General features: G+C 43.4%; 1 protein-coding gene across 4 annotated transcripts; it reads left to right on the top strand.

Annotated features, from left to right (window-relative positions):
* Positions 1-6,937: 6,937 nt before the first annotated feature.
* Positions 6,938-55,133, top strand: LOC129707520 (tumor protein D54-like). 4 transcript variants are annotated; one of them, XM_055652631.1, is made up of 7 exons: positions 6,938-7,084; positions 11,145-11,254; positions 17,981-18,129; positions 27,089-27,148; positions 33,067-33,168; positions 43,075-43,123; positions 54,197-55,133. In XM_055652631.1, exons 1-7 carry the CDS (start codon positions 7,066-7,068, stop codon positions 54,302-54,304), a joined length of 597 nt encoding a protein of 198 aa, XP_055508606.1. In that variant the 5' UTR covers positions 6,938-7,065; the 3' UTR covers positions 54,305-55,133. The 4 variants fall into 4 exon arrangements, with proteins under 4 accessions (XP_055508606.1, XP_055508609.1, XP_055508605.1 ...); XM_055652630.1 differs by having other exon boundaries at positions 6,946-7,084; positions 11,118-11,254; XM_055652634.1 differs by lacking the exon at positions 27,089-27,148.
* The last annotated feature ends 5,815 nt before the right edge of the window (positions 55,134-60,948 follow it).

Consider the following 60,948-nt stretch of genomic DNA (forward strand, 5'->3'; position numbering starts at 1 on the left):
AAACTGGAGCACTCGGAGGAAACCCACGCGGTCACATGGAGAACATGCCAACTCCACGCCGACAGCACCCAAGGTCAGGATCAAACCTGGGTCTCTGGCACTGTGAGGCAGCAGCTCTACCAACTGCACCTCTTCAGCGAGATAAACCCGTGAGATATTTTCACTATTTTATTTTTGTACACCTGATTATCTTTGCGTTTCTTGTGTAGAAAGGAACTGCAGATGTTGTTTTATACTGAAGATAGACACCAAGTGCTGGATTAACTCAGCGGCACATCTGGAGATGGTTGACCTTTCGGGGCAGGACCTTAATCTAGACCATACCTTCTTCTCCAGCGATGCTGCCTGACCCGTTGGGTTAATCCAGCACTTTGTGTCTATCTTTGAGTTTTGTTCACCCAACAGCCAACTCGTGCCTGCCTCGCTGTTCAATATGATCATAGATAGACACCAAATGCTGGAGTAACCCAGCGGGACAGGCAACATCTCTGGAGAAAAGGAATGGGTGACGTTTCGGGTCGAGACCCTTCTTCAATATGATCATGTTGATTCATTCCAGACCTAAATCCGTCTTCTAAACGAGGCTTCCCCAGGCTTTCAATAATGTGCTTAACACCTCTTTGAGCACCTCCAGGGGGGGATCAACCCACTGGGAAAAACCCTTTGTGAAAGCTTCTTGTAATTTTAAGTGACTGTTCGCTGATTGTTTAGACGAAGAATGAGGGGTGGACCTCATTGAAACGTACAGGATAGTGAAAGGCTTGTATAGAGTGGATGTGGAGAGGATGTTTCCACTAGTGGGAGAGTCTAGGACTGGAGGTCACAGCCTCAGAATTAAACGACGTTCTTTTAGGAAAGAGACGAGGAGGAATTTCTTTAGTCAGAGGGTGGTGAATCTGTGGAACGCTTTGCCACAGAAGGCTGTGGAGGAAAAGTCAGTGGATATATTTAAGACAGAGATAGATATATCTTGTTTAAGAAGAAACTGCAGATGCTGGAAAATCGAAGTGCTGGAGAAACTCAGCGGGTGAGGCAGCATCTACGGAGCGAAGGAAATAGGCGACGTTTCGGGTCTGAAGACGGGTCTTGACCCGAAACGTCGCCTATTTCCCTCACTCCATAGGTGCTGCCTCTCCCGCTGAGTTTCTCCAACGTTTTTGTCTACCTTAGATATATTCTTGATTAGTACGGGTGTCGACAAAGGTGCTGGAGAAACTCAGCAGGTGCAGTAGCATCTAAGGAGCGAAGGAAATAGGCAACATTTCGGGCTGAAACCTTTCTTCAGACTGATGTCTGGAGATGCTTAAAGAGGTGTTAAGCTCATTATTGAAAGCCCAGGGAGCTCATACGGAAGACGAATTGAGGTCTGGAATGAATCAACATGATCATATTGAAGAAGGGTCTCGACCCGAAACGTCACCTATTACTTTTCTCCAGAGATGTTGCCTGTCCTGCTGAGTACGGGTGTCAGGGGTTATGGGGAGAAGGCAGGAGAATAGGGTTAGAAGAGAGCGATAGATCAGCCATGATTGAATGGTGGAGAAGACTTGATGGGCCGAATGGCCTAAATCTACTCCTATCGCTTATGATCTCATGATGATCTTATCTTGTAACTATGTGGCTTCATGTGAGACTCCAGGGCCTGTCCCACTTGGGGATTTTTTCGGCGACTGCCGGTGTCATATCAGGGTCAACAAAAGATTTTGAACATTTCAAAATCCAGCGGCGACAAAAAAAATGTTGCAAGAATTGAAAAAACAGCGCACGTCGATACGTCATCACGCCGCGTCACGCTGCGACTTTGTCGGTGACCTGATACGTCAGTCGATGATGCCGCAGTCGCCGAAAAAATCACCAAGTGGGACTGGCCCTTTAATAGATAATAGACAATAGGTGCAGGAGTAGGCCATTCGGCCCTTCGAGCCAGCACCGCCATTCAATGTGATCATGGCTGATCATCCCCAATCAGTACCCCGTTCCTGCCTTCTCCCCTGACTCCGCTATTTTTAAGAGCCCTATCTAGCTCTCTCTTGAAAGTATCCAGAGAACTGGCCTCCACCGCCCTCTGAGGCAGAGAATTCCACAGACTCACAACTCTCTGTGAGAAAAAGCGTTTCCTCGTCTCCGTTCTAAATGACTTGCCTCTCATTCTTAAACTGTGGCCCCTGGAACTGGACTCCTATCCTTCATCGGGAACATGTTTCCTTCATTCCCTAACATCGGGAACATGTTTCCTGCCTCTAGCGTGTCCAAACCCTTAATAATCTTATTCTCTTTATTTAAAATATGTGTTAAATGATTCCTATTTGCTTAGTAATTAATGAGGAAGTTCTTCAGAAATCAATCTGGAGCAATCTCAAATACATGCTTTCATTTCGGCACAGTGGCGCAGTGGTAGAGTTGCTGCTTTACAGCGCCAGAGACCCGGGTTCAATCCTGACTATGGGTGCTGTCCATGTGGAGTTTTTGTACGTTCTCCCCATGACCTGCGTGTGTTTTCTCCGCTTTCCTCCCACGCTCCAAACATGTACAGATTTATAGGTTAATTGGCTTGGTAAACAATTGTCCTCAGTGTGTGTAGGGTAGTGTTAACGTTTGGGCATTGCTGGTCAGCGTAGACTCGGTTATTGTCTAAATTAAACCGAGTCAAAGTCGGAGAACTGGGTCTCTGCTTGACTCCATGCAATTAGATCATCCACTTCCTGAATGGTAGACCACAATCAGAATGAATTGACAATAACATTTCCTCCTTGATAACCATCATGTTATGAGCATCTCCAGGCTGTGTGCTCAGTCCCCTGCCCCACACTCTCCCTGCACCCGAGGCTCTTGCCCAGAGTAAGTGAATTGAGGACCAGACGACACAGGTTTAAGGAGAAGGGCAAAAGACTTAATGGGAATGTGAGTGGTACCTATTTCACCCAAAGGCTGGTGGGTGCATGGAACGAGCTGCCAGAGGAGGTAGGTGAGGCTGGGACTATCCCAACGCTTAAGAAGCGGTTACGGGCTGTCGCACTGCGGCGACTTAATTCGCGAGTTTAGAAGAGTTTGCCTTCGACTCATTCTCGCAGCATGGTCGACACGAGGTCCTAGGAGGTCTTTGTAACTCTCCTTCTTGCTCGAGAGTATTCCCCGCGCACTCGAGGCCTCAGCTTGGTCGCGGCGTTTTTTTCAGCATGCTGAAAAATGCCCGCGAGTAAAAAAAAGGTCGCCATGGAAAAAATCTATATTGTTTTACTTGTAGGTTTTACTAGTAGGCAATCAAAGCTAGTCGAAGGTAAAGCTCGTTCAGAAAAAAAAGGTAAGTAAACCAACTGGTAATGTTAAATGCCCGATAAACTTTATGAAAAGTTGGCGGGCTTCTTAAAAGTGTCCACTCCACTCCTTCTCTCCCCCCCCCCTCCCCCCCCCCCCCCTCTCCTCCCGCGCTCTCCCTACCCATTGCCCCCTTCCTGTTCATCCCAGCCCCCCCCCGCCCCCCTCTCCCCGCCTCTCTAAAGAAATTATCGTTACTGTGCCAGCCGTCTTTGTACCTTCCTGTGTGTGTGTAGTGTGGGTGTGTGAATTTCAGACAGCGCTCCCCCGCTTTCCCTGGCCATGCGGGCAGGTGGGACTAGTGTAGCTGGGACATGTTAGGCCTGTGGTGTGGGCAAGTTGGGCCGAAGGGCCTGTTTCCACGCTGTATCACTCCATGATAGTGTAGCCAGACACAGTTCCAACACAATTCTTAAATTCGGGTGATGCCTCCGTTGTTGGACGAATAATGTGCTGTGATGAGTCAGAGGACGGAGGGCGATCGATAATTGGAGTGAATAATGCCAGAACAACATTCTTACTCTCGTTAACAAGGGCCAAAGTCTGAAGAAGGTGTCCCGACCTGAAACCTCATCCATCCTATTTCTCCAGAGATGCTGCCTGACCCGCAGAGTAACCCCATCACATTTTGTGTCCCTCTCACCCCGGCCACAAACTCTTTTGAGTAGGCCATTTGGCCCATCGAGCCAGCACCGCTATTCAATGTGATCATGGCTGATCATCCCCAATCAGTACCCCGTTCCTGCCTCCTCCCCATATACTCTGACTCCGCTATTTTTAAGAGTCCTATCTAGCTCTCTCTTGAAAGCATCCAGAGAACCTGCCTCCACCGCCCTCTGAGGCAGAGAATTCCACAGACTCACCACTCTCTGTGAGAAAAAGTGTTTCCTCATCTCCATTCTAAATGGCTCCCTCCTTATTCTTAAACTGTGGCCACGCCTTCACTTTTCTGACCATCCCGTTTTCCTTACTCCTTTAATTCCAGTCTTTCTGTATCTAAAATGACATCACTTCATCTCTCAATATGCCATTAAATCCGTTGACAAAAGATTAAGAAGCTTTAGAATCAGTACAGTGACAGATGAAAACTGATGAACTGTACACGGCACGGGCCAGGAAGCGAGTGGGTAAGATCATCTCTGACCCCTCTCATCCTGGCCACAAACTCTTTGAATCACTTCCCTCTGGAAGACGACTCTGGACTGTCAAAGCTGCTGCAGTCAGACATAAAAACAGCTTTTTTTCCACGAGTAGTTGCTCTACTCAATAACCAAAAGTCTGTTGCCTCCTTTTGCTCTGGTATTTTATTTAATTCACATGTTTAATCGATAATGTTTAATGTTTTATGTGTCATTCCTAACTGTCCCCGAATGTCACGTGTCACTTGCGGGTGGAGCACCAAGGCTGTATGTGAATACTTGGCCAATAATGTTATTCATTCATTCATCCACAAAGTTGTGGCTTTCCTGGGAGCTGCTTGTTGACTTCAGAAGGGGAAAGCCAGTGATCCATCGACGGGAAGGTCAACAGCTTCAAGTTCCTGGGCTCTGCACAATGATGGCATCGCAATGAAAGCTCACCAACGCCACTCATTCCTTGGGAAGACTGCGGAGATTGTCGCCTATACTCTATCCGACTTTTAGAGGGAGGTATGCGGTCGGGAGCACAATAACTGGATGCATCACAGCCTGACCTATGATAATAATAATTATAATAATAATAATTTTATTTATAGAGCACTTTAAAAACAAACATAGCTGCAACAAAGTGCTGTACATCACTAATCATTGACAAAAAAGTTAATACACACCAAAAATAACAATCAAAAGAAATAGTAGGAAAAGACATGTAAAATAAAGAAACATCAAAAACTCCACAAACAGAAGCAAAGCCTCAGGCATGGTCAAAAGCCAGGGAGTACAAATGTGTTTTAACACTGGATTTGAAGATGGACAGAGAGGGGGCCTGTCTGATGTGCAACGGCAGGGTGTTCCAGAGTGCCGGAGCAGCAACAGAGAAGGCTCTATCCCCTCTGAGCCTCCGACTAGACCTCTATGATGCGATAGAATGTTATTTATCCCAGGAGGGATATTGATCTGCCAACAGTCATAATACACAACAGGATACATGAAACATGAAATTAAAGTGACGAGCGGAAAGTCCGGGATTGGGGATGTGCAAAGATTTGGGGAGTGGGGTGGGGGGGGGGGTCAGTCTACCCCACAACAGAAAGGGGAGGAGTTGTACAGTTTGACAGCCACGGGGAAGAAGAATCTCCTGTGGCGTTCTGTGCTGCATCTTGGTGGAACCTGCTGAAGATACCCCTCAGGTTGACCAGTGTGTCATGGAGTGGGTGAGCTGTATTGTCCAGGATGCTCTGCAGTTTGAGGAGCATCCTCTCCTCCAAGGCCACCCTCCCATGAATCCAACTCCGCCCCCAGGACAGAGCCAGCCTTCCTGATGAGTTTGATGATCCTGTTGTCATCCGCGGCCTTCGCCCTGCTGCCCCAGCACACGGCAGTGAGGAAGATGGCATTGGCCACCACCGATTGGTAGAACATCTGCAGCATCTCACTGCAGACGTTGAAGGAGCGAAGCCTTCTCAAAAGGTACAGCCGGTTCTGTCCCTTCTTGTACAGGGCCTCAGCGTTCCTGGACCAGTCCAGTTTACTGTCCAGGTACAATCCCAGGTATTTGTACTCCTTGGTAAACTGCACATCCACAGCATTGATGGAGACAGGGGACAGGGGTGTTCCTCTCTTCCTAAAGTCCATCACTAACTCCTTAGTCTTGTCAGTGTTGAGCTGCAGGTGATTCAGCCCACACCACTCAACAGAAACATTGACTAATCTACACCTCTGAATTCAGCTTCCTTGAGTGAGAGTTGCACAGAACCCAGGTGTTGCATACACTCTTTTAAAATGCTAGCTGCTGTTTTACTGTAAATCTTTGCAGGGAGACCGGGAAGTTGCATCTCACCGAGGTGTTGCATCTTGCATGCACTAAATGCAACATCCCTAAAAAGAAACTCTGTTGTTTTGCTGCAAGGATTTACAGGGAGACTGGAATTAGCACAGCACCTAATTGTTGCATCGCTAAAAAGAAACTGTTATGCTGCAAGTATTTGCATCCAGGGGTGGCACGATACGTCAGTGCGGGGCAAGGCGGGGCGGCGAGGGTGACGTTAGTGCGGGGCAAGGTTGGCGGTGACGCGGCGGCGGGGTGACGTCAGTGCGGGGCAAGGCGGGCGGCGGGATGACGTCAGTGCGGGGCAAGGCGGGCGGAGGGAAGACGTCAGTGCGGGGCAAGGCGGGCGGCGGGATGACGTCAGTGCGGGGCCAGGCGGGCGGCGGGATGACGTCAACAAGGGGCAAGGCGGGGCGGCGGGATGACGTCAGTGCGGGGCAAGGCGGGCGGAGGGAAGACGTCAGTCCGGGCAAGGCGGGCGGCGAGGGTGACGCGGCGGCGGGATGACGTCAGTGCGGGGCAAGGCTGGCGGTGACGCGGCGGCGGGATGACGTCAGTGCGGGGCAAGGCGGTCGGCAAGGGTGACGTGGCGGCGGGATGACGTCAGTGCGGGGCAAGGCTGGCGGTGACGCGGCGGCGGGATGACGTCAGTGCGGGGCAAGGCGGTCGGCGAGGGTGACGTGGCGCCGGGATGACGTCAGTGCGGGGCAAGGCGGGCGTTGACGGTCGGTCAGTGTGAGTGAGTGAGGAGAGAGCGGGGTCGCTGCCGTCCTCCCTCCTGTCATGGACGCTCCCAGCCAAGGTACCGGCCCTTCCACACCCCCCCTCTCCCCACTCTGTCCTCCTGGTGCAACTCGTAGTGTTGTGGAGAGCGGGGCCAACGCTCCGGGAGGCGCCTAGGCCTGGGCGGGGGGCCGAGGCTGCAGCCCGCAGCTTCTTGTACGGCTCAGGCCCCAGGTCTAGGCCCCAGGCTCAGGTTCAGGCCCCAGGGCCAATTCAGCCTCAGGCAGCCGGGCAGCAACTCCCGGTAAACGGGCTACAACACATGCTCTGGAAGTTTATAAAGTTGGAATGTTCTTTAAAATCCTGCCTGTGGCCGCTGGCTTTGGGTTGTGCACAGATTTATTTTGTCAGTGTACATGACAGACTTGTCACCGTGCATGATAGACTTATCCGACTGTACATGACAGATGTATTAGTGTATCTCATAGCCTTTGTTAATGTGAATCTGTGGAATTCTCTGCCACAGAAGGCAGTGGAGGCCAATTCACTGGGTGTTTTCAAGAGAGAGTTAGATTTAGCTCTTAGGGCTAAAGGAATCGGGATATGGGGAAAAAGCAGGAATGGGGTATTGATTTTAGATGCTCAGCAATGATCATATTGAATGGCAGTGCTGGCTTGAGGGGCCGAATGGCCTACTCCAGCACATACTTTCAATGTTTCTATGTTACATGGCAGACTTATTTTATTTGTTGGGGTACATGACATTTAATTAATTTGTTAGTGTACAACACTTATTTTTTATGTACTTGGCACTTACCTTATTTGTGTACCTATTAGACTTATTTGTTTGTGTACATGACACTTGTTAGTATACGTTACACTTTATTTTCAAGTGTACATAGTAGACTTATTTTTGTTAGATATACATGATAGACTTATTTTATTAGTGTACAGTACATGCAATGTATACAAACAATTATTTGGAGATGGAATGTGGTTTTTTTTAAGCTGCTTGGGATTGCAGGTATTTGCATGTTTGGCAGCTTGCTTACAGATATATTTGTTGTGTTTTTATACATTGCATACAGACAAATAATTTATATGTGGTGTTGGAATATATTTTTAAAAAACCTCTGGGATTGAAGCTATTACAGATGTTTGTTACTATACATGCACTTATTTTAATCGTGCATGGCATTGACATTTCTTCATACATAAACAAATTGGACAAAATGGATATGAGGAGGTTGCAAAATATATAACAAGTTTGTGATTTGTTTCCAAGTTGGTAGCATCTATGTTGAATATTTGAATGTTGCTTAACTTTTGTTTGCGATTGAGAAATTATTGTACTGCTGTTGTACGTTGGAGAAAGTTTTGGATAGAATTATTTTACTGTTGGTGAAGTGGGTGTGGCTGGTATTGTGTAGGAAGGAAATGCAGATGCTGGTTTAAACCGAAGATAGACACTAAAAGCTGGAGTAACGCAGCGGGTCAGACAGCATCTCTGGAGAAAAGGAATAGGTGACGTTTCTGGTCGAGACGCTTCTTCAGACTGAGTGTCGGGGGAATGGGAAACGAGAGATATCGATGGTGATATAGAGAGAGAGAGAGATATAGAACAAATGTCGGTATCATGATTGTTCCCTCTCATTGGTCTGATGAGGTTAGATACAAAATGCTGGAGTAACTCAGCAGGACAGGTGGCTTTTCTGGAGAGAAGGGATGGGCGACGTTTTGGGTTGACACCCTTCTTCAGACTGATGAGGTGTTTGAGCCATCTTTTTGAATTGCTAGTTCTGGTTAAAATTAATTCACATTGTTACTGGTAGGGAGTTGGATGCAACAAACGATATTTTAAAGTTAGGATACCATTCAATATCTTCTCTTTCAAACTCCGTTACAGAATCTAACTGTGATGGCTTTATTAAAATGTTGTTTCGAGCCTTCAACAAATTATCTTCTCACAGTTTGCTTCTTCAGTTGTAGTAACGTTCAAATAGTAGTGATTTTTTTTTAAATTCCAGAGAAGCTGTGACAACACTGAATAATATTTGCACCTTCAGCTGTGAAATGGAAAATCCCTGACTGGAAGCATCATTTCATTTCCCAATACTACACACAGTTTATTCTAATTTGTATCAGTAATTGGAAACACTGCTACAAACAAATGAAACCTTTGTACTTTCATTTATCTATGTTCGTTCTTGCTGTGCTGACCTCTGCTGCGATTTATGGCACCAGTTGTCTCTCCTTAGTCTCTTGGTATGTCCAAATGGAATTCCAGACATCCAAACATCCCACGTAAAATCTGCTGACTGAGAGCAAATCAGGCACTGTTATATCTTTCTTGTGTCCTTCGTAACTTCAGCAAGTGAAAGAAACCGACCCGCATGTGTATTTTGCCTGAAGTTTTTCTGTGTTTAAAGATGTTTCCAAAACTTTCATAAGGGGCAATAGCTATAGATTACATTGTAGATTGTACTGTGGTGGGTCTTTCACCCAACTGACAAATAATATGCAGAGTGATTGTAATGTATGACAAGTTCATGTCAACACTGTCCACTCCATGTAAGCAGACTGGTTATAATGGGTTTTAGCCGAGTTGAAAGCAACCTTTTTTTGCATCCAAACACCTGTTTACTCATTAGCGTGGGTCACAAGACAGATTTAGGATGTGTAACCCGTGACTGGCCCAGGAAGCATGCTGTACCCGTCCAGCTACTTAATGTGTTCATTGTGAGCTCAGCTGTTCAGACTTGGGGAGTTTGGCTGTTCGAGGCCAAGTGTCAGGTTGATTTTTTTACTTGTGAATTCACTTTTGAGATCTGCAAGTAAACTTTTTGAACAAAGTGTGATGCTTAATTTCTCCAGTATAATCTGTGGCAAAATTGCCATTTTTCAGTTTCGACAGGTGTTCTTGGCATTTAGACCATTGGAAGAAAGTCTACCTATTCCCTGTCTTATGTATGTGTGGGGAAAAATCATGTCCAAACTCATTTGATTATCGTTGACAATGAAGATTTTGCAGCAGGGTTACATTTTAAGCAATTGGACGTTCTTCCGTGCTTTAAAGCACAATACAGCAGAAAAAGGCCCCCCTCTCTCTCCCCCCCCCTCCACCCCCTCTCTCATTCACCACAGTCATTGAGAGTCATACAGCACAGAAACGGGCCCTATTGCCCAACTAACCCATGCCAACTAAAGTGCCCCATTTATGCTTAATTGCCCACATTTGGACTATACCCCTCTAAATCGTTCCTCTCCATGTACCTGTCCAAGTGTCTTTTAAATGTTATTGTACCTACATCAACTACATCCACTGGCAGCTCATTCCATATGCCTGCCACCCTCGTGACAAAACATTGAGGTTCTCACTAGATTATTTCCCTCTGTCCCCAAGTTCCTATCCTATAACTCTTGATTTCCCCCATGTTTGGCAAAGTACTTTGTGCACTCACCCCATCAATTCCCCTCATGATTTCATGGACGTCTATAAGATCATCCTTCAGCTTCCTGCACGCCATGGAATAAAGTCATAGCCTGTCCAATCTCTCTCCGTAGCTCAGGCCCTTGAGTCCTGGCATCATCGTTGTATGTCTTCTCTGCACTCTTTCTAGCTTAATGACCACCTATCAGATGAGATTCCCATACAGCTGTTTTAAATGACTGCTCGTTTCCAACTCTGTCCCCATATTCAAGGCTCCTCTACTAATGGAATCCATTATATCTGCCTTGTCATGTCCCATTGGATCTCGCATGTTTCAGTATCAGTATTTCTCTATTTTTAAACTTTCACCCCAGTAAGGAAGACCTCTGCGCCATTTGCCTTAATTACATGATACACCCGTATATAAATATATACTAACATTAGATTCCTATTTAGTGAGGTAATCCCTTCTTTGCTCTCTTTCCACGTGTATCACTTGGTGCTCAGGATCCTGCTCTGTTGACGTCATGGAAGGAGAATTTCTTGATGACCAGCTTGCTCCCAGCTTCGTGGACACAGTCGTACCGAGTTGCCAGCCAGGTGTGTTGTGCTTGGGTTCACTGTTGCAGTTAGACTAGTTGCTGGTTGTTTACTCGTTTGTTTGTTTGATTACCTATGACAGATATCAACCTTAACTCTCCCAACAAAGGTCTGCCTGAACACATGATTGATGTGCCTGTGGATACCCCAGCCGGTGGTGACGGAGTGGGTGTGCTGTCTGAAGTGGAAACGGAGGAACTAAAGAGTGAACTCATCAAGGTACAGCTTGAATGTTGGGCAGAAAGCTACATGCCGTGGGATAATTTAAGCTAACATTTCCAACGTAGAATTTTGGGCAGCTTTAATCCTAGATTTATAAACCATTTTAATAGATTACAGTAACGCAGCTGCTGCCTCTTGGCACCAGAGACTGGGTTCGACCCTGACCTCAGGTACAGTTTGTGTGGAGTACTCCCTGTGATCGCATGGCTTTCCTCCGGCTGCACCGGTTTCCTCCCACATCCCAAAGGCATTCAGATTTGTAGGTTAATTGGCCCTCTGTTAAATTGCCCCTCGTGTGGGAAGTGGAATGGAAAACTGGGATAATGTTGAACTAGTTCATTCATTCATCATCGTTGAAAACATTAGCGACCCAGTGGTGCTGGTTTCCAATGGGAACGGTGACGGTCGCACCGCACAGCTCTGTCCTCCAGTTCCTGCGGCGGAAGTCTGCAGGAACTGGAGGACAGAGATGTGTGGTGCATCCGTCACCGTTCCCATTGGAAACCAGCACCACTGGGTCGCTAATGTTCTCAACGATGGAAGTATAGGATTTTGGTGTGTGTATGTGCTTTATCTTTGTTTCTTACAATGCCATGTACGACAGTGATCGCAACTTCTACTGAAGTGAGGATGGCCGTTGGCTCGCTAGAGGCTCATCCGCCCTTTGACAGGTATTGTTTTTGGTCCTGCTGGGGGTCCACAGTCCCCTCCTCACTTTGCAAACCAGGTGGGGGAGACGGTTTAGTTGCCGACTATCCGACCATGGAGCAGGTAGCTAAGAGGCAGCAGCTAAAGAATAAATGAAATTTAGCACAGATTGCTTATAATTTGACACTACAGCTTTCAATAATATTCATTGTGTTTGACTGTAATTAATTAAGGAGCTCAATTAATATGTATACCGTAGCTTAGAAATATGAAATGTTTACTGGAATATTCTGTGAAACAAAATATTTTTTGTTCCATTCCCATCGATTGAATGAAGACATTTCCTTGGTATTGATGTGATAGTTTTTGTTATTTGGCCATGTTGCAACAAGACTTATTGCTGTGGAATTTGAAATTGTGCAAAATGCATTGTTGATTAGGTATGTTGGCATAATATTTAATGGGTCCATGATATGTAAATATCTTCCCACCCAGTGGAATATCCTGATCTTGGAAGCCCAGCAGCTCATTTCCATTTGTAAACACAAAATGGTGGAGTAACTCAGCGGGACAGGCAGCATCTCTGGAGAGAAGGAATGGGTGACTTCAGTCTGAAGAAGGGTCTCGACCCGAAAATGTTGTCAGTCTGAAGAAGGGTCCCGACCTGAAACCTCACCCATTCCTTCTCTGCAGAGTTACTGCCTGTCCCACTGAGTTACTCCAGCATCTTGTCTATCGTCGGTTTAAACCAGCATCTGCAGTTCCTTCCTGCTCATTTCCATTTGACTTCCTTAATGATTTGTTCAGTTATAGTCAAAATGATTTTGTTTTTTACACATTTACTTGGTAATTGGCAATAGCATGTGTGACTGGTCTTTTTATAACCAGCCAACATTTATAAATTCATTTTTTTCCCTTGTTTAATTAAAAGCTAAGAATTGGGTCATGGGTATTTTTCACTTTAAGTGTAGCACCTCAATCACTTAGCGTGAATGAGAGAAATTGTTTACAGTAGTTGTGTATAACGTCAGAGCAATACTCTCAACTTAGAAATTATTTGGAGTTTGAAGTTCAAATAATCTTGTTTTACAACAGCAGAAAGTGTGATCCATGCTTTTACAAATGAGAATTGAAGAAAATATTAAAAATTTCGCACAGATGACGTTTGCGTTACTGTCATACAGGTAACAGAAGTTTGCTTTTACAGAATTCGCAAATCGCCACTCAGAAATGTAAGATCTGGAATTGAATTCATTTTCGTGCAATTTATGTATGGGGGACTTAATGAACAGTTTTTTTTCAATTCTCATTTCTTGATGTGGTTTTGCGTTACAGAAAATTGCGATATGAACAGTTTTCTAGGATAGCAACCCGACTCTACACGCCATAATGTGGTGGTACCTGTACATCTTTCGTACAGTATTGGGTGCAGGACTGTTTGTCTTTGGAGATGGTGCAAAAGAGATTTACCAAAGCACTGCCTAGATGAGAGAGTATGATGTATAAGGAGATGTTGGAGAATTTTCCAGTTTTCTCTGGAGTGTCAGAGGTTGAGGGGAGACTTGATAGAAGTATATACAATTATGAGAGTCATCGATAAGGGACACAGACAGAATACTCGTCCCAGGGTGGAAATGTCAAAGATTGGAGGGCATAGATTACATGTTGAGAGACGCAATGAGTAAAGGAGATGTGGGAGGACAACTTTTCTTTTTTTTAGAGTGGTGGGTGCCTGGCGGTGGAGGCAGATACTATAGTGGCATTTAAGAGGCTTTTAGACAGGCACATGGATATACAGGAAATGGAGGAATATGCATCACGTGTAGGCAGCGATTATCCATTTCACTTGGCATCATGTTCGGCATGGACATTGTGGCCTCTTTTCCTGTGCTGCATTGATCGATGTTCTATTACAGGATATTTTAAGTGTTTCCTTTCTTTCGGCCTTCAAGCCGTGCACAGCTAAAATCACTTTTGGCCTTAATGACCAAAGTGCAATTATGTTTTAAAGGAATAATGGATTTCAAGGGGATCAATTGATTAGCTTGTTTTCCTACGGCCCTTCAGGGGCTGCTATTTGCTGCTGAGGAAATGAAATTTGCAGCTGTTTTATTGCTGGCTGAGTGGACTGGCCTCCTAATAGTTTTCCATTAATGACAGCCTGTTTGGTAGCAAGGAAGGGAAGCTAGATGTAAATCAACCTGATGTCAGTTCAAGCTTGATTGAAAGAAATGTAGCACGGTAGAAATATTGTGACGATTTTTTTTTTCTGGATTACAAACGTCTTTGAAAGATTATATTGGCCTAGATCTCCCTGCATAATAACTTAATCTGTATGCTCATGTTGAAGCCCAGTCTATGTATCCCCCTGTAGCATCACCTCATGGATCCCATGTTAGTTTACAAATGGTCTTTGACTTTAACAATAATGGAGGTGCTTGCAATTGGATGACAAAGATACATGTACTTTTTATATTAGGTAGACAAAAGTGCTGGAGAAACTCAGCGGGTGCAGCAGCATCTATGGAGGAAAGGAAATAGGCAACGTTTTCGCCGAAACCCAAAGGAAATAGGCAACGTTTCGGGTCGAAACCCGAAGGGTTTCGGCCCGAAACGTTGCCTATTTCCTTCGCTCCACAGATGCTGCTGCACCCGCTGAGTTTCCCCAGCACTTTTGTCTACCTTCGATTTTCCAGCATTTGCAGTTCCTTCTTAAATACTTTTTATATTATTTGGCTTGTCTCTTTGTGTGCTTAGCTGTCTAAATGTTTATTTTGAAATGTAATTGTATCATTGTTAGCTTTTAAACGTAAAGACCTCAACGTAAAAACAATTTAAAAATCAGGATTTGGGCATTAGTGCCTCCATATGATTTCCATTTGATAATTACCTCAGTGCCATGGCTCCAATGTTCAAGTTCAAAAAGCACACATTTAGTATTTTGTGTTCCTTTAGTGTCCATGAAAACCTATGATTTCTGTCAAAGAAATTGTCAGGTATATGAAGTACTGTGAAAAGCTTTTTTTTTTTGCATGCTAGCCAATCAGATACGGTATAATATACCATTCCAATCAAGTTAAACTCAAGTACAATAGAGCAAGGGAGAAGATACAGTGCAGAATATAGTTCTTGGCCTTGTAGCGCACCATTTCCAGAGACAACGTCCGATGTCTGCATTTAATCGGACAGTGTCTAGCTTAGTGTGTTCATGTATTTTAAATAAAGTTTTCTGGGACTCATAAAACAACATGAATCCCCAATCAGTACCCCGTTCCTGCCTTCTCCCCATATTCCCTGACTCCACTATTTTTAAGAGCCCTATCTAGCTCTCTCTTGAAAGCATCCAGAGAACCTGCCTCCACCGCCCTCTGAACCAGAGAATTCCACAGACTCCTGTAATTTTAAATGGATTTTTCAAATTTCATTAGAACTACAGGAAGCATACTAATTTGTGTTTTGTTCAGTGGTGGTTTAGTTGTAATTCAAATCTTGTGTACAGCAAATGTTCTCTTCCTCCTGATATCCGCTGTGTTATTCTAATGTCAGTGAGGGTGATGTTTCCAATTATCTTCAACATGCCCAAGCCTTCAGAGAAGAAACAAAATATCCTGGATTTCAGTCCAGAGTGTTGCCCATTGATCACCATCAATATAAAAGCATGCACACGTGTCTGGTGGGACCAATGAAAGTACAGTGGCTTGCAAAAGTATTCATACCCCTTGAACTTTTCCACATTTTGTCACGTTACAACCACAAACGTAAATGTATTTTATTGAGATTTTATGTGATAGACCTACACAAAGCAGTGCATAATTGTGAAGTGGAAGGAAAATGATACATGGTTTTCAAATTTTTTTACAAATAAAAAACTGAAAAGTGTGGCGTGCAAATGTATTCAGCCCCCTTTATTCTGATACCCCTAAATAAAATCCAGTGCAACCAATTGCCTTCAGAAGTCACCTAATTAGTAAATAGAGTTCACTTGTGTGTAATCTAATCTCAGTATAAATACAGCTGTTCTGTGAAGGCCTCAGAGGTTTGTTAGAGAACATTAGTGAACAAACAGCATCATGAAGCCCAAGGAACACACCAGACAGGTCAGGGATAAAGTTGTGGAGAAGTTTAAAGCAGGGTTAGGTTATAAAAAAAATCCCAAGCTTTGAACATCTCACGGAGCACTGTTCAATCCATCATCCGAAAATGGAAAGAGTATGGCACAACTGCAAACCTACCAAGACATGGCCGTCCACCTAAACTGACAGGCCGGGCAAGGTGAGCATTGATCCGAGAAGCAGCCAAGTGTAACTCTGGAGGAGCTGTAGAGATCCACAGCTCAGGTGGGAGAATCTGTCCACAGGACAACTATTAGTCGTGCACTCCACAAATCGGGCCTTTATGGAAGAGTGGCAAGAAGAAGCCATTGTTGAAAAAACGCCATAAGAAGTCCCATTTGCAGTTTGCCACAAGCCATGTGGGGGACACAGCAAACATGTGGAGGAAGGTGCTCTATCAGATGAGACCAAAATTGAAGTTTTTGGCCTAAATGCAAAACGCTATGTGTGGTAGAAAACTAACACTGCACATCACCCTGAACACACCATCCCCACTGTGAAACATGGTGGTGGCAGCATCATGCTGTGGGGATGCTTTTCTTCAGCAGGGACAGGGAAGCTGGTCAGGGTTGATGGGAAGATGGATGGAGCCAAATACAGGGCAATCTTGGAAGAAAACCTGTTAGAGGCTGCAAAAGACTTGAGACTGGGGCGGAGGTTCACCTTCCAGCAGGACAACGACCCTAAACATACAGCCAGAGCTACAATGGAATGGTTTAGATCAAAGCATATTCATGTGTTAGAATGGCCCAATCAAAGTCCAGACCTAAATCCAATTGAGAATCTCTGGCAAGACTTGAAAATTGCTGTTCACAGACGCTCTCCATCAAATCTGACTGAGCTTGAGCTATTTTGCAAAGAAGAATGGGCAAAAATTTCAGTCTCTAGATGTGCAAAGCTGGTAGAAACATATCCCCAAAAGACTTGCAGCTGTAATTGCAGCGAAAGGTGGTTCTACAAAGTATTGACTCAGGGGGGCTGAATACTTTTGCACGCCACACTTTTCAGTTTTTTATTTGTAAAAAAATGTGAAAACCATGTATCATTTTCCTTCCACTTCACAATTATGCACCGCTTTGTGTAGGTCTATCACATAAAATCCCAATAAAATACATTTACGTTTGTGGTTGTAACGTGACAAAATGTGGAAAAGTTCAAGGGGTATGAATACTTTTGCTAGCCACTATATATTTGTTAACCATGAATCCTCCCCCAGCATAGAATCCTTTTCCATTTCCTGTTCAGGTCAGCACATGAAAGGAAGGAAATGCGTAGTTGCTCGTGCCTTGTGAATTCCAACATGCATGGGTGGAGACGGGAAGGAACATAGAGTGGGAAAACAGTTCCCTGGGCTAGTCACAGGATGAAATTGGGGCAGCATTCACCATTTCTCCTTCTGCTTCAATCCCCTGGGTCATTCCACTAAAACATTTCTGCTTTTAAGTTTTCTATTGGGGAGGTGTCTGAGCAGCATTTTGCTCCTAAATGTCTCTATTCTATTGAGCTTTTCACATTTAGTTTATCTCTTTTTTAAGTGGGATACAGTATTTCTGCCGTAAAAACCCTGATCTAAACGTTGAAAGTTTGTAGAGCCTTTGGATATATTCTGCACTCTGTATCTTGCCCTTTGCTCTATATATTGTACATGAGTTTAACTTCATTGTATTTATGAACAGTATATCTGATCTTTTTGGCTAGCATGCAAAACAAAGTTCAATAATGTGACAATAATAAATCTAAGCCTAGAATGTGGATTTGGGGTTATGACTACATCATCTATGATCTTATCAACTTGCACAACTAACTAGTGGAGCCAAATGGCCTGAGATAAACTTTGTTTTGGCATGTTTAAATTATGCAAGTTAAATTTATTGAATGCATTTACTTTTGTACAATTGCAAAATACATTTGCAACGATTCACGTGTTAAGGAATGCGACAATAACTATTTTTTGTTTGCGCAGGTTGAAGACGAAATAGCAACACTGCGGCAGGTTCTTGCAGCCAAGGAAAAACATGCTGCAGAGATCAAACGAAAGTTGGGGTTAACTACTTTTAATGAACTCAAGCAGAACCTTAGCAAAGGCTGGCAAGATGTGCAAGCATCCAATGCGTAAGTTCCTGGAACACCTGCATTTTCCCCCCTCTTTACTGAAAATAATCTTGCTCACGGTATGACTTTGTCAATGCTCATTTTCCAGGATGTATTTAGAGTTGCTCTCTGTGAACTGGTGGTTACATAGAAACGTTGAAATCTTGCACATTACCATCAGCCGCTTTTCTGATCTTCAGATTACAACGGTTAACCAAAGTGTACCACTTATGACATTTAGAACAGTTGACATATTTGTCACACACCAAATCATTTAAGATTTGAGATAGTGGGCCAAGTGCAAAGAACTTTCTATTGTGTTCTGTCAATGTACTTTAACCCTGATATCTGTTGAATTTTGTGACGAATTTTGTGATGTCAGCTCCTTTTTTCCCATGGTATGATTTTAGATTTTTGACTTGAAATTAGAGGAAAATAATCACAAGGTGATCAGAACCTGCTGATTAAATTGGAGGGAATGAGACGGTAGTTATTGGAATGTCTGCGCAGTGAAGAAGATGCAGTCAATGGTTTCCCTGCATTTGCATGGACAACACTTATTGTACACTCTTCTCCCGCTTGCTCTTCGCGTTGGCGAACTGATGAGGAGATAGTATTTATAAAACATTTTCATGCTTTCTGTACAAAAGGGGTATGTTACGCCTGATGCGTAACTAAGTTTTCAGTGGGCTGTGAAGTCATTGTTACTACTTAACAACCTCTGGCTGTGGGACTGAATGGTCGGTTGTTGTACCTGTATATTTTAAGGTTAGATGCTCTAAAAAATCACTCTTGATCTTTGTTCAATTTTTTTCTTTTACCACCATGTTTAGTTACTTTAAATATATATATATATAGTTTATTTTTCTATGAACTGCAGCTTAGTTGTACAGTTGTACAGGGTCTTGGTGAGACCACACCTGGAGTATTGCTTGCAGTTTTGGTCTCCAAATCTGAGGAAGGACATTATTGCCATAGAGGGAGTGCAGAGAAGGTTCACCAGACTGATTCCTGGGATGTCAGGACTGTCTTATGAAGAAAGACTGGATATACTTGGTTTATACTCTCTAGAATTTAGGAGATTGAGAGGGGATCTTATAGAAACTTACAAAATTCTTAAGGGGTTGGACAGGCTAGATGCAGGAAGATTGTTCCCGATGTTGGGGAAGTCCAGGACAAGGGGTCACAGCTTAAGGATAAGGGGGAAATCCTTTAAAACCGAGATGAGGAGAACGTTTTTCACACAGAGAGTGGTGAATCTCTGGAACTCTCTGCCACAGAGGGTAGTTGAGGCCAGTTCATTGGCTATATTTAAGAGGGAGTTAGATGTGGCCCTTGTGGCTAAGGGGATCAGGGGGTATGGAGAGAAGGCAGGTACGGGATACTGAGTTGGATGATCAGCCATGATCATATTGAATGGCGGTGCAAGCTCGAAGGGCCGAATGGCCTACTCCTGCACCTAATTTCTATGTTTCTATGTATGTTAGCCACTCTTACTTGTACCATCATTACTGAAAATTAGGAATGCAGTAGATATTGGAGAAACCAGTTTACTAGCGGTTTGTTTCTTTTGTCGCTGACCAACACTGGTTTATTGCTGACAACAAAATACAAGCCTGTATTAGATTCCTTATCCATAAGATGCTGGACTCATAATGCTGGCTACGCTATCAGATTTAAAAGAATAATGAACAGATGTTTAATTTAATGGAATCGTGGCTGCAAACATATACAGTTACATTCAGATTAATGAATGGATTGCAGTTAATTTTAGCGTATTTGTCCAAACACGGGGTACATTTAAGGTGACCATGTCTACACACTAACTGTAGAATATTTGATTGAATTGTTCTTTTACGAATAGAAGTTTCTGTTGAAGTTGTGATCTTTTGGTGAATATGATGCAAACATGAATCTGACTTTTTTTTCCAAACATTCGAGTCTGAAGAAGGGTCTCGAGCCGAAACGTTGCCTATTTCCTTCGCTCCATAGATGCTGCCTCACCCGCTGAGTTTCTCCAGCATTTTTGTCTACTTTCTTTATTCAAACATTTGTGCTTTTCAGAAATGTGCTGTTGATTATTCTCAAATCAAAGTCATCGTGAAAGGATAAATTAATTTCAATAACTCCTTCATCATTCACTTCCTCTTATATTTTTGCGTTCCAGAAGTGTTCACATAAGATCTATTTTTTCAAACTGTTTGATGCAAATTTCATTCTTGGAATGCTTTAAATGACTCCTTCTATGTTTTAGAGTCATTAAGTTGTAAACTCTTCGACTTGTGTCTCTCTGCAGCATGATATGTTTCGGTTTGAAGTGCTGTGGAGTGAATTTGGTCAGTGTAAATGCTAATGTAAATGAAATGTAAATGAGGGTGAGACTTTGTTTCCCTTGCTCAAAAGTCACTTCTGTTGGATTATCCAAGAAACTGTACCGAGATAGTGATGCAGTTAATTGATTTTTTGGGGGGTTTTGCCAATGTCTAAAGAGTGGAACACTGGAACAGTTCTGAATGCAAAACAAATGATACAAATCTTGCTTCAGCCTCTTGTTCTGTCGTATGTCTTTTAGACCTGCAGCTCCGTTGAGGCGAGCCAGGCCAACGTGTCATCGTCCAGGTCAATCAGACCTCGTTCACCATTCGGTGGCCAACTGGTGTTTGGGGCAACTGGTGATGATGTGCTCCACTGTCTGTGTTGGGCCCCCACACTCGCAGGAGGCGCTGTTTAAATATTGTAAATGCAATGTCGTTTAATATTGAAATAAACAGCTTCAGCTGTTTATTTCAATATTAAACAACATTGCATTTACTGAGGGAAGAATTTATTAGGAACAGGAGCTCTGTTCCTTACTTTCAGGATATAGTTATCAAATTCTGTGGAAACAGTATTCTGCAAGTATACTGCGTTCTTGAGCGAGCACTTCAATTTTTGGCAATATAGGTATAAAATTGTTTTAATGTTCACAAAACAGCATTTGGAATCTGTAGCCCAAGGTTAGTATTGGTATTCAGAACTGTGACTTTCAGGAAATGGTATCAATGATGCATTATCTTTGACAGTTGCTTGGTTACCAAGTTTGATTCTTGAGTTGCGATCTTCCTGTGCTATTCCATTAATATTTGCACAACTTGAGCTCAATGCAACTTCCCTCAAAACCATGGGCCAAAATATTATCTGCAACAGGCCTTTAGTTTACTGCATAGCATTCTGATTTTCACAGAACCATGTGGAGGGTGTGCAAGGTATTGTAATCACACTTGCTTGACTTGCAAACAGTATTGCACCTGCCTTGGAAAAATACTCCCAAAACCTTTCTACATTCCCAGTGGATTTGGATAATTTCCACTGAAAGCTGGGTGCGCACGCAATTATCTCAAAGCATCAGATGTTCTCTGCTTTTATTGGCTTTGTCATCTATGCCCTTAATTATCGGGTGAGTCATTTGTTGCCATAACACTGCTCTAAAGATAGTTGCCTGAAATTCTGAAAGTATGCATTCTTTTCCTTTGTATTTTGTGTTTACAGTGTTTGCATATTTTTTATCTCATTGTCTTAATTTGGAGCTTGTTGGAGATTCAGATTCAAACTTTATTGTCATTGTGCAGTGTACAGTACAGAGACAACGAAATGCAGTTATTATAAATGCAGATCAATTATTGGTTTATATCTTATGCATAAAAATGTGGAAATTACTTTTCATGTCTGTGCATTTATGCCAATAAATGAATTAACAGGACATTGGCCTTAAGCCAGAGACTTGTGTCATACAGAATCAGGCCCATGTCTAAATCAATCATTTTGCCCACGCAGGCATGCGATCTGTATCTTTCCAGGCCTTGTCCATTCAAGTGCCTGTTAAATGTCTCTTAAACTTAGTGATTATATTTAATACCACTACTCTTGGCAGTGAGTTCCAGATAACATGCACTCCGGATTTTAAAAACAAATTCCCTTAATCCATCCTCTCACTTGAAACCTAAGACGTCTTGTTTTTGATACCATGAGCAAAAGATTCTGACTCTCCACCCTGTCTCTGCATCTCATAATTTTATTTGCCTCTGCACATCACCTGCCTGTCCCCTTAACACCAAGGAAGACAAGCCTATCCTATCCAATCTCTCCCCTTTTACGAAAGACCACCACTCCAAGGAACATCCTGGTGGACCTCCTCTGCACCCTCTCCAGCGTGACCACATTCTTCCTGCAGTCCCAGTTTAAGCAGTTTAAGAAGGAACTGCAGATGCTGGAAAAATCAAAGGTAGACGAAAGTGCTGGAGAAACTCAGCGGGTGCAGCAGCTTCTATGGAGCGAAGGAAATAGGCAACGTTTCGGGCCGAAACCCTTCTTCAGACTGATGGAGAGTGGGAGGGGCATCCCCCCCCCCACCTCCCACCCACCCTTCAATCATGAAATCTACATCTGTTCTATTTATTTCCTTTAGTGATATATTTATTTCCCCTCTGAAATTTTAATTGCAACTTTAACTATCTAACTAGAAGCACTGAGTGTATTTTGAAATAAAGATGGTTGTGAATACCCAAGTAAGTATTTGAGTAGATGCCGATCGAGGTACTGAAGAAGGCAGGTTGTTGTCACATTAAATCAGTTCTTGTGAAATGGTATTCATAGCATTTGGTGAGTAACCTGCTGTGATGATGATTATTCTTACAGAAATGTAACTCAGTGAATTCCGTGGGAGGTAATTAGCAAAATAAAGGGAGGTGCTTGCATTTGTGACTCTTCTTCAGATGCAGACCATCTGAAGTGTTTCACAACCACTGAATTATATTGGCATGTAGTTCTGTTCCAGGTCCTATAAGGCCATATAGAAATCTGCCCCATCAAAGAAACTGAAATTAGTGACTCAATCATTCATTTTTTGTAGGAAATATTGTAAGCGTGTGGTAATTAATCTGTATCGGGGAGAACAAAAACGATTAATTCTGGAATTTGAACAAGGAAATTATGTGTGAGAAAGGCCATAGGCCAGTAATGCCCTCGTTGTGCTCATAAAATTATGTAATTCACATTTTGGTAACATTAAAGCTTGCATCTTGTGTGACCTGAAGCGCAACTTGGAGACCAAGGCGTTGATCATGTAGGGAGGAGCTCATAGAAATGTTGTGAGATATCTTGAGGTGAAGCATTACTCCAAGATTGTGAACAAGTTTCTTCAACCTCAGACAGTTGCCAAGTGAGAGCTGGAGACTGCTACTGGGGAGGAGTACCGCCCTAGTGTTGATTAAAGCAGTGGCTTTTATAAGTGACTTAGTTAGTGAAGGTTTTTGATTTTCGCTACTGGATGTTGGACTAGCTGTTTCATGTTGAAGACAGTGGAGGTGGCAGAAGACATGATGAGATAGTGTTGCCAAATGGTATGGGTAAGAACATGATGCCATGTTCTTGCTTGAAAGTACCAGTACCCACCTAATCCAGGAGAGATCCAATTCACCCAGAGAGTTGTGAATTTATGGAATTCCCTGCCACAGAGGGCAGTGGAGGCCAAGTCACTGGATGGTTTTAAGAGAGAGTTAGATAGAGCTCTAGGGGCTAGTGGAGTCAAGGGATATGGGGAGAAGGCAGGCACGGGTTATTGATAGGGGATGATCAGCCATGATCACAATGAATGGCGGTGCTGGCTCGAAGGGCCGAATGGCCTCCTCCTGCACCAATTTTCTATGTTTCCAACCCAGCAATGAATACAGGCCGTTCTGGGGTGACAAGGGATCTCTTCGTAACAACTGTCTGTTAACTGAAATTTCACCTCAAGTCAGACATGTCCATTTTCCATAGCTAACCATATCATGTTCTATAATTCTTTCATTTCATTGAATGATCAAGTTAGTACTACCCATAATTAAACTTATGCAATGTATATACCGTATCAAGTCATTGATGAATACCTAAACATTGTATTAGGGTTCTCGTTACTAACATGAGAAATGCATGGGAGAATTTGTGCAAAGTTGGATTTCCTTAAATCTGTTTGCTTGTAACTGAATTGGTTGTTAACCGTAACTACTCAAGGCTTTGTCCTTTGGATTTGACGTGTGATTACAGATCATTTTGTGGAACTGAAGCTGTGTGGGCTGAGAGAGGGTGATGGTATTAATGGGGACTAATGTATCAAAGCTGCTGATGTGGTTCAGCTGGTTCATATTCTTAGATATGGTGTGGGAAATGAAGACACAAAGAGCTAGACAGCTGAGATTATGAAAGTGCCATTGTTAAGCGAAATAGAGAAATGCTGCTTCTAGAGGTAAGGGGGAGGAAGAAGGGAATGGAAAACGGAGAAAGAGGAAACATAGAAACATAGAAATTAGGTGCAGGAGTAGGCCATTCGGCTCTTCGAGCCTGCACCGCCATTCAATATGATCATGGCTGATCATCCAACTCAGTATCCTGTACCTGCCTTCTGTCCATACCCTCTGATCCCCTTAGCCACAAGGGCCACATCTAACTCCCTCTTAAATATAGCCAATGAACTGGCCTCAACTACCCTCTGTGGCAGAGAGTTCCAGAGATTCACCACTCTCTGTGTGAAAAAAGTTCTTCTCATCTCGGTTTTAAAGGATTTCCCCCTTATCCTTAAGCTGTGACCCCTTGTCCTGGACTTCCCCAACATCGGGAACAATCTTCCTGCATCTAGTCTGTCAAACCCCTTAAGAATTTTGTAAGTTTCTATAAGAGCCCCTCTCATTCTTCTAAATTCTAGAGAGTATAAACCAAGTCTATCCAGTCTTTCTTCATAAGACAGTCCTGACATCCCAGGAATCAGTCTGGTGAACCGTCTCTGCACTCCCTCTATGGCAATAATGTCCTTCCTCAGATTTGGAGAGCAAAACTGTACGCAATACTCCAGGTGTGGTCTCACCAAGACCCTGTACAACTGCAGTAGAAGCTCCCTGCTCCTATACTCAAATCCTTGGTGGTGAGTGCTGACGGGAAGTGATCGAAGTCTGGTTTTATTTGTTGTTGACATTATGGAAGGTGTCAACGTTATGAGTTGGCACGGTCAGGAAGCTTTGAGGGAGAATTTGATGGGTGGTTATAGAGTTGGGGTGGAGGTGATGGAGGAAAATTGCCAAAATAGGTTGACGCAAGACCTTTTCCAGTGTACTTTTGTGTGGCTACAATGAGGTTCGGAGTAGGGTGAGACCCTTGGAGGAATCTGTACCAGTGAGGGCTACAAACGTCAGGTGGTCTGAATGGAGCAAGCAGTAGCAGTTATCGTCATGTTCAGCCAGATTTCTATCAAAGCCATGTTGCCAACTTTGGTGTGCACAACAAGATCATTTTTAGTTCCCTGCATATTTCAAAAACAGCAAGTTAGCCAACAGAATATTTCTTAACTTACTGTTTATTTCCAAGGGAGGTGGGGCGGGGGAGGAGAGAAGACGTGGACATTAGCATTTTTCCAATATATGCAAAGGTGCATGAAGTAAGTTCAGCGATGTTGGAAACCATGGTGCTGATCAGAGGTAGACAAAATTGCTGGAGAAACTCAGCGGGTGCAGCAGTATCTATGGAGCGAAGGAAATAGGCAACGTTTCGGGACGAAGCCCAAAGGAAATAGGCAACGTTTCGGGACGAAACCCAAAGGAAATAGGCAACGTTTCGGGTCGAAACCCGAAGGGTTTCGGGACGAAACGTTGCCTATTTCCTTCGCTCCATAGATGCTGCCGCACCCGCTGAGTTTCTCCAGCAATTTTGTCTACCTTCGATTTTCCAGCATCTGCACTTCCTTCTTGAACATGCTGATCAGATGTCTTTTTAATCAAGCATGAAATTAGTGGGGTTTTTTCGAAAGGAGATTCGTGTATAACATTGAAGACTGGAAAGACTGAACATTTTAACCTTTTTCTTTTGCTTTTCTCTCTCCCTGAGTAAACCCCACCTACTCCCACCCCACAACACTAAACTGTCATTTATTCCCCCCCTCCCCTCTTTTAACTCCCATCCATAAATTGTGGTGATTTAAGTGCTCCGGCATTAGCTGATAAAGTAGGCTGACCTTTCTCTAAGTTTTTGGCCGTAGGGTCATATGTGTTGTTGATCTAGGCCAGTGGTACTTAACCTGGGGGTCGTGACCCCCTATGGGGGTCATTTGGGGTTTTGCCGGGGGTCACGAAGGGGACACGTATAAAATTATAAAAGGACTGGACAAGCTAGATGCAGGAAAACCTGAATGGTTGAAGTTAAAGCGACGGACCTGAATGGTTTATGGTGTTAGTGATGAATCCAACATAGTGACTATTTCTGAATAATATTTATGACATTGTACAGGACGCTTCTCTTGGAAGGGTTGTAACAATCTTTCTAGCCTCTAATCCTCTTTCAGTGCGCTACCCCGAAATAACCTGTGGACTCATTGATTTGTGGCATAGTCGTGTAGTATGTGACAAGGTCCTTTGGCCTGCCACTTTACTAATTCTGTTTGGGGTTTTTTTCCCCTCCCCGCACTTCCATCAACTTTACTGCTAATCCACGCACCAAGGAACAAACTAGAGTGGCCAATTACACACATCTTTGGGAAAAGAGGAGCATTTGGGAAGCCCACACACTGTCAGGAAGTCTGTGCAAACTCCACACTGGCAGCACTGATGGTCAGGATTGCACTCTGGTCACTGGAGGGGAGGGGGAGGGGAGAACTATGAGTGTACCTCACTTCTTCTCTCCATATCTTCATCAACTTATTTGCCAAACGTTGTTCTGAGGATGTTAGCGATGCAGGACCTTCTAAAAGTGCTTTCTGATCCATTTTTGTGAGGTTAAAATATGACTTAATTATTAAATGGCGGACCAGTAAAGGTTGGAAATGTTTAAATTTGCTCGAGCTTAGTGGTGGCTGTTCAAGTATCCCAGATGTTTGCAGGACGTGTGTAGTCTCCAGCGGTGCTCTCTTGTTACTTATAGTATATCTACAGTTATTTCCTGTGTCTTTCATGATTACTGAATAAATTCTCTTTTCTTTTAGCTATAAAGGCGCGTCTGTGAAAGTTGAAGATTTGAATAAGACAATTACTCAGTCTGAAGTGTGAGTGATCTTTCAATGGTTAAAAATTTGGTGCAGTTAAGTTGGGGATATTCTTTAATTTTGTGTTCGGAGAACCTTGTTTAGTTATTGCCCTGTATTGGGTACAGTTTTGTATAAGATTTGCCTTGCCTTGTGGGTGGCACAGTGATGCAGTGAGTGGAACCATTGCCTCTCAGGTCCAGCGCCCAGGTTCATTCCTGACTTTCTGGATGAGGTTTTGCATGCTCTCCCTGTGACTGCGTGGGTTTTCCCCACATGCTCCAGTTACCCCTCTCACCTCAAAGACATGCTGGCTGGTAAATTGGCTGCTATGCAAGATTTGACATTAACCTAAGCAGGTAATTTTAATTTTTAAGAAAGAAATGCAGATGCTGGTAAAATCGAAGGGAGACAAAAATGCTGGTGAAAAACTCAGCAGGTGAGGCAGCATCTATGGAGCGAAGGAATAGGTGACGTTTCGGGTCGAGACCCTTCTTCAGACTGTCTGAAGAAGAGTCTCGACCCGAAACGTTACCTATTCCTTCGCAACCTACCCTTATTCAGACTGTCTAAAGAAGGGTCTCGACCCGAAACGTCACCTAATCCATCGCTCCAAAGATGCTGCCTCACCCGCTGAGTTCCTCCAGCATTTTTGTCTACCAGGTAATATTAATTGATAATTTTCATCCACATGTAATCTGGTCAAACTGTGGAAGATACATTTCTACCGTGTGTATGGGTTGGTGTTTTGGTAGACCAATATTTTGAGGAGCCACCTAAGGATTAGATTAGCTGAGAACGGGTGCTGTCTGTTGTGAAAATGTTAATTGTTAATCTTGTTAGGCAGAGACCTTCAGGGAAGAATGGCCAGGAAGCAGAGGGTGATGGAGGAAGGTTGTTTTTTAAACTGGAGGCTTGTGATGAGTGATGTTACAGGTGGACTGGGTTGTGTCACAGGGTGGTGAAGAAGACTTTTGGCATCCTGAGCCTTCAGTCAGGGCATTGATGCATTGCAGTTGTACAAGGTGGACAAGTCGTGTATTGAACATTTTCTTTTGTATGTTTATTATGTTTGTGTTTGCAGATCTGTTGTGTTGCTGCAAGTAACAATTTCATTGTCCATTTTGGTACAATAGGTGCAGGGGTAGGCCATTCAGCCCTTCGAGCCAGCATCGCCATTCAATGTGATCATGGCTGATCATCCACAATCAGTACCCCGTTCCTCCCTTCTCCCCATAACCCTTGACTCCGCTATCTTTAAGAGCACTACCTAACACTCTCATGAAAGCATCTAAAGAATTGGCCCCCGCTGCCTTCTGAGGCAGAGAATTCCACAGATTCACAACTCTCTGGGTGAAATGAAATACTCCTCATGCTTGAACTGTCAAACAATTAAACACACCTGATGCTTGAACTGTCTTGCGACAATGCTGTAAACTCTATTCTACCCTCTATCTTATGCTTTGTTCTACTTGAGTATGACTTGATTGTATTTATCTATAGCATTATCTGATAGAATATCATGCAAAACAAAGATTTATACGGTACCACTGTACATGACAATAATCAACCTAAACCTACTCCTAGTCTGGCACTGTTGTGCTGCATGTGTGCTACACTATATCTACAATATATCTAGATGTCACTGCAGGCACCCATTGAGTTACTAATGGTCTAATGGCAGTGGAAATAACTGGAAGAGTAAAAACATGAGCAATATGTGGGGCTGAACCAAAGGTGTGTTGCTTACATGGAAGAAAATAAAGAGATCACTGCAGAAAAGAAACTTTGAAGTATCACAAATAGAGAAATGTGACGTGGTTTATCAGAGAGGAAAAAACCCGTTAAATTTCAGACCACTGAATCACATGTTTTAAAAATCATCCACTTTCAATTTCATGTGTACTGCTATCAGAAACTGGAAACGGTGGCAAAGGATGCAAGAATAATGTCTTCATTTTCATCGTAAATTTGTTTTTGATTTCCATTTTGATTTATTGTTCTGTGGGTGTTTTCATTTAAGTTTGGGTCATTTGTGAGCGGAGCTTTGGATCTCTGTAATTCTTCCGCTGGTTTGATGTGGTACTCAATGCAATTTGCATCATTAGCCACCTAGCTGTTCATTAAAAGTATTTTCTCCTCATCCAGAATTGTAGATCCACCTGCACAGTTCCTTCTGGCCTTCTCTCAATCTATGAATTGCTACCTGCTGATGGGGGCATTGAATGCCTTGGTTTTTCCACTCCCCTCACTAACTCTAAACTACTGCCCCTGGAACTCGCAATATTCTTCTCACTGAGAACCTATCCTGACATTGAGTCTGAAGAAGGGTCTCGACCTGAAACGTTGCCCATTTCATTCGCTCCATAGATGCTGCCTCACCCGCTGATTTCCTCCAGCATTTTTGTCTACTCTGACATTCTTATCATTCTACAAGGGTGGTGCTGTTCTATGCTGGCGATCTCTCTACGACCTTGCAGAAGTCAAACATCAGATTTAGGAGACATTCTTGTACCTCCCTCTGATTGCCCACCCCCCCCCCCCCCCCCCCCCCCTCCCCCACCCATCCTCTCCCAAAGGTTGAATATTAGGCTTTTGTCTCACATTATTGTTTCGTTTTCAAAGATGCAGCAAGGAAACGGGTTCTTTGGCCCACCGAGTCCATGCTGGCCATCCATCACCTGTTCACAGTAGTTCTTCTTTATCTTACTTTCTCATCCACACCTGACACGCTCGGGCCTATTAACCCAATAACCTTCACATCTTTGCAATGTGGGAGTAGACCAAAGCACCTGGAGGAAACTCACGGAGAATGTGCTAATTCTGCGCGGACCGCACCCAAGATCAGGATCACTGTTGGGCAGCATCTGTGTCGCTGTGTTGCTTGGGTTAATGGGCCAACATTTATTGACCTAATTTTCTTAGGAGATCTTCTCTCCACATCTTCCAACCTTGCAGTGCCCCTGGTCATCTCTTGCCCTAGATCCAGAAGCAGGTCTGACCAGGCAGGCCCACTGCACTTAGTTCTTCCTGCATTGACTCATCCTCCCCCACTCCCCCCTGTTCCAGTTCCGACCTGCTAATATCCATGGACCCAATTCTGGAGCTGAGATATTAACTGTAATCGCACATATTCTTTCAGCTCCTTATGCCCCATATTGTGTAGTTTCTAGGAGCACTTGTGTAGGAAGGAACTGCAGATGCTGGTTTGTACTGAAGATGGACACAAAATGCTGGAGTGACTCAGGGCCAGGCAGCATCTCTGGAGAAAGGAAGTAGGTGATTTTTCGGGTGGGAACTCTTCTCCAGAGATGCTGCCTGACTCGTTGAGTTACTCCAGCATTTTGAGTCTATCTCCCAGAAGCACCTCTTGGTTTCATGTCATATCTGTTTAGAGTACAACTACCAGTCCAGACTTACTCCTTCTCCTCCAGATCACTCACAAAGGTTTCTCAGCTTAGTATAATGTCCGAGCTCTTCCCATAAATGAACTGTATGGTATTGAGAGCGAAGAAAACGTTATGGAAATGATTTTTTATTAGAGGCTAATTAATGTAATATTCAGCTTGAAATTACATTAACTTTAAAAAATAGCTGTGATATTGGACAGGGATGTTTATCCTGAACTCTAGGTGAAAGGCTTGGGAATTGTGTGATGTTTTCAGGCTTTTCCTTCTGTTATTCCCACATCCAGTTAATTTAACAGTAAAATGATCTAAGGCGCTTGCCAAATGTTCTGGTCTTGTGCTGTATGAATCATTTACCTGATTGGATCATTTTGTATGAAAACTCCAATTGAAATATTCTGTTGACGAGTTTTAATCCTTGGGTGTGGTGCATAGTTCTGTTGTCAGCTGGTGCTTTGAGAATTGTTCGTTCATTTGCTGATGGCTCTGAGCAAGCTTCAGCTGAACATTGCACAGTTTAGATCAGTCTGAAGAAGGGTCTCGACCCAAAACGTCACCCATTCTCTCCAGCGATGCTGCATGTCCCACTGAGTTACTGCAGCATTTTGTGCCTACCTTCGATTTAAACCAACATCTGCAGTTCTTTCCTACACATTGCAGTATTTAGTTTAGAGATACAGTGCGGAAACAGGTCCTTTGACCCACTGTGTCCGCTCTGACCAGCGATCCCCGCACATTAACACTATCCTACACACTCGAGGGCCAATTTGCACTTACACCAAGCCAATATGCACTTACATACCTGTACGTCTTTGGAGTGTAGGAGGAAACTGAAGATCTTGGAGAAAACCCACACAGTCGTGGGGAGAACGTACAAACTCCGTACAGACAGCAGCAGTAGTCGGGATGGAACCCGGGTCTCTGGCGCTGTAAGGCAGCAACTCTACTGCTGCGCCACCCGTGGCTACCCACAGTGGAACTCCATGAATCTTCATCTTTTCACTTTAGAAAGCTTGACAAAATTGAAAGATTTGTTGAAGTCCTTTTGAAATGTGGAAACTTTAGACATGCGTTTTGCTAGATGAAAAATCCAGCAAAACTGCGTTGAATTGTGTAATATTGGATAATTTTGAAAAAAAAACTTGGTGTTACATCGAAGTGGCTTCCACCGGATATTGTTCAATCAAAACTTACTGTAGCCCACTGAATTACTGCACAAAGGCATCAGATAATAAAACCATGATTCGGTTAGTGATTTGGGACAAAATGTAATACATTCATTTCACTGCGCCTTCGGGTGCATGTGACGAATAAATTTGACTTTGACTTTAAATCTATTCTGTTACTTGGCCTGACCGTTCTTGAATGTTGCATTTACTTTTTCTTGAATGTTTGCCTTATTTATTTAAGCTTTAGATGTTTCTATTTTGTCAGATATTCCCTGTTTTTACTTTTGTTTTAAGATGCTCTGAGTTTGCGTCTTTGTTCCTATTTCCTTGTGACTAGGCCACAGTTTTTATTTGATAGTGCTTCTGCCAATTGCCTTGATCTGTTGCTACTGTTTACAGACATTGTACAGTTTTTGAATTATTGCCAGATTGTAATTTAAGTTTGGCTGGTGAATTACCCGGCCCCTTGTGAGTGTTGGCTGCCATTGTGTTATGTGAGGTGAAGTAGGCCAGGACATGTCTGCTTCCTGATGGGCATGTGTGATTCTTTAATACTTCCTCAGTCAGTACAAATTGGTACTGTCCCAACAGCATGTTCAGGTGAGGAGCTGGTGACATCTGTTGATGCGAAGAAAACCCTGAAATGGATAACAAAGAACGAGGTAATCAGCAAAGAAAATGAGGTTCCTGATCTGAAACATCACCTATCCATGTCCTCCTGAGATGTTGCCTGACCCGCTGAGTTACTCCAGCAAGTAGGACCCATCTATGTCCTCCTGAGATGATGCCTGACCCACTGAGTTACTCCAGCACTTTGTCTTTCATTTTTTTTCTCTTGAAATGGGTGTGTTTAATGCTTGCTTGGAAATAGAATTCCAATTCTTTATGCTTCCGTTCCTCAGCCTGGTTTTCGTTTTGAGTCTGTTTGTGTGTAGGAGAGTTGTGATTTTTATTTAGTTTTCATTTAAAATATTTCAAACAACAGTATTATGTATGTAAGGGTTTGCACTTTTAGTTCGTCATAAGTTTCATCCGAGAGTGCTGGACAATAATTTACAAAACATTTTAATTCACCCAGGCTTGAGAATGAATCAATAATTGTAATCTGCTTTTTTTTTTTTGTTGCCTACTTTCGGCTTGACAAATTGTCTCCATTTGTCATCTTGTCTAGTTATCTCATCATTGACGCCATGTGTGTAGCCACAATAAAGTTTCTAATCCACTCTTTTTTACATGGGCATTGGTAGGTAGGGACATTGTAGGGTTTATTTTGCGATTTCTTTGTATTCTGCAATGTTTAGCAGGTTTGATGATGTGATTAAACTAGATGTCAATAAACTAATCTTTATTTTTTTAAACACAGTTACAAGAAGACTCAAGCGACACTTTCTACAGCTGGATCCAAGACTTCGAGCGCCATATCTAGTGTTGGGTCAGTGCTGAGTAGGACGCTGGGTGAAATCAAGTAAGTTTGTTCTTGAAAGACTCTTGCACTTCAAAAAATTGTGATGCAGGCATTAAATTCAATTAGTGGCTCTTTAAATTATCTCATTATCTCTGTTAGTAATGAATCTTTAATCATTTACAATTTTCATGTTGTTTTGGTGTTTTTTCTTGAATTTGGTGAAACCTGGTAAAAATCCATCTTGCAGAAAAAAGTCTTCAAAATAATTTTGGCTCTCTCTCTTCCCCTGGAATAAATGATGCAATTGCAAAAATATTGGTATAGAACCAATCCACCATCACCTGACTTGCTTGTTCAACGTAATTATGCATCCAGTGTTTTAAATGAGCAGGGCAATGTAAAATGCCGATATTCTGATTATTGACAGTAAAAAAAGATATTGGCTAAATACACATGAAATTCATTTTAAAATCGGTCTATTGACATTAGGGTTAATTTTATCTGTTGCTGTTGAACTTTATTGTTGAGTTTTTAATGTTTAATGTTATTTTGTGGGGACTGTTAATATTCTCACCGCATATATCCCTACGTTGATATGTAGGAAAGAACTGCAGATTCTGGTTTAAATCGAAGGTAGACACAAAATGCTGGAGTATGAAGAAGGGTCTCGACCCGAAACATCACCCATTCCTTCTCTCCAGAGATGCTGCCTGTCCCGCTGAGTTACTCCAGCATTTTGTGTCTCCCAACTGTGATACTCTTAGTATTTGGGAACAATCTTGGCTGTGACTCCATGCTTTAATTATCCAAATGTCCCTTATAGAAATTGTACCTATATGGACAACATTTTATTTAATGGTGATTGATTGGACCCCAGTGTTGATGAAGGAATTGCATGCTAATCTTTAATTTAGTCGCCAACCTTGCATAGTTTTATCAAAGGCGCAAAATCATCATGACAATTAGATGGCATTTACTGTTAACTAATTGGGCTAGATGATTTTTTTTCTTGAATTTCAAAAACCAACGTTTTAATTCTCTACTGTTTAGAGCGTCAAATGTTGCATGTTGTGTCTAGGTTTCCTGCATTTCGTAATCTAACATCAGCTTCATTTTGCTATGAACTAGCTAATCAAACAAGTAATCTGCTGTGCTGTCACTCGCTTTATTAGTATGAAACTAAACTGCTGGACTAAGGTACAGAATATTTTTCTGTCGTGAAATGTGAACCTTGTATTGACAGGTAAGTATCATTTTAGCCTCTCTTCACATCAGTTACAGCATTACAGCGCCAACATCTGGTTTAATTGCAATCAGTCACAGTGAACTGAACCAGAAACATAATTTGAGATTTCTTCATATTGGACACAGTGAATAACATAGCCCATTTGACCACTTGATTTTTTTTTTACATCATTAATTTTATAAATGTTATGCAATGGGGTACAGACATGCAAATGTACAGACATGCATTAGTGCAGTATTAACAAGAGGCAATTTTTAATATCAATTTGGCTAATACTTAATGTAAACAAGAGTGCTTTGTTTCGCTCATTTTTCTGTGCAGTTCCCATGTTCATAAGGTGCTGAATTGTCTTTTGTGACCCATTTGACAAAGTATTTCAGCATCCTTCATATGTTCTGCCAGAGATTTTGTTTGCTCCCCCTCTCACAAAGCAACTATTTTGGAAACCAGTTGTTTTTTGTGCTATTCATAGAAACATAGAAAAATAGGTGCAGGAGTAGGCCGTTAAGTCCTTCGAACCAGCACCGCCATTCAATATGATCATGGCTGATCATCTAAAATCAGAACTCCGTTCCTGCTTTTTCCCCCATATCCCTTGATTCCTTTAGTCCTAAGAGGTAAATCTAACTCTCTCTTGAAAACATCCAGTGAATTGGCCCCACTGCCTTCTGTGGCAGAGAATTCCACAGATTCACAACTATCTGGGTGAAGAAGTTTTTTTTCTCATCTCAGTCCTAAATGGCCTATTCTTAAACTGTGTCCCCTAGTTCTGGACTCACCCAACATCGGGAACACTTTTCCTGCATCTAGCCTGTCCAATTGTTAAGAATTTTATGTTTCTTTCAGAACCCCTCTCATCCTAAATTCCGATACAAGCTCAGTCGGCCTATTCTTTCATCATATGTCAGTCTTGCCATCCCAGGAATTAACCTATGGCGAACCTATGCTGCACTCCCTCATTAGCAATAATGTCTTTCCACAAAATAGGAGACCAAAATTGCACACAATACTCCAGGTGCGATCTTACCAGGGCCCTGAACAACTGCAGGGTCCTACTTGCTCCTAAACTCAAATCCTTGCTATGAAGGCCAACATGCCCTTAGCTTTCTTCACTGCCTGCTGTACCTGCAAGTTTACTTTAAGTGACTGATGTACAAACACACCCAGGTCTCGTTGCACCTCCCCTTTTCCTAATCTAACACCATTCAGATAATAATCTGCCTTCCTGTTCTTGCTACCAAAGTGGATAGCCTCACATTTATCCACATTATATTGCATCTGCCCACTCACCAAGTCACCCTGCAGCCTCATGGCATCCTCCTCGCAGCTCACACTGCCACCCAGCTTTGTATCATCCGCAAACTTGGAGATGTCACATTTAATTCCCTCAACTAAATCATTAATATATTTTGTAAATAACTGGGGTCCAAGCACCAAGCTTTGCGGCACACCACTAGTCACAGCCTGCCTTTCTAAAAATGACCTGTTAATACCTACTCTTTGCTTCCTGTCTGCCAACCAGTTCTCTATCCATGTCAATACCCTACCCACGATACCATGTGCTCTAATTTTGCACACTATCCTCTTGCGTGGAACCTTGTCAAAGGCTTTTTGAAAGTCAAGTTACACCACATCCACTGGCTCTCCCTTATCCATTCTACTTGTTACATCCTCAAAAAATTCCAGAAGCTTAATCAAGCATGATTTCCTCTTCATCAGTCCATGCTGACTTTGGACCGATCCTGTCACTGCTTTCCAAATGTTCTGCTATAACGTTTTTAATAATAGACTCAAGCATCTTCCCCTCTACCTATGCAAGGCTAACTGAAGAAGGGTTTCGGCCCGAAACGTTGCCTATTTCCTTCGCTCCATAGATGCTGCTGCACCCGCTGAGTTTCTCCAGCCTTTTTGTGTAACCTATGTAAGGCTAACTAACTGGTCTATAATTCCCTGTTTTCTCTCTCTCTCTCTCCTTTCTTAAAAAGTGGAGTTACATTGGCTACCCTCCAGTCCACAGGAACTGATCAAGAGTCGAGAGAACATTGGAAAATGATCACCAATGCATCCACGATTTCTAAGGCCAGCTCCTTGAGTACTCTGGGATGCAGACGACCAGGCCCTGGGGATTTATCTTCCTTCGATCCCAACATTTCCTGACCAATGTGGATTCCCTTCGGTCCCATCGTATTTCTGGGAGATTGTTTGTGTCGTAGTGAAGACAGAGCCAAAGTACTTGTTTAACTGTTCTGCCATTTCCTTGTTCCCCCAATATCAATTCACCTCCCCCTGGTCTTCCACTACCACACCCTAACATTAAAACTTGAAAATGTGCTTGACTTTTTGAATAAAAACATCTAATTTCATTATGAATTCCAAATAGAGACCAAGATTTATTTGTTAGAAATAGAAGATCCAATCATGTGAATAGAGTCTAGAATGCTGCGGCTTTCAAAACCATCCTGCATGCTTCTTGTGTTGTGTGTTGGAAGGAACTGCAGATGCTGGTTTAAACCAAAGATGGACACAAAATGCTGGAGTAACTCGGCAGGACAGCCAGCGTCTCTGGTGAGAAGGCATGGGTGATGTTTCAGGTTGAGACCCTCTGAAGAAATGTCACATATTCCTTCTCTCCAGAGATGCTGCCTGTCCCCGCTGAGTTACTCCAGCATTTTGTGCTTCTTGCTGTGTTGTGCTTATGCATGTTAAAATTTGCATTTAGATTTTTGAATTTTGTTTGGAATTGAGTAGTTGCATGTCTTTACTTTAGTGTATTCTAGATGTGCTGATTTTTGATTTTTTGTTGTTAACTAATTTTCTTTTTAGGCACATCAAAAAAAAAAGTTGTTCCTTTGTCTCAATGTTGAACATTTTCCAAACACAGGACCAGGGTCATTTTTTTTTTTTTTTAATATTTAAGATTGAGGGAGATTTCTCAGAAGCAGCTATGATGTATTGTTTTAATTTAGTTTTAGTTTTAGAGATAAAGCGTGGAAACAGGCCCTTCGGCCCACCGGGTCAGCACCAGCCAGTGATCCCCGCACATTAACACTATCCTACACCCACTAGGGACAATTCTTATCATATTTACCAAGCCAATTAACCTACAAACCTGTACGTCTTTGGAGTGTGGGAGGAAACTGAAGATCTCGGGGAGAACCCACAGGGAGAACGTACAAACTCCGTACAGACAGCACCCATAGTCAGGATCAAACCTGGGTCTCCGGCGCTGCATTCGCTATAAGGCAGCAACTCTACTGCTGCGCCACCGTCACCGCCCAAAGTGCTGGACAAATATTGGGAAAGCTGTAAAATATTAACTTGGCTCTTTGCATACAATGTTGTATTGTTGTAGAGCTTGAATTTCAAGCTTTTATTACTAGATATTTGAATGAATGGAAGGGAAGGAGTTGAAACAAGCTTGGTACTCGGATGCTGTCTATCCCCAACATTGGATATGAGAAGAGATGGGTGGAAATGCGTCAGTGTGAGGAGCAGAGCCTCTTCAAACAGGACTTTCCTGGCAGCGAATTAGACATAGTCATTCGGTGTGGAACCAGGCCCTGCAGCCCAACTTGGACACACTGAACAAAGAGTCCCATCTACACTAGTTCCACTTGCCTGAGTTAGGCCCAATACCCTCCAAACCTGTTAAACCATAATTAAGCAGTAATTGCAAAGGGCATTTGTCCCTTGCCGTTGCGATACAGGTGCAGGGCTAAATGTCTTTCTTTGTAGATACGCATTTCTGAAATGTATCCTTATTTTCTTCAGAGGGAGGTGGTTGCTATTTAACCAATTGAGTTAATGCCAGCTCTCAGCACAGACTTACCAATTAGATTTCCCTTACTTATTTCCTTGTAACCCATTATTACCTCCCATTGCTGTCAACTCCACCCGGATTTTCCGCCCACTCAACCTGCAATGGAGATAATTTACTGTGAACAATTAACCTGGGGTGTGCGAGGCAATCCGAGCACCTGGGACAAGCCCAACTGGTCACAGGCAAAACATGCAAACGCTGCAAAACTCGCCTGGTGGTCAGGATTGAACTTGGTTTACTGTAGAGATACTGTAGCATGGAAACGGGGCCCTTTGGCCCACTGAGTCCATGCCGATCAGCAATCGCCCTATTCACGAACGTTATTCGTCCGAGAAAACGCCCGTGGTCACAGGGAGAATGTAGGATGGAACCTGGGTCTCTGGCGCTGTAAGGCAGCAACTCAACCGCTGCATCACTGTGCTGCCCTGTTAGGAAGGAAGCAGACCCTGTTACAGCACCAACTGTTAACTACACCTTCACTGTGACATTCAGTCTTTTGCATCGAGGACAGTCACAAAATACACACTGTACCGTCTGTTTTTGTAATTTAGTCCCATGTTACTTTATTTTGTGTTTCCAGCCACTGCAGCTTTTACCCATTTATTTGTCAAACTCTTGAGTTGTTGCCATGAATTTTGCTATTATCACCATGTGACTTCACTGATTTCATGGGCCTCTCTGCATTCTGCTGTAATTGCTTCCAATCTCCGTTAAAACACTTAAGCAAGACTGTTTCCTTTCTTTCTCTTAAGTTGGAAACGTACCAGTCAGCCTTCACTTCAATAATTAATTCCCTTCCTTCAAAATTGATTGTTTGCATCTATTGTAAAACAATCTTACAACATGTTCAGAGGCCAATTAGCCTTCAAACAGCATGTCTGTGGGATGTGGGAGGAAACTGGACCTCAGTCATTTCATCTCACCGCTCCCTTCCGGCAGAAGGTACAGAAGCTTGAAAGCGGACACCACCATACTCAGGAACAGCTTCTTCCCCTCTTTTATCAGGCTTCTGAACTGCCCTTCTATAAGCTAATTCACCTCTACCCCATTGCGAACATTGGTCTGTGGAACTGATCCATTCTGCATTTCCCCTTTGCTCCACCTGCTGTACTTGAGTCTGTCCTGTTTGTATTCATGTATGGTATCTGATCTGTTTGGATAGCACGCAAAACAAAGCTTTCCACTGTACTTCAATACACCAATCAGTAATAAATGTAAACATGGTCACGGGGAGACCATGCAAACTGCACACAGACAGGACCCAAGGTCGGGATCAAACCCAGGTCTCTGGGGCTGTGAAGCAGCGGCTCTACCAGCTGCACCACTCTGTTGCCCGAGCTGAGCCACTGGGCACTGTACTGAGCCGCAACTCTTGACTCCCTGGGAATCTCTAAGCCATGACCACTCCGAGCAAAGGACGCACATTTTTGGAGGGAATGAGAACCTGGAACGCCTGCTTTGGGAGCAGCAGAAAGTGCCTATCAACTCAAACGACCCATCTGCCTGCCCCGTCAGATATCTCTTGTTCAATCAGTGCAAGAGCCTGTGATTCTTGCATTAGAAAACGTAGAAAACATAGACAATAGGTGCTGGGGGAGGCCATTTGGCCCTTTGAGCCATCACCGCCATTCATTGTGATCATGGCTGATCATCCACAATCTGTAGCCCCTGCCTGCCTTCTCCCCATATCCCTTGATTCCACTAGCCCCTAGAGCTCTATCTAACTCTCTTTTAAATTCATCCAGTGACTTGGCCTCCACTGCCTTCTGTGGCAGGGAATTCCATAAATTCACAACACTCTGTGTGAAAACGTTTTTTCTCATCTCAGTTTTAAATGGCCTCCCCTTTATTCTTAGACTGTGGGCCCTGGTTCTGGATCCCCAATATTGGGAACATTTTTCCTGCATCTAGCTTGTCCAGTCCTTTTATAATTTTATATGTTTCTATAAGATCCCTTTAAATTCTTCTAAATTCCAGTGAATACAAGCCTAGTCTTTCCAATCTTTCCTATGACAGTCTCACCATCCCGGGAATTAACCTGGTGAACCTACTCTGCACTGCCTCAATAGCAAGGATGTCATTCCTCAAGGAGAGGAGACCAGAACTACACGCAGTACTCCAGATGTGGTCACAATAGGGCCGTGTAAAACTGCAGAAGGACCTCCTATACTCAAATCCTCTCATTATGAAGGCCAACATGCCATTAGCTTTCTTCACTGGTCTGGTTAGCTAAAACCCAGAGCCTAACCAACTCTTGCTCAAAGATGGCAAACAGCTAGATAGTTTATGATATGTTTGCAAAGAATTTATAAATCCTAGTATTTTTGTCTTGACTCAGAAATACGTTCTCTCATATTAGTCCATTGTGTTCAGTTTGTATTACATTTTTTCTCTTTTTACAGGGAGTTATAATAATTCGGATATCATTTAATATTTGGATGTGTCTGTCGGATTTATTGCTTTGTGTCCATGTTTTGGAGTGTACTTCTAATCTATTTTTCATTCCATTGTTTTTCAAATGAACCACTTCCGAGAGTACATTTGTATACTTGAGTGCGATTTGTGATTTCCAAAAGCGGACTTTGTAATTAGTTCACAGCCCAAGATCTTTTGCCTGGAAATGCTCAGTATGGCTTGTTACATAGTTTTGGGTATTCTTTCCTGATGTTTAATTATTTTGAAATAGCACTTTAGAATCATTTGCAATGACACTTTGACTATCATCATCATGCTAGTCATCGGATGATTCTGTTGCTCTTCCATGAAGCAAGCTGGTGATATTTTATTGGCCTGGATTATCTCTGTTCTGGCTGACCTATCTTTCCTTTCTGTTATTGCCTTATTTCAGGTCTCACCCTTTTTCTCAGTCCTTTAGGTAAGATAAATGTGTCGCCTTCATCTCGGACATAGTTGAACATTTGACGGGGATTTCTGTGTTTGTGAAATTGCTTGATCACAGGCCTTGATTTGGCAGATTCAATTCCTGTTCAAAAGTGCATTCACACCACATCTGTGGCTGTCGTGTGAAGTGGTGTTGAGCAGTAAAAGGTGTTGAAGGCCATAAATTCAGTCTAAATTTGATTCCACACTGGAGCATAAAAATGCGAAGTGGTAGTTCGGTTTTTTCACAGCTCTGGCTATTCTGTTTCTGAACACAGTTCCCCCGCCTTTGATCTCTGTCCCTTGTTAAACTGGATTACAAAGTCATTCTTAGTCTAGACTACCTGGCGTGTTTTTGGAAGAGTTTGATTGAATGGCGGAGTAGACTTGATGGGCCGAATGGTCTAATTCTGCTCCTGTCGCTTATGATGGGGTGAAGGGCTGAATGGAGGGTGAAGTGTATTAGTAACTGACCTCCAGCCTTGTGCACTGCTCTTGATAATCTTACGCAGATTTAAGTTGTGTAAATTTATCAAAAGCCAATCAAAGAAATGGGGGATTCCCTGAAGGCGCAACTCTTCTGACATATTCAGATGGAGCCTGCTGCTGAAGTTGGTGTTGGGTTTGGGCCCCAGTGAACAGTCAAGTTAGCACTGCTCAAAGTTGACAATCTGGCTGTATTAATGATATCACCCCCCAGACACAATTGCTGCCCACGGCATAATGATTTGTAGCTGATGATTCATGGCTGTGTATATTCAAAGGTGATTATAAACACACCTATTGTAAGCCAGTTCCTCAGAGTGTGAGAACTGATGGACATCCCAGTGCTCATGCACTGTCTTCAGGCTCAGGAACAGTTCCTGATGCAGGTCCACCACTGATTTTCCGGCACCTCCTTTAATCCGGCCAAAATTATGCAAGCATTGCGTGTGGCTCACACTCTTTGGGGACCCGTGTCTCCATCTGAAAATACTTAAATCTTTGCTTTGTTGATCGTTAATTCTTTATTCAAGTTTCTAGCAGTCCATGGAGCTCCAGAGACAAGGGAGGAGTATAATTAGTGGGTCAGAGGTGTCCTGTTGGATTATTATTACATGACTTCTGTTAGTCTGGCATAACGGGTAATCTAGCAAGGCTCTGGAACCAAGGGTGCTGAAAAATTGATGGTGGGCCTGTACCCGTGCAATAGGTTTGGGACATGAGGAGAACTTGGTGTTTGTCAATCATTTACATTCATCATTCATTCATTCCCTGTATATTTGAACATTAATTAATTTGAAGATTGTAAACTTCTATTAAACTTCTTGTTGGTTGTAAGCCCGTGTTTACCTAGCTATTTAATTTGCTCTCTAATGGTTGATGTTGAAAAACTAATGTTTTGCTCTGTGTAACAATCTATCATGCCCTTTGGGCGAACTCAACTTTTTAACTTGAGCTATTTTTCCCTTTCTTAATGCTTCCAAGTAGCAGTTACTCCATACGTCATTCAATAAGCATGCCTGCCATGAGGTAATGTATTATTACACTAAAACTCGTTTTCCTTTGTGAAGTTACTACATTTCTGCTTGCACCTCTTGTCCAGGAGGTCACCTTTTGATTCCCCTCCCAAGTTTAGTGCTGCATTTTCAGGGCTCATTGTTTTGGTGCAGTTGTACAGTTTCAAGATTTGTGTACGATGTATTCTAGCGAAGGCCTCGAGATGGCTCTGGATCAGGAGCGAAGGTTCACGAGGAGAGCGAATGCCACCTGAACACGAGTCGGGGTCTGATCAACCACGGCTGGGTCGCCTGGGTGAGGGTGTCTGATGTTGAAAGACTCGAAACACCCAATGACCCCAGGCTACATCACACTGATGATGTGTTCAGGAGCATCAAGAGATGTATTTTTATCAATAATATTTAGAGAGAGATACGTTTCCACATTCTGTGGCTCTGACCTGTTGAATCGTCTGTAGATGTGTGTGTGTGTGTGCTTAATTATGACGCATTCAAACGTTTCCTCTTGTTCTTAATTTCAGGGAATCGCCTACCTTCAAATCATTTGAAGAAAGCGTTGGAAATCTAAAGGTACGATAAGAAATCTCAAATCCCAGCCACATTGTTTTAAAAAAAACACTGCTCATTGGAAAGCAAAATCAGGTTTTTAGAAATGGATTCACACTTAAAGCAGTTTGATTTTTTTTTTTTTACACACTGCAGCAAAAAGCTATTCTCACCCAGAAAACTTAACGAAGTGTAACCAAATTGTGGGTTCTAATTGACCATGTGGCCCTTGATGATAATTAACAAAGCTTTCCATGAAGTGTTGAGTGAGTTTTCAATCCATGTTCTATCCCGCAAATACCAATGGCAAAGTGGTTGAGGAGGAACTGCAGATGCTGGAAAATCGAAGGTAGACAAAAATGCTGGTCTCATGCTGCCTCACCCACTGAGTTTCTCCAGTATTTTTGTCTCCTTTAATTGCAAAGTGGCCGTGTTAGCGCATTAAATGGCGCAGCACGGTGGCACAGTGGTAGAGTTGCTGCTTGCAGCACCAGAGACTCGGGTCGATCCTGTCTGTGTGGAGTTTGCACGTTTTCCCAGTGACCATGTGGGTTTTCTCCAGCTACTCCGGTTTCCTCCCACACTCTAAAGATCAATGGTTTGTAGGTTAATTAGCTTTGCTAAAATTGTAAATTGTCCCTAGTGTGTAGGATACAGTTTATGTATGGGGTGATCGTTGGTCGGCACGGACTCGGTGGGCTGAAGGGCCTCTTTCCATGCTGTATCTCTGAAGTCTAAAAGGTAATTTACAATGATGGTCAATAATATTCTTAAAACACTTCATGGTCTGGGCCACAAATTAATAAAACAAATTTGGGAATCCCTGGGAATTTGAAACAATATTTATGTTCATTAATTCAAATTAGCATCAGATATCACCCTTTTTTGAGGGATTTTTATCCAATATTTTAGTAACTAAATTCAATGTTGAAGTGAAAGTTGCACAGAACTGGATTTTAGTGTTCTTCTGCTGAATCTCAATGCAAGTTATCGAACGGCCCTCGAAGGGACCATTGGCAATATATTTAAGGTGGGAATAGTCTAAGTAAAATGTTCAAGAGCTCTTTCTTACTGTGTACTGAGACTCTATCTTAATGGTAATTTTATGTTGCATGGAATTTGTAATGTTTGTTGTTCTACCCTTGGCTACAACCCCGACCTACATCACGCCTCTAACAGTCATCGCACAAGGATTTTTCCTATTGAAGGTTAACCCGTTATGCAGCGATGCTTAACATCAACTACTTGTACTGCTACTTAAAGCTGGCTAAACCGTCGAATCCTCAAAATCCATACATGCACCTACCGTATTGTTCATGTATTTTGACTGCTTGTATTACTAATTTGAGCTCACTAATACGTAGAATTCTCCAGTTCATACTTGTATCTATACTTGTATCATAGGTATCTATAATATGAGGATGTTGCCAGGACTTGTGGGACTGAGCTATAGGGAGAGGTTGAGTAGACTGGGACTCTATTCCTTGGGGCGCAGGAGGATGAGGGGTGATCGTATGGAGGTGTACAAAATAATGAGGGGAATAGATCGGGGGAATAGATACAGAGTCTCTCTTGATTAAGGTGAGGGATGAAAGATTTAATAGGAATCTGAGGGGTAACTTTTTCACACAACGGGTGGTGGATGTATGGAAGGAGCTGCTGGAGGAGGTAGATGAGGCAGGGACTATCGCGACGTTTAAGAAACATTTAGACAGGTTCATGGTTGGGACAGGTTCAGAGGGATATATGGGTCAAACACAGGCAGGTGGGACTCGGGTGAATGGGACATGTTGGCCGGTGCGGGCAAGTTGGGCCGAAGGGCCTGTTTCCACCTTGTAAGACTCTTACGATTCTAGTGTTGTCACAACACTCTTTAAGAGTTTTGCTTTGCCTTAACTCAGTGGAGTCCATAAATGAAATTGCACCAGGGTATTTACACCATACTTACAATTATTTTTCTGACCGAAATTGAAACGACTTAGAGAATTAATTGATTCGCAGGTTGAGTGGCTGAGCTGCTTCTGGCCTAGGAAAACGTGGGATACGGGGAGAAAGCAGGAACGGGGTACTTATTTTGGATGATCAGCCATGATCATATTTAATGGCGGTGCTGGCTCAAATGGCCGAATGGCCTGCTCCTGCACATATGGCCTGCTCGCTCCACATATTTGCTATGTTTCTACGTAGGAAAGATGGTGTCAATTGGAGACACTTGCTCTGTGGCTAAGATTTAAAGCATGCTGGATGATTCTGAGAATTTAATGCTCTTGCTCTGGGTAAATGAGGATAAACCCAAAAGATAAATACAAGTGGAATTGCCTGGAATGCTTAACACTGCATTTTATGCTGCTTCTGGCTGGAAAACTCTGTAACCTTTCATGAGCATCAAGAGGAGAGTTGATGTACGACAGGCTTGAAAAGGAGAAGGATTGATTTTTAACTTGTGTCAATAGAAATTATATTTGAAGAGTATTCCATATTTCGAAGAGCTCAATGCAACCAGAACACTATATTCCTGGTCAGACATAGATTGAAACAAGATATTAATCTTGCATTTCTACTTTTTTAAACTATCTGTGAATAGTTTTGTATAAAAGCCATTTCCGTTGCACATGTGATATGAATGATGGATTCTTCTGAATGGATTTTTTGAAGTTAGTTTTCATTCTTGGATGACATTGCAATGCCTATATTTGTTTCCTCGGTAGTAACAGTTGAGTTTTTCTGTGTTTGCAGTTATTTAACAAGCAAAACTTAGCCAGTATTTTGAAGAAAAACAGGAAAAAATGAGAGGGTGAGTTAATTATTCGTATCGGTTAGATTAATAGTGACAGACACTGAGCATTGGGTCCAGGCACACAGAATATGATTCATTCTCAGCAAAGATCTGAGAGTTCACACAATGTTATGTTTTTTTTGCTCCGTTTAAAACCTCCATTTTTGGAACAAGTATAATCTTGCACTCGTGCCCATTGAAATCTAAAACCATTTGGGCGGAATTTCAGTCACACCCATTAGTTCTACAATGTTCAATTAAGTCTCCATACTTTTCAGAACCCAAGCTTTAGTGTTTAAATTCTGTCTATTGCAGCTTCAGAAATCAGAGCAGCCAATTGATTTTTTTCCCCAGATTCAGCTACCAAATTATTTATTTGAATTTTGTAATCTTCAGCTTCTTATATAGAGACAGTTTTGGATTAAGTCATATTGGCCTTCCTCGACGGTGGAGAAAAGTCTGAATTGGAGAACTGATGGGTTGCTGCAAATGACTGTGCATGGTGATATTTTTTTTTTAAACCTTCCACTTTTCCCCCATAAGCAACATTTAATAATGTATATCATGGCAGCAGCATAGATTCTCAGCAGAGGCAGCCACACACAAAATGGCCTCCAGTCTTCAATAGCAAGTTAAAATAGCAATGAAGACTCGCATGTCTATCGCCATCTGCTGGGTAGTTTAAACTGTTGAAAGTTTTGAGAAAAGCCTGCAGGTTTTAAATACATATACACGATGATTATTCCTGGTGATCTTTTTCAGCCGGAAGTAGTTCATATTTGGATAATTGTGCAATAAATTCACACGTTTGCAACCTCTCCAGTGAATCAACTGTGAAGTGCTGTCAAAAAGAAAAAAACAAATGTACACTAAGAAACTTATTAATGCAGATTAGAGGGAGATGCAAGGAGGGAAGAAGGGACAATGACTTTGGGACTTTAAACTGTGTTGAGTGTTTGTTATTTATTCTATGTTATGACTGCAGGCTAAACCATTTTGTTGCACTGAAAAGTCCAAATCCATCCAAATCCAAAAATGATTGTCAGGATTCTGGTGCTTGAGTTTCTAATGCCCCTGTCCCACTTAAGGAAACCTGAACGGAAACCTCTGGAGACTTTGCGCCCCACCCAAGGTTTCCGTGCAGTTTCCGGAGGTTCCTGGAGGTTTTTGTCAGTCTCCCTACCTGCTTCCACTACCTGCAACCTCCGGGAACCGCACGGAAACCTTGGGTGGGGGGGGGGGGGGGGGGCAAAGTCTCCAGAGGTTTCCGTTCAGGTTTCCTAAGTGGGACAGGGGCATTAACTCTTGGTGCTCTGCGGGTAAATGTACACAGAGTACGCAGCAAAACAAACAGGTGCAATTATAATCTCCAAATGTCCACAGTCACCCCATTAATTTGCCCTGCCGTAGAGAACATTTTATCGGGAAGCATCACAGCCTGGTTTGGGGACAGCCCCATCCAAGACCGCAAGAAATTCTAGCGAATTGTGGACTCCACCCAGACCATCACACAAACCAACCTCCCTTCCATTGACTCCATCTACACCTCACGCTGCCTCGGCAAGGCCAGTAGCATCATCAAGAACGAGGCCACTCCCTCTTCTCCCCTCTCCCGTCAGACTAAAGGTATAGAGGTGTGAGAATGAACATCACCCGATTCAGGGACAGCTTCTTCCCACGTTATCAGGCAACTGAACCATCCCACCACGACTAGGGAACCTCTGCCTATCTCATTGGTGACCCTCGGACTATCTTTGATCCGACTTTACCAGCTTTGTCTTGCACTAAACGTTATTCCCTGATCATGTATCTGTACACTGTGAATGGCTCCATTGTAATCGGGCATTGTCTTTCTGCTGACTGGTTGACATGCAACAAAAGCTTTTCACTGCACCTCGTTACACGTGACAATAAACTAACACTGATAAACTAAAGCTAATTGCCTCTCATCTAATAGTATAGTTCTGGGAATGAAACCCTTACAGATCCCAGGAACTGCTCAAAGTCTTGTCCCTAAATGCTGGTCTCAACCAAATTTAAAAAAAACCTACAAAACCCTTCATCTTCACTGGTCTGTGTTAATATCATTAATCTGTTGCAGAGATGGAGGCCATAGATTTTTATTTTTTTTAATTTAACTTATTGTGGTTTTAAGATAATTTTCAAGTGTTTGTTTAATCCAGTAAATTAAAGGATTCTTTACTGTGTGGGGGGGTTGGATGGATTCCATCTAAAACTGTTATCAGGGCCGAATGCAAGACTTGGAAAGAAAGCTTTCTTCATTTATGTTGCAGTGGACAGCGTTGTTAACCAATTTGAAAACAAAGCAAAGGGATGGTGATTTAGACAAAAGTCCAACAAATGCCTAAATGCTAAAGTAAGAATTAAAAATGTAGGGAACAATTGGTCAGACAGCATTTGTAGGGAGAGAGTTTTTAGCATTTAGACAATAGGCAATAGGTGCAGGACTAGGCTTTTTGGCCCTTAGAGCCAATCAATGTGATCATGGCTGATCATCCACAATCAGTACCCTGTCCCTGCCTTCTCCCTTATCCCCTGACTCCACTATTTTTAAGAGCCCTATCTAGCTCTCTCTTGAAAGTATCCAGAGAACCTGCCTCCACCACCCTCTGAGACAGAGAATTCCACAGACTCACCACTTTCTGTGAGAAAAAGTGTTTCCTCGTCTCCATTCTAAATGGCTAACTCCTTATTCTTAAACTGTGGCCCCTGGTTCTGGATTTCCCCAACATCAGGAACATGTTTCTAGCGTGTCCAATGTGTACATTTCTGGTGTGTGTGTGTGTGTCCTTTCATCACAAGTGGCTGTTGAATGATCATTGACCTGAAATGACAATTTGTTTATAGGAGCAGGGAGGTTCTACTGCAGTTGTACAGGGTCTTGGTGAGACCACACCTGGAGTATCGCGTACAGTTTTGGTCTCCTAATCTGAGGAAAGACATTCTTGCCATAGAGGGAATACAGAGAAGGTTCACCAGACTGATTCCTGGGATGTCGGGACTTTCATATGAAGAAAGACTGGATAGACTCGGTTTGTACTCGCTAGAATTTAGAAGATTGAGGGGGGATCTTATAGAAACTTACAAAATTCTTAAGGGGTTGGACAGGCTAGATGCAGGAAGATTGTTCCCAATGTTTGGGGGAGTCCAGAACAAGGGGTCACAGTTTAAGGATAAAGGGGAAATCTTTTAGGACCGAGATGAGGAAAACTTTTTTCACACAGAGTGGTGAATCTCTGGAATTCTCTCCCGCAGAAGGTAGTTGAGGCCAGTTCATTGGCTATATTTAAGAGGGAGTTAGATGTGCCCCTTGTGGCTAAAGGGATCAGGGGGGTATGGAGAGAAGGCAGGTACAGGATACTGAGTTGGATGATCAGCCATGATCATATTGAATGGCGGTGCATGCTCAAAGGGCCGAATGGCCTACTCCTGCACCTATTGTCTATGTTTCTATGTTTCTCTCTCCGACGTTGAATTGTAAGAATCATAAAACCTCCAATAGCTCAAGACTTCCGATGAGTTGAAGTGAAGTGTGATGGAAAAGTGTCACAAACATCGTGTTTCCCTCTTTAAATGTTTTAGAGCGACCCTCTCAATTTGAGGATGATGTCCCCATGATGCTGGTACTAAAGTTGCACATTCACCTCGGATGAAGAAGTGGTGTTTAGTGGGGAGGTGCAGCTGGAGAGGTTTATTGGTTATTCACTGTGAATCCAAGTTCAGGCAGCTGAAAATAATTTTCATTTTCATTTATAGAAGCAGATAAAGGTTTGTTCGTACTGCTGAGCATCTAAATTCTTAAGTAGATACAAGGAACTGGAGATGCTGTTTTACAAAAAAAAAACTAAGATGCAGTGCTGGAGTCACTCAGCGGGTCAGGCAGCATCCCTGGAGAACATGGAAAGGCGATGTTTCGGTTTGGCACCCTTCCTGTAGTGCTAAGAAGGGTCCCGACCTCCTCCTCCTTCTTGCCTGTGGCGTGCACAGCCTAAAGCTGTAGATCAAGTGGCATGATAAACAACATCTATTTGTTTGTGCCCGTCAGGTTGATTGCATTAGTCGAAACGGGGTCCACCAGGTGAAGGTTGCAATCTCCCATCCCGACTTGAAACATGGTCTTTCCATCTTCTCCAGAGATGTTGCCTGACTCACTGAGTTACTCCAGCACTTTGTGTCTTAAATTCTTACGTTTTTTGAATTCTTAAGTTTTCTGTGTCTTCGCATTTTTGGAAAAGTTGAGGCATGGTGTCTTTGAATGCATTTATTTCTTATAGACAATGGACAATAGGTGCAGGAGTAGGCCATTCAGCCCTTTGAGCCAGCACCGCCATTCACTGTGATCATTGGTGATCATCCACAATTACCCCTTTCCTGCCTTCTCCCCATATCCCCTGACTCCGCTATTTTTAAGAGCTCTATCTAACTGTCTTGGAAGCATCCAGAGAATTTGCCTCCACTGCCTTCTGAGGCAGAGAATTCCACGTGCATTGTATTTGTGCTTTTTCTAAGAAAACCCAGTAATGGGTTACCTTATTCCCCCCCCCCCCCCCCAGCAAGTCGGAGATATTATTTAATATCTCACAACCAGCCGCAGATGTCTGTTTAAGAGCATCAAAAATGGAAATGATCAGTGCTGAGATCTGCAAATGAAGAAAATTAACGAATGCACTACTTTAATAAGAATCTTAACTTCTAAACCTGTTTTTGTGAATACTCTAATCTTGAATTGGAAACGTAACCTGTTGGCTGGTGCCAACATTCGAAAGAATCTTCTGTTGAGCCCAAAATATACTTGCATTATAATTCCAAGTGCGTATGGCAATGGGTTCAAGTTTAGTTTTTTTTTTAAATAATTCTTAAATATGTTAAAAAAACTAACTACATATCCACATAGCTCCATTGGAAGCAGAAGCCCCAATCTACAGTGCTAAGTACCAAAGATCCTATAAGATCTTTGCTAAGTACTGCCTAATTGGATCTCGTGTTTGCCTGTTTACATGCAGATGAAACTTCTTGAGAGCTACTTGGAGAACGTTCGGTAGCACTTCTCAAGATCGTCAACCACCCAGCCAACTTCCTTCTGCTTGTCCATCCATCCAGAATCACCAAATAAACTCACCATTTTGGCACCCGCCTGTCCTTCACATGCGATGATTGTCTTTTGCACAGCCCATACTCTTAGAAATCACCATTAGCTCGCATTTGAAAACTTCGGATGATCAATGTTAAATTTACCAGTTGAAGTTGTGTTCCCTTGCCCCCCCGCAAAGTTTACGATAATTGAGATTTTTGTTCTCGATGGTTATGTTAATGTCACATATACCAAAGGGACACCCACCCGCTTGGCCCCGCGAGACCTCCTGCCGCCCGTCCCTGTGTCAGGCGTTGCTGGTGGCTCGGGGATGATCAGGGCCTAGGGTCTAGTCAGCGGCCCCACGACGAGCCCTTGGTCTCGCACCATCTGGCCACGCTGGTTCTCAAACATCTCGTACATCTTCCAAAATCCTTTAACATGAGGGATGTACCTGGAAGTGGAAGAAGCCTCTGCAGCTTTGTACCAGATCTTCTGATACTATTTTAAGGCGTTTTGCTTTTCTCTTCCATTTATTTTCACACAAGGTTTTCCTTCCCCCAGTTGGATCTTGGGAAATGTTTTCCTTTCTCATTTTTGCTTTTGGGTTATCCCACAAAGGTTTTCCTTCCCCCAGTTGGATCTTGGGAAATGTTTTCCTTTCTCATTTTTGCTTTTGGGTTAATTGTTAACTGAATTTCAATCACAGGTTTTATTCAGACAATGAGACATTTTGAGTCGTCTGAAGAACGGCCTCGACAAGAAACGTCACCCATTCCTTCTCTCCAGAGATGCTGCCTGTCCTGCTGAGTTCCTCCAGCTTTTTATGTCTATCTGTGATCTGGTTAACTTTATTTTTCCCTCTGGAAACATCCCTCTTGGATAGTTTCTCATCACAGAAGCGTGCAGTTTAGCAGTGACTTCTGTAACTTCTATCATGATGTTAATTGTTATTGAGAGCTGTCATTGTTAGCTTTTCAGAGGACATGTTCTCAAACGCTACTGCATTTTGGATGTTCTATTTGTTTATATGGACGTGAAACCCTTCATGTCACTACTTGCAATGCAAAGTGCTGTCAGTTTCGCTCAAATAACTAGAGGTGACCATAGCTTATTTCAAACGGATTCTGTTGTCGCTGTTCCCTGAACTTTCTGACCTCTCAATTAAGAAAGATTTTATCACTAAAAGATTTTATGGGGTTAGAGCAGAATTTTCCCACACAATCTTGAGAGTACGGTGATGGGTTAAGGATGCAGCCCTACATAGAAACATAGGAAAGTAGGTGCAGGAGTAGGCCATTCGGCCCTTCGAGCCTGCACCGCCATTCAATATGATCATGGCTGATCATCCAACTCAATATCCCGTACCTGCCTTCTCTCCATACCCTCTGATCCCCTTAGCCACAAGGGCCAAATCTAACTCCCTCTTAAATATAGCCAATGAACTGGCCTCAACTACCCTCTGTGGCAGAGAGTTCCAGAGATTCACCACTCTGTGTGAAAAAAGTTCTTCTCATCTCGGTTTTAAAGGATTTCCCCCTTATCCTTAAGCTGTGACCCCTTGTCCTGGACTTCCCTAACATCGGGAACAATCTTCCTGCATCTAGCCTGTCCAACCCCTTAAGAATTTTGTACGTTTCTATAAGATCCCCTCTCAATCTCCTAAATTCTAGAGAGTATAAACCAAGTCTATCCAGTCTTTCTTCATAAGACAGTCCTGACATCCCAGGAATCAGTCTGGTGAACCGTCTCTGCACTCCCTCTATGGCAATAATGTCCTTCCTGGCTACTAGTGTTGAGAATGATCATGCAGCTTGTTTTGTCATCTATCCGTGCTGACATGCTGGCCATGGGTCAGCAATGCAAGGATCCAGTGGCAGTGGAAGGATTGCTGCATCATCTGTCCTAGTACACGGTTGGAATTGTATTGCTGAAGGTGAAACTGAAGTCCATGAAGTAGACTACGCTCAGTCCGCCTTGGCCTACCTGATCTCCCATTTGCCAAACATTTTAATTCTCACTCCCACACTGACCTTTCTGTCCTGGGCCGTCTCCACTGTCAGAGTGAGGCCACACGCAAACCGGAGGAACAGCGTATTTCATATTTCACTTGGCCAGCTTACAACCCAATGTATGAATGTTGATATCTCTAATTTCAATTAACTTGCATTCTTCTCTCTCTGTCCATCTCCCCCCACCCTAGTTCCACCGTTTGTATCCCTTCATTATCATCTCGTCTGCAGCCAACAATGGACCTTTGTGGGCTCCACCTTTCCCGAATCATCGGTGCCGGCTCTGATTTCTTCTGTACCCTTTATTACCCCGACTTTCCCTCTCTCATGACTCCCAGTGTGAAGAGGGGGTCTGGGCCCAAAACGTCATCTGTTCCTTTTCTCCAGAGATGCTGCCCGAGTCGCTGAGTTACTCCAGCTTTTTGTGTTTATCTCCAATGAAGTGGAGTCTGAAGTAGGTTGTCCTGGCTATCCAGCTGTTCCAGGGATGTGTGTAGGGCCAGGGAAATGGAATCTGGTGTGGGTGGACGTGTTGCAGAGGTAGTCAGATTGCAGAGGATGGTATGTGTCTAGGAGGCTGCACCTGAAGTGTGCCATGATGAACTCCTCCAAGCACGTGATGGTGAATGTCAGAGTCACTGAATGATGGTGTTTAAGGCCAGCTACCTTGTACTGCTTTGACACCAGGATGATAGTGAGAAAATAAATTTCCAGGGACGAGGAATTTCAGCTATTTAGTTTCTTTGGATAAGCCAGAGGTGCTGGGAGCAATGAAGGGGGAGAAGGGACTGAAGAAGGGACCCAACACAAAACATCGTCCCTCCACGTTCTCCAGAGATGCTGAAGATAGACAGAATGCTGGAGTAACTCAGCGGGACAGGCAGCATCTCTGGAGAGAAGGATGGGTAACGTTTCGGGTCAAGACCCTTCTTCAGACTGAGGAAGGGTCTCGACCCGAAACATCACACATTCCTTCTCTCCAGAGATGCGGCCTGTCCCGCTGAGTTACTCCAGCATATTTGTGTCAATGGTTTAACCCTACATCTGCAGTTCCTTCCTGCACATTCTCCAGAGATGCCGCCCGACCAAAGTTACTCCATCACTCCATCACTTTTTTTTTTTTGTCCTTTTCTAACCTGCAGGATGGTGTCAGCCGACACAATTCTCTGACTCCTTGCCAAAAGTGCTGCCTTCTAACGTTGTGCTTTTTGTTTCAGGCTAAGGTTGTTGGAAATGAGAACAATGCCAAAGACGGCTATCAATCTCCCACTGCGACAAGTCCCACCGCGGAGGAAAAGCTACCCCAGGATAGTGCACCCTTCTGAGCAAGAGATGACCTTCTCACTACCCGAGACGCCGCTCATTTCCAAACGCCAAATTTCTTGCAAGCATTACGTAAATGTACATATGGTTGTTGGAATTTGGAGAGGCGTATTACTGCTGTTCTAGAAATCTGATAACCATTTTGTAATATGTAAATCCTTAGGGGGAGGGGGGGGAGAAGAAAATATAGACCTTCAAACTTCTGACAAGTTTCAAAGCCTCAGCTTTTACTTTACTAAACTATTGTCACCAAGAAAATTTAGCTTTGAGTACCTTTTTTGGAAACCTAATTTTCGACAGTTTCAAGCACACTACTTTTGACGATGGTTCATATCATACCTGCCTTATTTTGTGCTTAAATTACACTTTTATAATTCTGGGACAGAAGTGGGTTGAATTTCCAGCACCTGTCTAATGACTGATATTTGAAGAGTTAATTTGGCCACGGATTTCTTCTGCTTTTAGTGTATCTCCAGCATCTTTAAATATGTTTACGACATTTATGTTAGCAACCGAAGCATGCAGACTTTTCCTTTCGGAAGAAAGAGCAGCCAAAAAAAAAAATACCAGTTGGATACATGCTGTGGTTTGTACACACAGTGGGCTATAAGGGACATTAATATAATCGAGTTGGGTTTTAATGGAACGAAACGGAATTTAGTTTAGAATGTTTTGATGCATAATGGATCATTCTTTGACCATTCTTGTTTTCAGACAAAAATGGGAGTTGGTCTAATGTTAGGTGTATACCAGGGTGTAATTGTATATTTCCCTTTATATCACTCGAATGCTCACAATAAAATTGGTTATTAAAGCAATATCAAAGAACAAGTGTTTTTCTTCTATAAAAATCCAATGTCATTATTTATTGTCATTCAGACTTTTCAGTCTGAACGAAATTTTGTGCCTTGCAGTCATAACATAGAATAAAATAACGAAACACACAATAAACACAGATTTAACATCCACCACAGTGAGTCTACCAGGCACCTCCTCACTGTGATGGAAGGCAAAAGTCTTAAAGTCCTTGTCTCTTCCCTCCTTGTTCTCCCTCTGCGTTGAGGCGATCCAGGCTTCCGATGTTGTGACCCCGCCGGGTGATGGTAAGTAAGTCCCGCGGCCGAATCCAAGCTCCTAGAACGGGCCGGTTCAAACTCCGCGGCCCGGGGCGGTTGAAGCTGTTGTTGCGGGAGCTCCGGGGGCTGGGATCTTGAGGAAAAAACTAAGTTTTCCACTCTGGAATTCCTGCCAGATTGTTTCATCAATATCTTCTGTTGAAGGTCGAGTGTTGAACTTTCACTTCCTGTTTAATCAAATCCCTCCCTTTCTCCTCAACACCCCTCCATGATCAAAAGAAGTCCTTTCACCATGCCAACAGCTTAACGTTCAGCAAAAATCTGTTCTGTTTCCAGTCTGATTCAATTATAGACAATATAGGTGCAGGAGGAGGCCATTCGGTCCTTCGAGCCAGCACCGCCATTCAATGTGATCATGGCTGATCATCCCCAATCCATACCCTGTTCCTGTCTTCTCCCCATATCCCCTGACTCCACTATCTTTAAGTGCCCTATCTAGCTCTCTCAAAAGTATCCAGAGAACCGGCCTCCACCACCCTCCAAGGCAGAGAATTCCACAGACTCGCAACTCTGTGAGAAAAGGTGTTTCCTCGTCTCCATTCTAAATGGCTCTTATTCTTAAACTGTGGCCTCCCCCAACATTGGGAACATGTTTCCTGCCTCTCGTGTGTCCAAACCCTTAATAATCTTATATGTTTCAATAAGATGCCCTCTCATCCTTCTAAACTCCAGAGTATACAAGCCCAGCCACTCCATTCTCTCAGCAATTCAATTCAATTAAACTTATTTTTGGCACATATACCAAGGTAGGCTGAGATGCTTTGCACATACAACCTGGTAACATCACACAGCAGACCTCACCAAGGCAGTGTACAAGTGTTACAACCAACAAAGTTTACAAAAGTTCACCAAACAGTCCCATCCTCCACCAAAATGAGATTGCCATATCTTTCGTATCAATGGTTTTGAATAATGACAAACTTTGAACATAGAGCCACCTCACATATAGGTCTAGATCGTTTGTGAGCTGCAGTGATTCCTTTCAGCCCTGTATTTCTTTGTAGGTGACATGTTACCAGCTGATGCAAATGTATCAGAGGCTGAACGATGTGATGTGGAGGGGTGTTTTATTGTCGTGTGTCCCAGATATGACAATGAAATTCTTACTTGCTGCAGCACAGCAGAATATGTAAACATAGTACATAACAGGGGAGGGAAAAAAAAGTTCACTGTGTGTGTGTGTGTGTACGCATGCACACATACGCAATAAATAACAAATATAGTGCAATAATAATAAGTCTGTTGCAGTTCAGAGCTTATTTGCTATTGTGTTTAATAGCCTGATTGCTGCAGGGAAGTGTCTATTCCTGAACCTGGACGTTAACAGTTTTCAGGCTTTTGTACCTTCTTCCCGATGGCAGGGGTGAAATGAGATCGTGGCCAGGGTGGTGTGGGTCTTTGATGATGTTGGCTGCCTTTTTAAGACTTCCTTGCCATTTGGAATCCCAGGATACGCTCTCTAAAGCAGAGCTGAGTTTCCGGGCAGTGAATGCGGGCGATGCACAAGAGCTGAAGCACGTCAGACAGTCTCCCTTTCACTTGGTGTGAGAACTGCTGAGAAACTCCTTCATGAACTTCATTGAAGTCTTTCTTTGAACTTCATTGAAGAGCGTGGTAGCTGGCACAAGTTGTGAACTTGTATTAACTCTCCTCACATTGTGTTCCAAACTAAGGAAGATCAGAATCGGTACATAACATAGAAACTTATAAAATAGCTGCAGGAGTAGGCCATTCGGCCCTTCGAGCCAGCACCGCCATTCAATATGATCATGGCTGATCATCCGGAACCAGTACCCCGTTTCCTGCTTTCCCCCCATATCCCTTGATTCTGTTAGCCCTAAGAGCTATATCTAGCTCTCTCTTGAAAACATCCAGTGAATCGGCCTCCACTGCTTGGACAGTGTGGCAGAGAAATCCACAGATTCACAACTGTGTGTGGAAAAAGTTTTTCCTCATCTCAGTCCTAAATGGCCTACCCCTTATTTTTAAACTGTGACCCCTGGTTCTGGACTTCCCCAACATCGCAAACATTTTTCCTGCGTCTAGCCTGTCCAATCCCTTGAAAACTTTGTTTCAATAAGATCCTCTCTCACCCTTGCAAATTCAAATAACTTAACCAGAAAAAGCTTCTGATAATTGCTACTAGTTATTTAGATTTACTTATTTTTTTCCTTGGAGTTTTTATTCCTGTTGGCAATGTGTGCTGCTCCAAGGTGAATAACATGCAACCAGTTCCATTTCTCCAACCATCTATATCCCTTCCTCTAGCTTCACATCTCGGCGCATGGTGGAGCACCGCTTCACTATGCCAGAGGCCCTGCTTAGATCCTGGTCTTGGGTGCTGTCTGTGTGGAGTTTGCATGTTTTCCCTGTGACCGCGTGGGTTTCCTCTAGGTACCCTGGTTTCCTCTCACATCACTATGACGTGTTGGGTTTGTCCGTTTCTTCCCCCCCCCCTCCTCCACTACACTCTAAAGAAAGGCCCCAAAGCAAGATGTCATCTCACCATTCCCTCCACAGATGCTGCCTGACCCGCTGAGTTCCTCCAATACTTTGTGCCTGCTATTTGTAAGCCAGAATCTGCAGTTTCTTGTCTCTGTGTTCTGCAGAATGGCATCCTCTTTCTGTGGCCACGGTGCATTTCCACTCAAAGAGCAATGGCCCAGTGGTGGAGCTGCTATCTCATCGCCAGAGACCCGGTTCGATCCTGACCTTGGGTGCTGTCTGTGCGGAGTTTGCATGTTCTCCCTTAGACTGCATCCTCCCACATCCCACAGACGTGCGTGTTTGCAGGTTAATTGCTCTCTGCAAACTGCCCCCAGTGTGCAGAGAGTGGATGAGAAAGTGGGATAACATAGAACTATCGGTGGTCAGAGTGGACTCGGTGGGCCGAAGGGCCTGTTTCCGTGCTGTGTCTATTTAAACAACTAAAGAAGAAGCTAGACACAAAATGCTGGAGTAACGCAGCGGGTCGGGCAACATCGCTGGAGAGAAAGGATAGGTGACGTTTCGGGTCCGAACCCTTCTTCACACTTCAGACATTTCTGACCCGAAATATCACATATCCACGTTCTCCGGAGAACCTACCTGACCCAGTGAGTTACTCCAGTATTTTGTGTCTTATCTTTGGTATAAACCAGGATCTGCAGTTCCTTCCGCCACATAAGAGACAGAAGCCGCCTTTAAGTGTTTCCAGTTTCTCACAGTTTGGCATCTCTTGTGTGTAGACACTTACATGCGCGCACACTGCACGCTGCAATCATTTAAATGAACAAGCAGCAGGAAACTGGCACGCTGCCTACACTGAAAATAAAAGAAGCAGCTCCATTCAGCGTTACAATGCACGAGGTAGACAGAAAATGCTGGAGCAACTCAGCGGGACAGGCAGCATCTCGGGAGAGAAGGAATGGGTGGCATTTTGGGTTGATACCTGTAGATTGGTTAGGGGGTGGGTGGCACAGAGATAAAATGTAGTCGGGAGGCAGTAAGACTGGGAAGTGGGAGGGGATGGAGAGAGAGGGAAAGCAAGGGCTATTTGAAGTTGGAGAAGTCAATGTTCATGCCGCTGGGGTGCAAGTTGCCCAAAGCGAAATATGAGGTGCTGTATCTCCAATTCGCGCTGGGCCTCACTCTGACAATGGTGGAGGCCCAGGACAGAATTATTTCAAAGTATTTGCAGCTTTGTTTTGGACATAGAGCGTGGAAACAAACCCTTCGTCCCACTGTGACCATGCTGACCATCGATCACCCGTACACTGGTTCTATCCTACACACTGGGGATGATTTACAGAAGCCAATTAACCTACAAACCTTGTATGTCCTTGGAGTGTGGGAGGAAACCGGAGCACCCGGAGGAAACCCACGTGGTCACGGGGCGAACGCGCAAACTCCACACTGACAGCGCCCGTAGTTAGGACCAAACCTGCGCCTCTGGCGCTGTGAGGCAGCAACTCAACCGCTGCGCCACTGTGCCGTTCCTTCGTGATCTTGACAAACCTTTTGATTCAAAGCTCATGGTTACATGTGAAGGACATTTCAACTGAGAAACTAACATTATATCCATTTAGAGATGCAGCATGGAAATAGGCCCTTCAGCACACTGAGTCAACGTTGACCAGCAATCACCCATTTGCTCCAGTACTATAAGTATAACTATTCCATTTTCTCATCCACTCCCTACGCACTAGGGGGAAATTTACAGGGGCCAATTAACCTACAACTACAGGGGCCAATGGCACATAACGCCAATTCTGGCCTCCCTCCACTGGCTCCCGGTGCACTTTCGAGTTCATTTTAAAATTCTTTTATTTGTTTTTAAATCTCTAAATGGGCTCGCCCCGCCTTACCTCTCTGAGCTGCTCCACCCATATGCTCCTGCCCGGTGCCTCGGGTCAGCTGATCAGCTGCTCCTGGAGGTACCGAGGTCTAAGCGGAAGCTCAGAGGGGATAGAGCCTTCTCTGTTGCTGCTCCGGCACTCTGGAACACCCTGCCGTTGCACATCAGACAGGCCCCCTCACTGTCCATCTTCAAAACCAGTATTAAAACACATTTATATTCCTTGGCTTTTGACACTGCTTGGGACTTTGCTCCTGTTTTTAGTGCTTTTAATGTTTTTAATCTTTATTGTTTTTACTCTTTCGTTTAATGTTTGTGTTGTTATGTAATAATTTCTTGTCCATGATCAGTCACGTTCAGCACTTTGTTGCAACTGTGGTTGTTTTAAAGTGCTCTATAAATAAAGTTATTATTATTAAAGTTATTATTACAAACCCGCATGTCTTAGGGAAGGGGGGAGGAAGTCAGCGGGAGAACCTGCAAACTCCACACAGGCAGCACAGGATCAAACCCGTTGGCAAAGTAGAATTGCTCATGACACAGTGATGCAGCGGGTGGAGACCCGGGTTTCATCCTGACCTCGGGTGCTGTGTGTGGGGAGTTTGCACGTTACCCCTGTGACCTCCGTGGGTTCCCTCCGGGTGCTCCGGTTTCCTCCCACATCTCAAAAGACGTGTGGGTTTGTAGGTTAATTGGCCCTGTGTAAATTATCCCCTAGTGTGTAGTCTGTAGTGAGTGGATGAGAAAGTGTGAGAACAGGGATCTAGTGTGAGCGGGCGGATGATTGATGGTCTCAGAGGGCAAGTGGGGGCCTGTTTCCCCTGCTGCATCTTTCAGTCAGTCAATAACAGCGCGGCTCCCTTTGTGATACAGTTAACAAGTCGGAACATGTTTGGTGTCTGCATTGTGTTAACAAAAGTGAAGGAAATCAAATGCCTCAGCGCGCAAACGTACTTGATGTTAGTGAGGAAAATGGGAATCTGCTATTTCTTGTCTCAGCAAGACAGGCCCACAGCTGCATGGATGCTGCAAATGTCTGCACAAAGCCAGTGTAATGAAAGTCCGAGCAGCAGTGTTGCTCTCAGGCAAGGACGCCCGTCACACGGTGATTGGGTTTCAACAGTTTCTGCCGTGTTGTGGGAAAATATTTTCAGATCCTCTGGCATTTCTGCAG

The sequence above is a fragment of the Leucoraja erinacea genome, chromosome 21 (genome assembly GCF_028641065.1).
Source record: "Leucoraja erinacea ecotype New England chromosome 21, Leri_hhj_1, whole genome shotgun sequence".
NCBI classification, from domain to species: Eukaryota; Metazoa; Chordata; class Chondrichthyes; order Rajiformes; family Rajidae; genus Leucoraja; species Leucoraja erinaceus.

What these genes read in the sequence shown, in the direction of transcription:
- LOC129707520 (XM_055652630.1), top strand. An exon ending in ACAATTACTCAGTCTGAAGT is followed by an intron (nt 27,149 to 33,066) that starts GTGAGTGATCTT and finishes TTTTAAACACAG; the next exon opens with TTACAAGAAGACTCAAGCGA. An exon ending in AAAGCGTTGGAAATCTAAAG is followed by an intron (nt 43,124 to 54,196) that starts GTACGATAAGAA and finishes TTTTTGTTTCAG; the next exon opens with GCTAAGGTTGTTGGAAATGA.